The 72,089-nt window shown below is 33.1% G+C and overlaps 5 protein-coding genes, 1 long non-coding RNA gene and 1 pseudogene across 10 annotated transcripts; 3 read left to right on the forward strand and 4 right to left on the reverse strand.

Moving 5' to 3' along the window:
• The first annotated feature begins 1,952 nt into the window (after positions 1-1,952).
• Positions 1,953-7,064, forward strand: LOC112422554 (uncharacterized). Of its 3 annotated transcripts, none has more exons than XR_005646620.1 (4): positions 1,953-2,182; positions 3,138-3,229; positions 3,851-4,494; positions 4,588-5,364. It is a non-coding gene; the product is annotated as an uncharacterized lncRNA (long non-coding RNA). The 3 variants fall into 3 exon arrangements; XR_003012955.2 differs by adding an exon at positions 6,584-7,064 and having other exon boundaries at positions 1,964-3,229; positions 4,588-5,008; XR_005646619.1 differs by having other exon boundaries at positions 1,953-3,229.
• Positions 7,065-17,957: 10,893 nt separating this feature from the next.
• LOC25496179 (uncharacterized) lies at positions 17,958-18,777 on the reverse strand. The gene has a single exon (XM_039826761.1). The coding sequence runs from the start codon at positions 18,693-18,695 to the stop codon at positions 18,168-18,170; it is 528 nt and encodes a 175-aa protein (XP_039682695.1). The 5' UTR covers positions 18,696-18,777; the 3' UTR covers positions 17,958-18,167.
• Positions 18,778-20,021: 1,244 nt separating this feature from the next.
• Positions 20,022-29,178, reverse strand: LOC25496180 (protein S-acyltransferase 8). Of its 2 annotated transcripts, none has more exons than XM_024786252.2 (5): positions 28,797-29,178; positions 23,516-23,701; positions 21,647-21,952; positions 21,279-21,512; positions 20,022-20,705 (listed from the first exon to the last, which is right to left on the reverse strand). In XM_024786252.2, exons 1-5 carry the CDS (start codon positions 28,836-28,838, stop codon positions 20,208-20,210), a joined length of 1,266 nt encoding a protein of 421 aa, XP_024642020.1. In that variant the 5' UTR covers positions 28,839-29,178; the 3' UTR covers positions 20,022-20,207. The 2 variants fall into 2 exon arrangements, with proteins under 2 accessions (XP_024642020.1, XP_013451907.1); XM_013596453.3 differs by lacking the exon at positions 28,797-29,178 and adding an exon at positions 25,958-26,076.
• Positions 29,179-40,205: 11,027 nt separating this feature from the next.
• LOC25496183 (disease resistance protein RUN1-like) lies at positions 40,206-48,000 on the forward strand (annotated as a pseudogene).
• A 3,105-nt stretch (positions 48,001-51,105) lies between these two features.
• On the reverse strand, positions 51,106-51,777 carry LOC120575982 (secreted RxLR effector protein 161-like). Its single transcript, XM_039826927.1, has one exon. The coding sequence runs from the start codon at positions 51,775-51,777 to the stop codon at positions 51,106-51,108; it is 672 nt and encodes a 223-aa protein (XP_039682861.1).
• Positions 51,778-57,603: 5,826 nt separating this feature from the next.
• LOC112422760 (uncharacterized) lies at positions 57,604-58,599 on the reverse strand. The gene has a single exon (XM_024786407.1). It carries the CDS (start codon positions 58,597-58,599, stop codon positions 57,604-57,606), a length of 996 nt encoding a protein of 331 aa, XP_024642175.1.
• Positions 58,600-63,589: 4,990 nt separating this feature from the next.
• Positions 63,590-70,292, forward strand: LOC25496184 (uncharacterized). 2 transcript variants are annotated; one of them, XM_039835280.1, is made up of 8 exons: positions 63,590-63,731; positions 63,817-63,897; positions 64,848-64,917; positions 66,741-66,873; positions 66,991-67,094; positions 68,160-68,331; positions 68,446-68,586; positions 68,697-70,292. In XM_039835280.1, the coding sequence occupies exons 4-8, from the start codon at positions 66,814-66,816 to the stop codon at positions 69,852-69,854; spliced, it is 1,635 nt and encodes a 544-aa protein (XP_039691214.1). In that variant the 5' UTR covers positions 63,590-63,731; positions 63,817-63,897; positions 64,848-64,917; positions 66,741-66,813; the 3' UTR covers positions 69,855-70,292. The 2 variants fall into 2 exon arrangements, with proteins under 2 accessions (XP_039691214.1, XP_013451911.1); XM_013596457.3 differs by lacking the exon at positions 64,848-64,917 and having other exon boundaries at positions 63,640-63,731.
• Positions 70,293-72,089: the final 1,797 nt, after the last annotated feature.

Consider the following 72,089-nt stretch of genomic DNA (forward strand, 5'->3'; position numbering starts at 1 on the left):
CAATTAATGTGTCGTTTAATAAGAATATGATGCTGAGGTCGTACCGGTTGTTGAAGATGACATAAGGCAGGAAACGGTTCCCTACACCTCGGTTGATGTCTTGGAGAAAATTTCAGAATCTGCAGAGACACAGGAAGGTGACACTACTGCAACAACTCAGCCTCTCTTTACTGATGTCATGGAATTAGAAGTATGTACTCAGACAAATAACGCAGAAAATGAAAACAGTTCAGACCAGAATGTTGATGTCACTGCCCCTGTGCGTGTAGCACATGTTCATCACCAAGAGATTCTGATTTCGAATAATGTCTAGAGCGACTTGGACCTTTGGGCACATATTCGTGAATATGATAAACGAATGGCGGAGGAAGGATTCACGCAAGTACTATCCAAAAAGCAGCAAAAAGAAGTAAAAAGGCAAGTGTTACAAAAGGCTTCGTACAACACACGAGCAAAGGGTACGCCTCCACCTTCTTCATCATGAATGTCCTTTATTGGAATAATTCATTTATGTCACATAAACTTGTTATTATTTTTATTGCGGAGCCGATGATAGTATATGTTGTGCAGACATGTTAGAAAATAGGGGTCTTTCTTTACAAGGCTCTGTTTGGTTAGATTCATTACCCACAGAGTTGCATCTTGATTTCTTTCGTCATAGAGTAGGCTTGCCTAACTACAGGTTTTCTTAGGGTCATGCAGTTGTCTGCTTTTTTTCTTTGTATGTTTTTTCTGAGGGTTTTGGCCTAATCCCCCCTCTTCTTGTACATATTTTCCCTTTTTTTTTTTTAATAAATTTTTAGAGTTTGGCGGTATAGGATAGAGGTTTCTTGATGTGCCAACCTAGTTGGGATGTCGTTGTTCCCTCTTGATGCATGTCCTCTCTCCCTGCTTAGCGCAAAAAAAATAAGAATAAGGTGTTTATAAGTATATAAATAATTTTGATAGCATTTTTCATTGTTCAATTTATAATTTATATATATATATATATAGATAACTACAAGTGATGTGACAATTTTTTCCACCTATAGTAACCTACTTTGGACCATTTTTTATATATTTACTACAACTGTTTCAAACCTTTTTAGGACCAAGCCCATAGTCCCTAACCCTAAGTCCATGCCTCTTTATTGTTACATGTATATAAAGAAGAAGTCTTCTCATGTTATTCACATTATCACATAAGAAAAGAAATTAAATGAGATGTTTTTATCTTTATTGATGTCAGAGCTGTGTAGATTTAGATTACTATATGTCATCTGGGTTTGTTACAAATCTTTTCTAATTACTATTTGTACCTCTAAATTTTGTTACTATTCTTCTTGTTACTACATCACCTAGCTATTCACACCTCCCTCTGCGTAAATCATAAAACACTACTCAGCTCACTAACTACACCTCTTTTCTACCAAATTTTACTAATCCACCTCCGTTCACACTCTACTTTCTTTTTCTCTCTAAAAATTTTATTTTCTTCCTAAACATTATTTTCTCCTACTCTTTAACCGACTAACCAACCCATCTACTTTCTCCTTACCTATTGTTCAAATACATACGAATATTTAAATTAACATTACCTAATTAACAACCAATACTAATAAGAATATTAATAATAATATTATCTAATAATAATATTAATAAACTAATATTAAAAATTGGGGTGTTACATAAATAGAGCTGTGTAGACTTAGAGTTAGGGACTTTGAGCTTCGTCTTATAAAAGTGGGAAAAATTTGTAATTAATGTATAAATTTGTTGTGGTTGTAATGTTGGGTTAGTGATTTTTAGAGTGGAGGGTATTTTGGTAATTAATAGTGGGTGATATTTTGGTAATTTAAGAGTGGAGAGTATTTTTGTGAAGTTAGTAGAAATTATGAGGAATTAAGACAAATAGAGGTGTATGAATAAAATGGAGGTTTAAGTGAAAAAAATTGTATAGTGTTCTCTTTATAAAGAATCAATAGACTAAGCACATTTAGTGTGTGTGAACCAAGCCCAAACACAAGTGAATATAAATAAGTGGTATGCTTTGTGAATTAGGGTAAGAAAATCATTTGCAAACTTTATGAGAAAGAGGCAAGAGAGAAGAAAAGTGGATCTGCAGAGAAATGGGAGGAAGCTCTAGAACCAAAAAGAAGAGGAAGATTCAAGCTTGTTGAAGTCTAGCTATGAAGATTAAGAGGTACCATGTTATATTATTTTCGCCGAACAAATGGGTAGAAAAAGGGTTTTGTGTGATTCTTGTTATTTTGTTAACTTTGTGCAGAATTGATGATGAATTAATGTTGAATTTATGTTCTGGTATATTTGTATGATTATAGATATATAATTAATTGAGAATCCATGATGTTGTGATGATAATTCCATGATTTGAATATTTGGGTATAGTGTTCTTGAGTTCTATGTTGAAATTGATGACTTACATGAAGTTGTTGCATAATTGATGTTTGATATGTGTATTTGATTGTGGAGATATGCATGAGTTTAAATATTAGAGAAATTTGTTGTTTTGATTATGAAGATGAGAGAGTGTTTTTTTTTTTTTTGACAAGATGAAGATGAGACAATGTTGTTGTTGTTGTTATCATGTTTAAGGGTAGAATTAAAAAAAAAAAAAATTTATTGTCAAAACTATTTTTTTTTTTTTTTTTGTGGTGGCCGGAATTAGAACCCCAGATCTTGCATATTTTTTGCATTGTCCATACCAATTGACTAAACTCACGAGGACAAAAAACTATATTTTTTAATCATACAATTTAGTTGTTGTTTAAATTACAAAAAAAATTAAATCAAATTTATATTTTACGAATTTCTTATTTAATGCAATTATTTAATAAGATTGTCATAGGTACAGATTCATTGTATTTTATATAGATTTGTTAAATTTTATTTTTTATTTTTTTGGACTTTTTTTTCTATCAAGATCTTTCCTTCCATTAAGATTTTGTTTCAGTTTTTGGTCAAGATCTTTTCTTTAAAGATAATTATTTCCTCCATTATTTTAGCCCAACATTGGATGAATGTCTGTCTATTAATATCAAGCAAAAACCGATTCAAGAGAAAATAACTTAAGCCAAGAGAGGTTTGATATTGGTAGTTATCATGTATGGATAATAATGCGTTTGTTAAATTCTTAGATCTAATCAGGAGAAACTACATGGCTTTTTGAAAACAATGGGTAGAGTTAGAAACATGGAGAATCCTTGATTATTTGGTTTGTTTGAGAAAGGTAAATGTTATTTAATTATCATAGATATATAATCAATATATAATAATTATTATTATTTATTTTCAATGTATTAATATTAAGAAAAAACTAACATATGCATATTGAAATATATAATAAGAAAAAAGAATAAATTAGAAGATTTAATATTTATGACATACCATTGGTACTTCGTCGATTTGATTTTTTTTATTTTGGAAAATTTTTATAAGAATTTTGTTATCATCAGTGTCATCTTCATCCAGTGTTAAAAGACTGGATGAAGATTACAGTGATGATAGTGAAATTCTTATGAAAATTTTCTTAAATAAAAAAAATCAAATCGGCGAAGTACCAAAGGCGTGTCATAAATATTAAATCCTCTAATTTACTCTTTTTTTCTTATTATATATTTCGATATGCATATGTTAATTTTTTCTTAATATTATATCATTTATGCCGTGCAAATTATATGTTTTATTTTTCATATAAATACATATATTTTCATAGACCTATACTATTTATTTATTGTTGAGTTTTAATATTCCATTTTGCTAGTAACTAGACAAACATGTAAACAATTGTTCATATTTTTTTCTCATTCTAAAACTTATTATATTTTTTATCATTTTTTTGTAAGTGAAGATCCAAAAAAAACTTTCAAGTCATGAAAGTTTTTCTTAAGGTATGACACCTTTTTCTTGAATTGATTTAAGTCTTTCTCTATATGTGATAATGTTTGATTTGACTTCTTTGTATTTGAATTATACCATTCTCGGTGGTTGTAAATGGCGCATAACGATAAATTTGAAAATAACATTGTTCTTGTATCCATTGTAAAAATGTACGTATTGTTTAAAAAACAGAACAAATAATGTTTAACCTTAGTTGTCATTTTACAATTATAGATTATAGATTCTCATTATAAATTGTACATTTAGCAATAGATTATTTTTTCTAGATGATATATTTTTAGAACCTTTTTTAATTGGATTAGAGATGATAATATTTGATGAAAGTCAATTGGTAAACCTTGGTCATTTTTAATGGTTTATTTGTAAAGATTAAATGATCAATTTTATTTTGTTTAATTGTATAAATAGATTGATACATCTTATATATCTTTGAAACATGTATGATTTCTAGTTAATAATAAAATTTAAGATGAATGTTTGGTTTTATTGGCTTGGAATCTTGGAGTTTGTTCCTCTCAAGGTCTCAGGTTCGAATCTCTCTCAAGTGTCAATTTCGTTGGGTTAGCTTGACTTCTTCAGAAAATTAAGAAAAAGGTTTAAGATTGAATCTAATTCATATCTTTTATAAGACAATCTTTCATTAAATTTGACAATTAATGTGTCGTTTAATAAGAATATGATGTTTAGGTCGTACCGGTTATTGAAGATGACATAAGGCAGGAAACAGTTCCCAGCACCTCGGTTCATGTCTTGGAGAAAATTTCCGAATCTACAGAGACACAGGAAGGTGACACTATTGCAACAGCTCAGCCTCTCTTTACTGATGTCATAGAATTAAAAGTACGTACTCAGACAAATAACGCAAAAAATGAAAATAGTTCAGACCAGAATGTTGATCTCACTGCCCCTGTGCGTGTAGCACATGTTCATCACCAAGAGATTCTGATTTCAAAGAATGTCTAGAGTGACTTGCACCTTTGTGCACAGATTCGTGAATATGATAAACGGATGGCAGAGGAAGGATTCCGGGAAGTACTATCCAAAAAGCAGCAAAAATAAGTAAAAAGACAAGTCTTACGAAAGGTTTCGTACAACACACGGGCAAAGGGTACGCCTCCACCTTCTTCATCATGAATGTCCTTTATTGGAATAATTCATTTATGTCACAAAAACTTGTTGTTATTGTTTTTGCGGAGCCGATGATAGTATATGTTGTGCAGACAGGTTAGCAAATAGGGATCTTTCTTTACAAGGCTCTGTTTGGTTAGATTAATTACCCATGGAGTTGCATCTTGATTTCTTTCATCATAGAGTAGGCTTGCCTAACTACAGGTTTCCTTAGTGTCATGCAGTTGTCTGCTTTTCTTCTGTTTGTTTTTTCTGAGGGTCTTGGCCTAGTCCTCCCTCTTCTTGTACATATTTTCCCCTTTTTTTTTTAATAAATCTTTAGAGTTTTGCGGTATAGGATGAATGTTTCTCGGGGTGCCAATCTAGTTGGGATGTAGGTGTTCCCTCTTGATGCATGTCCTCTCTCCCTGCTTAGCACAAAAAAATAAGAATAAGATGTTTATAAATATATAAATAATTTTGATAGCATTTTTCATTGTTCAATATATCATTTATATATACATATAGATAACTACAAGTGGTGTGAGAATTTTTTCCACCTATAGTAACCTACTTTGGACCATATTTTATATATTTACTGCAACTGTTTCAAACCTTTTTAGGACCAAGTCCATAGTCACTAACCCTAAGTCCATGCCTCTCTCTTGTTACATGTATATAAAAAAGAAGTCTTCTCATTTTATTCACATTATCACATAAGAAAAGAAATTAAACGAGATGTCTTTATCTTTATTGATGTGTAAATAGAGCTGTGTAGATTTAGATTACTATATGTCATCTGGGTTTGTTACAAATCTTTTCTAATTACTATCTGTACCTCTAAATTTTGTTACTATTCTTCTTGTTACTACATCACCTAGCTATTCACACCTCCCTCTGCTTAAATCATAAAACATTACTCATCTCACTAACTACACCTCTTTTCTTCCAAATTTTACTAATCCACCTCCGTTCACACTCTACTCTCTTTTTCTCTCTAAAAATTTTATTTTCTTCCTAAACATTATTTTCTCCTACTCTAAAACCGACTAACCAACTCATTTACTTTCTCCTTACCTATTCTTCCAATACATACGAATATTTAAATTAACAATACCTAACAACCAATACTAATAATAATAATAATAATAATAATATTATCTAATAATAATATTAACAAATTAATATTAAAAATCGGGGTGTTACATAAATAGAGCTGTGTAGACTTAGAGTTAGGGACTTTGAGCTTCGTCCTATAAAAGTGGGAAAAATTTGTAATTAATGTATAAATTTGTTGTGGTTGTAATGTTGGGTTAGTGATTTTTAGAGTGGAGGGTATTTTGGTAATTAATAGTGGATGATATTTTGGTAATTTAAGAGTGGAGAGTATTTTTGTGAAGTTAGTAGAAATTATGAGGAATTAAGACAAATAGAGGTACATGAATAAAATAGAGGTTTAAGTGAAAAAATTGTATAGTGTTCTCTTTATAAAGAATCAATAGACTAAGCATATTTAGTGTGTGAACCAAGCCCAAACACAAGTGAATATAAATAAGTGGTATGCTTTGTGAATTAGGGTAAGAAAATCATTTGCAAACTTTATGAGAAAGAGGCAAGAGAGAAGAAAAGTGGATCTGCAGAGAAAGGGGAGGAAACTCCAGAACCAAAAAGAAGAGGAAGATTCAAGCTTGTCGAAGTCTAGCTATGAAGATTAAGAGGTACGATGTTATATTATTTTCACCCGACAAATGGGTAGAAAAGGAGTTTTGTGTTATTCTTGCTATTTTATTAACTTTGTGCAGAATTGATGATGAATTGATGTTAAATTTAAGTTCTGGTATATTTGTATGATTATAGATATATGATTAATTGAGAATCCATGATGTTGTGATGATAATTCCATGATTTGAATATTTAGGTACTGTGTTCTTGAGTTCTATGTTGAAATTGATGACTTACATGAAGTTGTTGCATAATGATGTTTGATGTGTGTATTTGATTGTGGAGATATGCATGAGTTTAAAGATTAGAGAATTTTGTTGTTTTGATTATGAAGATGAGAGAGTGTTTTTTTTTTTTTTAGTTGTTGTAATATAACTGTTTAAATTACAAATAAAAAATTAAATCAAATTTATATTTTACGAATTTCTTATTTAATGCAATTATTTAATTAGATTGTCATAGGTACAGATTCATTGTATTTTATATACATTTGTTAAATTTTATTTTTAATTTTTTTAGACATTTTTTTTTATCACGATCTTTCCTTCCATTAAGATTTAATTTCAGTTTTTGGTCAAGATCTTTTCTTTAAAGATAATTATTTCATCCATTATTAATTGTTTTTAGCCCAACATTGGATGAATGTTCGTCTATTAATATCAAGCAAAAATCGATTCAAGAGAAATAACTTAAGCCAAGAGAGGTTTAATATTGGTAGTTATCATGTACGGATAATAATGAGTTTGTTAAATTCTTAGATCTAATCAGGAGAAACTACACGACTTTTTGGAAACAACGGGTAGAGGTAGAAACATAGAGAATCCTTGATTATTTGGTTTGTTTGAGAAAGGTAAATGTTATTTAATTATCATAGATATATAATCAATATATAATAATTATTATTATTTATTTTCAATGTATTAATATTAAGAAAAAACTAACATATCCATATTGACATATGCATATTGAAATATATAATAAGAAAAAAGAATAAATTAGAGGATTTAATATTTATGACATACCATTGGTACTTCGTCGATTTGACTTTTTTTATTTAGGAAAATTTTCATAAGAATTTTGTTATCATCAGTGTCATCTTCATCCAGTGTTAAAAGACTGGATGAAGATTACAGTGATGATTGTGAAATTCTTATGGAAATTTTCTTCAATAGAAAAAATCAAATCGGCGAAGTACCAAAGGCGTGTCATAAATATTAAATCCTCTAATTTATTCTTTTTTTCTTATTATATATTTCGATATGCATATGTTAGTTTTTTCTTAATATTATATCATTTATGCCGTGCAAATTATATGTTTTATTTTTCTTATAAATACGTATATTTTCATAGACCTATACTATTTATTTATTGTTGAGTTTTAATATTCCATTTTGCTAGTAACCAGACAAACATGTAAACAATTGTTCATATTTTTTCTCATTCTAAAACTTATTATATTTTTTATCATTTTTTTGTAAGTGAAGATCCAAAAAAAACTTTCAAGTCATGAAAGTTTTTCTTAAGGTATGACACCACTTTCTTGAATTGATTTAAATCTTTCTCTATAAGTGATAATGTTTGATTTGACTTCTTTGTATTTGAATTATACCATTCTCGGTGGGTGTAACATGGCGCATAACGATAAATTTGAAAATAACATTGTTCTTGTATCCATTGTAAAAATGTACGTATTGTTTAAAAAACACAACAAATAATGTTTAACCTTAGTTGTCATTTTACAATTATAGATTATAGATTCTCATTATAAACTGTACATTTAGCAATAGATTATTTATCTAGATGATATATTTTTAGAACCTTTTTTAATTGGATTAGAGGATGATAATATTTGATGAAAGTCAATTGGTAAACCTTGGTCGTTTTTAATGGTTTATTTGTAAATATTATATGATCAATTTTATATTGTTTAACTGTAAGAATAGATTGATGAATCTTCGATATCCTTAAAACATGTATGATTTCTAATTAATAATAAAATTTAAGATGAATGTTTGGTTTTATTGGCTTGGAATCTTAGAGTGTGTTCCTCTCAAGGTCTCAGGTTCGAATCTCTCTCAGGTTTCAATTTCGTTGGGTTAGCTTGACTTCTTAAGAAAATTAAGAAAAAGGTTTACGATTGAATCTAATTCATAATCTTTCATTAAATTTGACAATTAATGTGTCGTTTAATAAGAATATGATGTTGAGGTCGTACCGGTTGTTGAAGATGACATAAGGCAGGAAACAGTTCCCAACACCTCGGTTCATGTCTTGGAGAAAAGTTCTGAATCTGCAAAGACACAGGAAGGTGACACTATTGCAACAGCTCAGCCTCTCTTTACTGATGTCATGGAATTAGAAGTACGTACTCAGACAAATAACGCCGAAAATGAAAATAGTTCAGACCAGAATCTTGATGTCACTGCCCCTGTGCGTGTAGCACATGTTCATCACCAAGAGATTCCGATTTCGAAGAATGTCTAGAGTGACTTGCACCTTTGTGCAGAGATTCGTGAATATGATAAACGGATGGCGGAGGAAGGATTCAGGCAAGTACTATCCAAAAAGCAGCGAAAATAAGTAAAAAGGCAAGTCTTACGAAAGGTTTCGTACAACACACGGGCAAAGGGTACGCCTCCACCTTCTTCATCATGAATGTCCTTTATTGGAATAATTCATTTATGTCACAAAAACTTGTTATTATTTTTTTTGCGGAGCCGATGATAGTATATGTTGTGCATACAGGTTAGCAAATAGGGGTCTTTCTTTACAAGGCTATGTTTGGTTAGATTCATTACCCATGGAGTTGCATCTTGATTTCTTTCGTCATAGAGTAGGCTTGCCTAACTACAGGTTTCCTTAGGGTCATGCAGTTGTCTACTTTTTTTCTTTGTTTGTTTTTTCTGAGGGACTTGGCCTAGTCCTCCCTCTTCTTGTACATATTTTCCCTTTTTTTTTTTTTAATAAATCTTTAGAGATTGGCGGTATAGGATGAAGGTTTCCCGGAGTGCCAACCTAGTTGGGATGTCGGTGTTCCCTCTTGATGCATGTCTTCTCTCCCTGCTTAGCACAAAACAATAAGAATAAGATGTTTATAAGTATATAAATAATTTTGATAGCATTTTTCATTGTTCAATTTATCATTTATATATACATATAGATAACTACAAGTGGTGTGAGAATTTTTTCCACCTATAGTAACCTACTTTGGACCATATTTTATATATTTACTGCATATGTTTCAAACCTTTTTATGACCAAGCCCATAGTCCCTTACCCTAAGTCCATGCCTCTCTCTTGTTACATGTATATAAAGAAGAAGTCTTCTCATTTTATTCACATTATCACATAAGAAAAGAAATTAAATGAGATGTCTTTATCTTTATTGATGTGTAAATAGAGCTGTGTAGATTTAGATTACTATATGTCATCTGGGTTTGTTACAAATTTTTCTAATTACTATCAGTACCTCTAAATTTTGTTACTATTCTTCTTGTTACTACATCACCTAGCTATTCACACCTCCCTCTGCTTAAATCATAAAACACTACTCAGCTCACTAACTACACCTCTTTTCTACCAAATTTTACTAATCCACCTCCGTTCACACTTAACTTTCTTTTTCTCTCTAAAAAATTTATTTTCTTCCTAAACATTATTTTCTCGTACTCTTTATGATAGTGAAATTCTTATGAAAATTTTCTTAAATAGAAAAAATTAAATCGGCGAAGTACCAAAGGCGTGTCATAAATATTAAATCCTCTAATTTATTCTTTTTTTATTATTATATATTTCGATATGCATATGTTAGTTTTTTCTTAATATTATATCATTTATGCCGTGCAAATTATATGTTTTATTTTTCATATAAATACATATATTTTCATAGAACTATACTATTTATTTATTGTTGAGTTTTAATATTCCATTTTGCTAGTAACCGGACAAACATGTAAACAATTGTTCATATTTTTTCTCATTCTAAAACTTATTATATTTTATATCATTTTTTTGTAAGTGAAGATCCAAAAAAAACTTTCAAGTCATGAAAGTTTTTCCTGAGGTATGACACCACTTTCTTGAATTGATTTAAGTCTTTCTCTATATGTGATAATGTTTGATTTGACTTCTTTGTATTTGAATTATACCATTTTTGGTGGCTGTAACATGGCGCATAACGATAAATTTGAAAATAACATTGTTCTTATTTCCATTGTAAAAATGTACGTATTATTTAAAAAACAGAACAAATAGTGTTTAACCTTAGTTATCAATTTACAATTATAGATTCTCATTATAAACTGTACATTTAGCAATAGATTATTTTTTCTAGATGATATATTTTTAGAACCTTTTTTAATTGGATTAGAGATGATAATATTTGATGAAAGTCAATTGGTAAACCTTGGTCGTTTTGAATGGTTTATTTGTAAATATTATATGATCAATTTTATATTGTTTAACTGTAAGAATAGATTGATGAATCTTCGATATCCTTAAAACATGTATGCTTCTTAGTTAATAGTAAGGTTTAAGATTGATGTCTAGTGGTGTTGATTTGGGACTTTGGAGTGTACACCTCTCAATGTTCCATGTTCAATTCTCCTTGGTGTCAATTTTGCTGTGTTAGTTTGGTTTCTTAAAAAAAAAGTTGTCTTAGATTGAATTTTATTCATATCTTTTGTATGACTATCTTTGGTTGAATTACTAAGAATAAGGTTCTTATATATATATATATATATATATATATATATATATATATATATATATATATATATATATATATATAAGATTTATCAATCTATTCATACTAAGAATAGATTGATAAATTTTATTTTGTTTAAAACATGTATGATTTTTAATTAATAATAAAATTTAGGTTTAATTGCACTTTTTTCAAAATCATCATTAAAAGAGAGGAAAAGGGTCTAAAGACAGGGTGCAAAATCGCACAAAAAAAGAGATGGGGGTGCAGAATTGCACAATTAGCAAAAATATAGGGGGCAAAAGTGCAATTGAACACAAATATGGGGTGCAAAATAAGAAAGGGGCCAAAAAAATGGGGTGCAAAATCGCTAAAAAAAACGAGGGGGTGCAAAATCGCACAATTAGCAAACGATAGGGAGAAAAGTGCAATTAAGCCTAAAATTTAAGATGAATGTATGGTTGTGTTGGCTTGAAATCTTGGAGTGTGTTCCTCTCAAGGTCTCCGGTTCGAATCTCTCTCAGGTGTCAATTTCGTTGGGTTAGCTTGACTTCATTGTTACATATAGATAATTTTGATAGCATTTTTCATTGGTCAATTTATCATTTATATATACATATAGATAACTACAACTGGTGTGAGAATATTTTCCGCGTATAGTAACCTACTTTGGATCATATTTTATATATTTATTGCAACTGGTCAAACCTTTTTAGGACCAAGCCCATAGTCAAATTTTATATATTTATTGCAACTGGTCAAACCTTTTTAGGACCAAGCCCATAGTTCCTAACCCTAAGTTTATGCCTCTCTCTTTTGTAACATGTATATAAAGAAGAAGTCTTCTCATTTTTTTCACTTTTTTTTTTTTTTGCTAAGCCAGGAGATTGGACAGGCATCAAGGGAAAGCAACGACATCCCCATTAGGTTGGCACCCCGTAGAACCCCCATCCTATGCCGCCAACCTCAGAAATTTTTTATTAAAAATAGGGGAAAAAGAGTACAAAAGGGGGGACTAGGCCAAGACCCTAAAAAATAAAACATAGAGAAAACAGTAAACAGAAAAAAGAAAACAAATGACTACGGGAACCTAGCGTGAGGGAACCCTCTCCTGTCCAAACTAAAGTCATTATGAATAACCTGAGGCAACACTAAGAACCAAATTGTACCCTGAAGTGAGTGTCCCATAATAGCAAGCAAATCAGCACAACAATTACCTTCCCTAAAGATGTGGGACAATATTTAGTAACACCAATGTTATGCCAATACCAAGATGGAAACTGTGCCCATTCGTTCCGCCAAAAAATAATATAAGGCTTATATGAAAAATAAATTTTATTGTCAGGATTACCAAAACCGCAAACATTCCAATAGAGAAAATTCATTGATCACCTGTAGTGGATCCTCCCTGAGAGCGGATTCTATACGGTGGTGGCTTACCAATCTGGAGGTTCTTCTTCACCTGTTGTTTCTGTTTCTGAGATAAGACCGGAGTGAAAGGCTTTTCTGCATTAGCTTTGTCATAGTCACGAACACTCATCCAAAGGTCCAGATCATGCTGAACATTCGGATTACTATGAGGTTCATAAACAGTTAAGATTTTGTCGCCATTCTCATCAGTCCATATCTGTTCAACCGTGTAAGTGTGCTGAGCAAGTCTCTCCATTTCCAAAAAAGTGGCAGTGTCGTCCGAGATGGACCTGACAACAAGGGGACTATCCTGGGGACAGGTTTGCACGTCATCGTGCGCTACATAATGTTGAGGTGGTGACACCTCCCTAGAAGAAGCGGAGGTCTCCAAATCAACAGTCAAAGAATGCTTATCATCATGGGCATCTGAGGATGGATGTGTCACAAGTGCACCCTGAATCCGGGGACCTCCAACTCCTTCCGTGATTATGGACTAACTCGTTCCACATCATCCGAAAGCACGCCAGCGTGCACATCATCAACAAGGGAAGTTAACTCCAACACGGGGCGCGAAGGTAAAGAACCTTGAGGAATCTCATCAGACACGCAAGGATGTGTCTGTGTTTGTGTTGGAGCCGCAGTGGTGGCAACATCATAAGCAACAATTATTTGTTGTGGCTCTATAAGTGCTGAAAATGCATTGGATGAACCTATACCGGGAGGATTCTCTTTTGTAGGCACCCACTGAATTTTCTTGACTGGAATTTGCGCCTTCCCCTTTGAAACTGTATCCTTAGACATGTTTTCCTTCCTTGGGTACAACCAACGACAATGAGTAGCATCATGTCCTACTGTCTGACAATGAGAGCAAAAATCTGGAAGCCATACGTAAACAACCTCCACAGTAAAAGAAAATCTTTCCCGCTCTACAATGATTTCATGAAAAAATTTCTTTGAAAAATCAATGTCGGCTAGTATTCGTGCATAGACCAAAAATTATTTTGGTTGTCGCATTGTCAATGATCAGCGGCGTACCAACCGCACAAGAAATCTCCCGGAGTTTACGTTCCTTCCAATATTCCTGTGGTAATTCCATTAATCATATCCAGACTTGAGCATGTGTGTTTCTATGATTATGCATATTAAAGTCTTTTGCCCATTCAAATAAACGTAATAGCCCCGGTTTCAAATTTAATGTTCCCATCGCCCAAACCGCTTGTAAATCAGATTCTAAATTAAAAAAGAATTCATAAAAACCCCTACCTAGAGATGACAAAGTCCATGGTGCAGCGGTCTTCCAATGTTTCTGTAATTTCGCTTCAATTTCTTTTGATGTGTACGGTTTATCTCCTTTGTTAAGTACAAACCTTCCTCGAAGGTTTCTCTTACATAAATTTATCCCTTTTTCATACATTGATTGAGAAATGCGAATGGAAACAAGGATTGATCATTTTGGCAAGTCGTCATTGGTGGAGACAGTATGAGATGATTTGAGTGCCTGTCCGAAGGAAATAGCCTTTGGAACAGCAGCCACAACTGGAGTTGGCTGCACACGGGAGGCAGCTGCAGCTTGCGGCCCCAAAATCTCTGCCTGGCCAGTCAAACGGCATGGCAGAATCTATAGAAGCAGCAGTCAGGGTCGCAAATTATGGGGTATTTAGGATAGCATAATCGATTAATCAAAGATACGTGAATGGAGCCATGTGAAATTGGATTAATCAATGGAATTGGTGTTGTAGAAAGCAAGTGGATTCAATGGAGCAAGCAAACCACACATGATTGCAATGAAATAGATAATATGTATATGGCATGGAATCAATGGAGATTGGAGCTAGGAAGAAACCCAAGAATCAATGGAGATTGGAGCTAGGAAGAAACCGTAGCGGAGCCCCCACCAACACCCCATTCAAAGCACCTTTCATGTATCAATGGAGATTATCTTTTTTCACATTATCACATAAGAAAAGAAATTAAATGAGATGTCTTTATCTTTATCTTACCTTCAAAATATTTGTAAAACATTATCCCAAATTGTTACCTTCAAAATATTTTGAAGGTAAGGTACCTTCAAAATATACTATCAAAAAGAAGTCAAATCAAACATTATCACAAACAGAGAAAGACTTAAATCAATTCAAGAAAGTGGTGTCATACCTTCAGAAAAACTTTCATGACTTAGAAAGTCTTTTTTCGATCTTCACTAACAAAAATATATGATAAAAATATAATAAGTTTTAGAATGAGAAAAAATATGAACGTTTCTTTGGTTACTAGCAAAAGGGGAAATTAAAACTCAACAATAAATAAATAGTATAGGTCTAAGAAAATATATATATTTATATGAAAAATAAAACATATAATGTGCACGACATAAATGATCTAATATTATGGAAAAAAATAACATATGCATAATAAAATAAATAATAAGAAAAAAGAATAAATATGAGGATTTAATATTTATGACACACCTTTGGTACTTCGTCAATTTGATTTTTTCTATTTAAGAAAATTTTCATAAGAATTTCACTATCATCACTGTAATCTTCATCCAGTCTTATAACACTGAATGAAGATGACACTGATGATAACAAAATTCTTATGAAAATTTTCCTAAATATAAAAGATCAAATCGTCGAAGTACCAAAGGTATGTTATAAATATAAAATCTGCTAATTTTTTCTTTTTTCTTATTATATATTTCGATATGCATAAGTTTGTTTTTTCTTAATATTAGTACATTGAAAATAAATAATAATAATTATTATTATTATATATTGATTATATATCTATGATAATTAAATAACATTTAACTTTTTGTCAAAAAAAAATAAAATAATAACATTTACCTTTCTCGAACAAACCAAATGTCCTCGTGAGCTTAACTCGGTTGGTAAGGATAATGTATAATATATGCAAGCTCAGAGGTTCAAACCCCGACCACCACTAAAAAAAAAAAAAAAAAACTCCAAGTTTCTAGCTCTACCCATTGTTTCCAAAGTCCTGTAGTTTCTCCTGATTAGATCAAAGAATTTAACAAAGGCATTAATAACCATACATGATAACTACCAATATATTATTGTATGATTAGTTTTCCCCATATTTTAAATTACAGATTATATAACATGTTTTTCTAAAATAAATTAAGTGTGATTGAAATATTATATGATCATTTATTATGTTAACATGTTAATTTTTTAAAAAACATTTCATAGTGTCTGATATATAAATAAAAAATGAAAAATAAACTCTCTCATAAACCCTTCATCCAAACACACCCTTAGTTTTTACCGTAATACCTCTCCTACTTTGAATAATGAGGTACTTAACAAATTTCATTAGAGGATTTGTGACTACATGTAGAAGTTTAAGACACCATATAGATTATTGAAAACTGGACTAATCTGGATATATTTGAGAAATCGTATGTTATAATACTCTATCATTCTACATAAGATGGTGTTCTAACATCAAAAACTGAATTCGAATATTTCAATGGATTCTAAAACACAGATTAACACTCTCTTTCATTTTTGTTCTTCTCCTTAAGTATTTGACATGATCTTAATACTAAGATTTTGAACAGTACTTAAATATCTTTGAAGAATGATTAGATACGAACCAAAAGCCTTTTTGGAAAAGAAAAAAAAAACATGAATGGTTTATGTTAATAGTTTAGTTAGTAGGGACAATACATAATATATGTAAGGTTCATGGTTCAAACCCCAACCACCCAAAAACAAAAACAAAAATTGTCATTTTTTTTTTGGCTTTCGCGCCGGTTTCCGACCCACCAAAGGTGGACGATTAATCCGGCTCATGCATGCATAGAGGCATGCGCACTGGCCAAACGTTGTTCATCTTAGGAATCGAACCTGGTATTCCTCGAGTACGTCCTTGGAAGAGTTTCTTGCCACTAGAGCACAAGCAACTTGATTAAAAAAAAAAAAAAAAAAGAGATTGTCATTTAGAAATATATTATTTGCAATGCATCTTTTCTATTTATAGAATGCAATAGAGATCTAGTAACTAAGTGGTTTCTTTCCATCCATAGATTAACATTAGTGGACACCGGGATTAAGAAGAAAAACTCAAAACCAGCTTGAACCATTTAACTTCAATTTCTCATAATAAAGACGATCTTTACTCTCACAAGGTTAAGTGTTCGGTCAAGAGACCGGAGTTCTGATATCAACTGAAGTTGAAGGAAACACAAGAAAGAGGAATTTGAATTGTGTTTATGGTTTAAATTTTTTTATTTATTTTAACCATTTCATATTAAAAACAATTTTATCAAAAACATTCATCACCTAGTTTGGTACGATTTAAAAGATTTTCAACGCTAACTTTGCGTGTGCAAAATCTTTGTTCAGACTCATGAACAGAAACACATAAACTCTTCGTGCATGGAAACACAGATTGCGGGCTTGAAGGAAAACACTGAGATCATGTGTTCGCGAGGAGACAATGGCGCATGCGGTAGAGGCAGAATTCGATTTTTCTCAAGGTTTGGAATGCTTAAAGTCCAATATACCCTTAGCTGCTGATTCTGAAGCTTCTATACGCAATGCAATTTGGCTCACAGTTTGATACAATTTTTTCTACTATATGAACATCGCTACATGCAAGAAATTGTGTCACAAATATCCTTAGTACCAAACTTTCGGGTAGAATTTGTTAGAATATATAAAAAATAAAAAATAAAGACGATTCAATTTAGTTAAAGATGTTATATCTATATCATCTTGTATTTCTAATGATTTCATTCATATTGAAATGAAATGGATTGCTTTCATCAACAACAAAAAGAAAACCATATAAGAGAAAATATATTCAACATTTTCTTTTTGTTATACAAATATGCTAATACTTTTAATAAGAGACGAACCAACATTTGAATCACAATCGAAAAAAATATTCGTATTTAATGTCCAACACACATTGAATACAATTACTTCCGATCAAAGTAACCTTTGAGAGTGAGAAGAAAAAAAAGATAGATAATACATTAAACAAGAAAATAATCAATTGATTAGAAACCATCCAAATATATAAGATGGTTTTTTTTTACAACATCCAAATATACAAGATGTTAATTATCTACCCCTCCACATTGCACAACAATTTCAAAGACCGCAAAAAAAAAAAAAAACATAAAAAATAAAAATAAAATAAAAACTTTCTTACTGCACATATTTTGTCTTCCTTTTGACAAAAAAGCCTAGCAGCGCAACTTGTTGCCTGTTTATCTTCTATTTATGCGTATGTAACCCTTGATATATATATATATATATATATATATATATATATATATATAAACAAAATATTACCCTGATAGTTTTATTGGAAGCCTGTTTGTTGCCAAAAATGCAATTTTACTTAGCAACATGATCTCTCTATTTAGAGTAGAAAGGACAGGATTGTGAATTTTTGCATTAGCCAAGGCAGTGTCACATGTTGTAGGTCCATCACCAGCAGTTTTAGCATCATAGTTTGATGTCATAGTATCTAACCTCAACTCACCTAATGAACTTTTGAATGATGCAACCACCCCATCATAATCAAATGTAGCACATTCCTTAATTGCTGGTGAAGGGTTTGTCTTCAATATATCCTTTATGTGAGCCTGAGCTTCTGTAGACTTCTTAATCCCAAGCTCTAGGACGAGTTGACATAGCTCAAAATCTTTTGTCGCGGTGGTGATCCGTGGTTCGGATTTCAAAAGGTTAAGGCAACAGTTTTGGTCTTCTTTCATGTCTGCACATACCTGTTCGTATAACGCGTGGCCGGATGCTTGAGCAATAAAGATCAAGGAAAGAGTGAACAACAAGGATGAAAGTTTTGAGAATTTCATTTTTCTTTTGGTTGTTTTGGAAAAAGAAGAATTCAAGAGCTCTTGGTATTATGGGAGAGATGGATTCTTCACATTTATGGTGTTCATTATATTCACATTCAAAAATAGTAATTTTGTACTAGTGGCATATTTTTTAGTATGTAATGGTTGGCTTAGGATAATGATGTTAGTTTTGCTATTTTTATATATTAACTTGTTTTAATTTTAGCATCAAATTATTGAAGGTGACAAAGCAAAGTTTGTCATTTATTAATTTTCAATTGTGAAAAATTAATGTATCCACATGAAAGCACTAATACTTGTAAGGGTCGTGCTAATTGTGAAAAAAAGTATTTCTTCCATCCCAAATTATATGATTTTTGGACATTTTAAACGTATTAGGAAACATAATTAATTTTGTATGAAAAATAGATATTATGAGTTGTTTTACAAAATTGTCTTTAATAAATATTATGAGAAAGATAAATTAAAGATTTGAAAGGATAGAAAGTAATAAATAGTTTAGGTTATAATAGAAAAATCAACATTACTATTTCACTGGTTTTGTAAAGTGATTTATAATTTGGGACAAAATTATTGTAAAATGACTTATGATTTAGGACAAAAAAAATTCTCAAAGCGACGTATAAATTATAAGTTGCGATCATTAGTGGAATCCTTCTGACGTATAAAAATTTCTCAAAGTGACGTATAATTTAATATTAATGTTCAACCTTCTAAGATATAAAATGAAACAATTTTTAATACATAATTTCTATTAAGTGGAATCCTTAACATATGTCATATTTTCCTACTTTTAAACAGTGATATTTATCACCAATATGTATCAATTTTAGTAAACTCTACCGAAACTTTAAAGTGAAGAATACACAATGCAAAATAGATATCTCAGTTTTATTATTAGACCATTTTGTGACTTGAAACAGAAAAACCGTTCAAACCGTTTGACACAAAATTAACATCACCTAATTGTATCAATAGCACTTTGAGAAAGCATAAAACAATGATGAGAATTTTTTTCAGCATCACAACTTCAAAGATGGCCAGGTCTATTGTGCCCAAGGGACATATATCTTGCACCATGCATAAGGTTGTTTCTACCATTGGATCAATAAATCTCACTATTAAATTGAATGAAATATGACGAGATTTAATGATTCAATGCTAGAAAATAAGTTTGCGCATAGTACAATACTAATTTGTTTGCGCATATTAAGCTAACAAAGATTGTATGGTAGAAGAAAAAACTAAAAAAAAAAAACCAAGGCACATAACCTGTTTTTCTTGAACAGTCGAATTTCTATATTTTCCATAAGAGCTAAGAAATAAGATTACCACAAAAGGTCAAATAAGTTTTTCTACTTAATGCCTCAATCAATTCAATTCAATTCACATTCCTATAACGGTAAAATCTGATTAAAAAGTTTTTCCTATTCAATCTTTTTGATATATATAAGTAAACCCCATATCACCTAAAGTTGATATGCTACACAAACAACAAAGAAACCGCGATCATTGACGCGCAGAAACATAGCTTCTAGTTTCAGTTACATTTGAATTGGCAAGTACATCTGGTGCAATTTCCCAGCTTCCGCTTCTTCTCCAACTTGAGTGCCTTTCTTCTGTTTGAACTGTTGGAGCTCGACGATCTGAGCCCAAAACTGAATCACCTTCAGATGCATTGTTGTAAGGTCCATTGCTCCCTCTGCTCCGAATGTCTTCATCGATTTCTTCAATATTCCGCCGCTGTGATATCTTCAATAGGTCTTCACCGATGTCAAGATCATCTTCAACCTTAGAACGAGGATCTCCACCTACATCTTGTTCAGGTTCCCGGGGGGTAACTACCCGAGGAGGTGGCCTCTGTACCTCCTCTTGAACTAAAGCCCGAAAATTGTTCCTTGAAGGCTTCACTTTTGTACAAAATACTTCCAGAAAATTATTTAAACACCCCCGATTGTAAACATTGATCCTGTTATCTGCTCTGTATCGGAAGTTTTCATAGGTGGTCTGCAAAAATAAAATTAATCACCAAGGTGATAACTTCAATCACATGATCTTTTTAAGAATCAAATTCACAGAAAACGAAGCCAGTAATATCATATAAGGTATGCAGACGTAGAACATGTCTTTACTATAAAATTTGGCCCTTCAAGACAAATCTAGGTACAAACGAATTAGGCTTACACTATCTTTGGACTTCTTCCGAAAATTTTCATCTCGCATTTCATTCAAGACAAATCTAGGCACAAACCATAAAGCATCATTTGTTTAGGTGAAAGGAAATGTATGAGGGATCAAAAATACGTTTAATATATTAAGAAAATTCTTCTGAAATTTTCATCTCTCCAACACAGCCTAATTTTTTACCACATTAAAAAACATTGAGTATTTTTATGCTCAGCCTTACATCATCATTTTGTCCATGGCCACCTCACTACTCTTTCCATCATAAGAATTGTTTTCAATAGTGGATTCAAAATTAATTTCATTTGAGACAAATTACCCGCTAGTTATGCCAGTACAATGAACAATGAGATAAACATTGTATTGGATTCAGAACAGTGAAAGAAATTGACGGACCTGGTTTGTGCCAATAAGGTACAAATGAAAGCCAGTTAGTCCACCAACAAACCACAAAGAGATGAAACAATATGCCATTAGTATGACAGATGCAGGAGATTCTTTCATTGCCTTCCACACTGTCCCATGATTCTCATCCATCAAAACCTTGATGTAAAAAGCTGAGATTGAAAACACATAGATGCATAGAAGAGTGGCCGAAGAAACAAACATAAAGAAGTAACGGTAGTTCCTCTGCAGATTAGGATAACCAAAAGTAAATAAATATTTAAATAACAAGAAAGCAAACATGTAATGAACGAAGAACATCATTATGAAAGAAACGGGTATCATAAAATCAATAATATTGTGGATATCAGCTACCATACCAGTCCAATGCATTGGCCAACCCAAGGGCAATGATGATCAAAACGTTCAACACAATTGTTGCAAATGGAGCAATGTGAGCAACGAGGAGGGCGATACAGCATGCATGTATCACAATACTTCACTCTTACAGGAAGGCCATTGACCATTACTTCCTTTGTTCGAGGGAACTGAAGGCTTGGTGTTTGTCTTCCCCCAATGTCAATAGAAACGGACGAGTCATAACGGAACTCTTCCTCAGGCGGATGTAAATTCCTAGGAATAATCCCCGGATCGCGTGCCGAAGTAAGGAAGAGAAGTATCAGCACCTATAAACAAAAATCATGGGATTAAATTGCATCCAGTTCCAGCTCTCAGAAATCAACATATTAAATGAGTTTTTCCTAAGAATGTAGGTTAAATGAAAGGAAATGATATAACCAAAACAAGCCAAAACCTTACTTTCGTAAATTAGAAAATACTTAAAAAAGAAAATGTATTAATAGATGTGACAATTTTTTTGCTGTGTCATTGAGTTGTGATTAGAATCTAACACACGATACTATTCTTCTTTTAAGATCAATACTTCCTTTTTCTGTTCGCTAATAAATCGACTAATTAGACCCATGTTCATGAATTTATAATCAAATTGTTCCCTTCATTGGATCACAAGTAAATGTTTATTAAAAGATCATTGGGATTTAAGAAAGAGTAACTTGGATTTATTCTCAGTTTGTTAAATCCTACCATTCCACTATCTATTGTGATGCTTATTATTGGAAAGATCTTCAAATTTGGTACTAATGTTTTTCTTTTACCAAAAGTTTTTCACCAAATAAAGTTTTCTTCTCGTTGAAAGTTATATTTGGAAAGAAAAAAAAAACACAATGAAACAAAATATTGAGAGGATAAATACTGCAAAAGAATTAATAAAACGAGCGGGCAAAGAAGCAATAAGCAAAAAACGGATAAATTTTATCAACACTAACACAGAACACCAAGTACTAGCCATGAATAAAGATCTAACTATTTTAAAATTCACCGATGCACATATAAGGTTAATATATATGTTAGAACATTATCACGTATGATAAAATAAATTGATAAATATATTTACATCAATTAGATTTGAACAATCAATTACTAATTATTGAGCCAGTGATTGGTAGTTGAGAATACTATTTAATTGATTGAATGTAAAATGACTGTAAATCAATTAATAAAGAGCAAAGATTGTATACATCCTAACAATTTCTCTCCTTTGTTCTCCCTTTCAACATTGTATAAGAGTGCTATTATTCTCCATGACCAAATCCATGTTTTTCTGCTGAAGAGTTTATTCCCTTATGGTCATAGTCAACAATTTATTCCCCTTACAAAACGATTAAGTACCCTGTCTTAAGTAACTTTTCCTACACGAGGCCATGTGACCAACCTTTTTAGGCAGCAATATCTATATATATGGTCACCCACCACTAACTCCTATCTGGTTTAATAATGTTTTAGTTCCAAAACTCCAAACGACTGTTTGGATGTGGAACTACAACAGCTTGTTATCTGTGAAGCTACTGTTGTTTAGACTTGTGTTCACCTTATATTTTGCTGCTTTTGACTTTTATATGAGCTATTTGGACATTCCTATGGGTTATTGAGACTGTTTGGAAGGGTTTATTTGTAACAACCCAAGACCTTAATAGTTTTAGCTTGAGAGGAAATGTAGAATATCAATCATTTAACAAATGAGTTATTAACATTTAGCTTGAGAGGGTTCATGTTTAATATTGACAACTAACCAAATTAAATGCTAACAAACATTAACATTTAAGTTAGAACATTAACATATGAGTATTAGAACATGAAATGACAGAAAGAAAAATCTTCATAAATCTTACATAAATATTGAAGATAACTGCCACCACCAAAATAGCATATCCTGCATTATATGAAGAAAAATGGTGCCGAAGATGCCTTGCTACGAATACACAAAAGATGATAACCGGAACTATGACCAGCAACAAACTGATAAGCAATGACTTAGCATCAGGCCCAAATATCAGCCTTCCTCCAAATAGGAATTTCTGCAAAAGATTATAAGAATTTTAAAATGAAATAGGACTTTTATATATGACAGATAATTGGTCATTAAAAAATAACACATCTTATATTAGCTAGAAGAAAGAACCACGTCGTTAGAGGAAGATAACATGAGAAATAAGTTTTTGTTGAAGTCATAGAGAAAGAAAAGAGAGAATAGAGATTCACAATAAGAGACTATTAGATTGATATAGTTTATCACTACATGTCAGAGAATATTAACTAGATGATTCTGTTTACATAAATAATTAGGTCATGTGATAACAAAGCATTACAAGTTCAAGCCCAGACCAATAAAATAATAGATTTACTGACCTTAATAAAATATGGTAACAAACAAGCAAATAATAAATAAAATTTATTAACAATGCGAATATTGCTTGCATAATTAGATAAATAACTCACTCCACAATATATTCTGAAGATCTTTTAACAAACTTAAAAAGCACAGTAGATATCCCAATATATCTGTCGATATTCTGACACTTTTAAACAAAAGTAAAAAATTATTAATATTTCCATTTAACATTACATTACTACGAGAGAATTTAGGTTCGTGTATTTGTGAACATTACTACTATGGGACAGTGTGGAGTGCAACAAGTGGTTGATAAGGAACCCTCTTAAACAAAACAGGAACAACAAAATGAGCTGAACTGGCTTATAAATTTAGTATACCGCTCAGTCTCTTAACATAAGTAATAGAAGATGCTTTGAAGCAATCATGACCAAGTCCCACCGAGAAACTTTGAACAAAATACTCTCCAATGAGAATTGCAAAGGGAGAGAGAAATACATCCTTGAAAATATGGAGATTTTTCTCCAACCAAATCCACTGGAAACCTACACGGAATGCACACTACGGCAGGCATGAGATGCTGAGTGAAGCATTTGAGTCTGCACTGTGCAGCATATCATTTGTATTAGTCCTATTCAGCACCACAGTGCAATCAAAAGATTTCAGATTTGAGGGAGTCTTCTCCATTTTAAATAAAATGGAATGAGGTGATTATTGTGAAGGGATGCCCTCCATGGCAGTGCCAATAGCCACAATGACGTGTTTATATTGCAGATTTTTAGCCTTCCGCCATCAACAACAGTTTTTATACCTAGTTTAAGATGTTTTTCTAAGGCAGATTTTAGTCAGATCTAATGGGGGATTACTTGGTGTGATCCAATATGATATGTGGTGCTGATTTTAACAGCATGTCTTATCAATGAGAAGGTGAAGAAATCTAGGAATATAATATCCATCAGGGTTTGACAAAATCATTCAAGAGGTTGATTACCAAAATATATTGCTAAACTTGTCAATTTTCGCTAAAAATATCAACCTAATTCAGAGGATCACTTACCTACTGGTGGTCATTTCGAAAGGGGCAAACTAACTAAAATGTTGACACTTGGTTAAGAAAAAGTTAAACATTTGTCAAAACCATATCATGAAACATAAATATTAGTACCTATCATGAGTCATGACATTTATTATCTTCTGAATTAACTAAGGCAAAACAAGACTAACGTATTGCTTCACAAGTTTTTTGCCTAGAATGACGACAATAGAAAACCAGCTTGGGGAAGACGAATAATCTACCAGAGATAGTATCAATTCAAATAACCACACTGATTACGATTCCAACCAACTATTGCAAAGAACCACTCTCAAGACTCAATCAGTTTATAGGCAAAGTCAGTATACCACACAACAGACAAGACAATGGTTACAGATGATGGTTTAATTGAAAGTGTTCATTGCAATTGTTCTATTCCAAGTGCATAATTTCGCTTCACCAAATCAGCATACACACACAGATCACGCACATAGACACACACTCAATCCCTATATTCTGAAATTAAACTCTAAGTTAAAGTTTTCCCCCGTCGCTCCAACTTTGAACTTCAGGCAACAAGAACAGCATTAGAAATCAAAACCCATCATTACTAAATATAAAGTATAAACACAGAAAAAGGGACAGATTACACATCTAAATTTCTCATTTCCCTGTAAGAACAGAAACTCACCATAATTAGCCTAGAGCTTCAACCTAACTAGACAACAATAACAGATTGCTTCGCACGATAATCCCACACTAGAGCACATAAACACACGAACACAGCATTCAAAGTTTCATAATTCTGAAAGCACGTAATCTCACTCCACCAACTCAACACAGCATTCTCTACTAAAAAAGACAACTAAATTACGGAGTAGAAAAACAACTGCAGACAAGACAAATTACCGATTGAGTAGATGGTATAATGTCAAATCGTCGCATTATATTCTTCTGTCAACTGACTCGTCCAGTGAATCAAAATAAAAGACGCACTAACAGTGATAGAGAAGACAGGCAAAACTGATCTTTTAAAGTAGCACATTTTCCAAAAAGCAAGTATTCTAACTTGCCAACTCAGTACATCAATTTCCTCACACAAAAAAGACAAAAGTACATAGTTTTTAGAAAAACCAACTGAATCAAGACCATTAACTTCTTTTTCAACTGACTCATGGAATCCAATGAACAACAATCAAGGCTCTATCAGTTTTTTGAAAAAGTCAAGCTTCCTAACAGAGACAACAACAATTAGAAATGATAGATTAAATGAAACTTCTCATTCAAAATTGCACAGTTTCCAAAGGAAATAGCCTCCGTCATCTCATCAATCCTACCCTATACAAAGACAAAACTACATAGTCACTGAAACAAAAAAAGTCAAGCTTCCTCTCACAAACAAACAAAAAGAACAGTTACAAAAGATAGAAGAAAAACCTTCTCATCTATTCAATCTCACTCCACCAACTCTACACAAAAACAAACTAAACCCAGTTACTAATTTTGAAATTACACTCCTAAGTTAAACTATTACCTCACATCACTCTCACTTTCAAACAACAAAACATCATTAGAAGTTCAAAACTTATGTACCACCGACACATGAGGTTACATTCAACCAATTGAATTTTCTCAATAGCAAATGTTCAGATGTGCTCTAAATACCTGGAACATGTTAAAGGACTTAATAATGCCTCACAAGTTGTGCACACAATTTTTTAATTTTCAATGCAAATTTTTTTATTTCAGATTGCTTAACACGCGCCCTTACGGTACGAGTTAGAAACACCCTTTCTAAAATTATCTCTTGTGCATCTGTGTCTTGCCCGATGCCCCATTTCAAAACTTAACTATTAAAACCCAATTAAAAACATATCCATAACTAGCTAAACAAAATCTAAAACATATCCATAACCAAATATCAAGCATTAAAAGCTAAATCCAAAAGAACAGGTAAAGAAATTAAAACAAAACACAGTTGCTAAAATTTCAAAACTAAACTGCCAAGTTAAACTATGTCATGAGATAACTCTCAATTTCAACTTTCAAGCAACAACAAAAACAGCATTACAAATTCAAAACCTATGTAGCACTAACACTTTAAATTGAAAATGTGTATGGAACCCAACACATGTGGTCACATTCAATTGATCTTATTTTCTCAAAATATTACTGGTGTTTACTTGTATATGTTAGTGTTGTATCTGGTGTGTGTGTCTTGTGCTCATACTTCAAATTCAAAACACAGCTATTAAAACCCAATTAAAAACAAAAGATATTAACCAAGTCACAATTACCCAACTAACAACAAAATCTAAAACATGTCCATAACCAAATATATCAACATTATCACTGCAGTCTACGCGCTTGTGTCATTTCTGGTGTCTGTGTCAGCAGCTCCAACTTCAAAAGACACAGCTATAAAAAGCCCTTTGTTCCTTATATGTTAGTGTTTGTGTCCGCGTGTCTGTGCCTGGTATGTTAGTGTCGTATCCTATGGTGTCTGTATGGGTTGCTCGCTATGAAGAACGGACAAACACTCGAACACCAAACACACAGATACTGTCACGTCAACAGCGATAATAATTCGAGAAAATTACACAATTCAATATAATCACATGTGTAGGTGTCATCTCCGGCACCGGACACGCCTTTGATCAAAAGTGTTGGTGCTATAGAGATTACTCAAAGTTCAAAACACAACTACTAACCCCATTATTAAATCCATAATACATCAAGCAAATCACACTTTCTCAAACCAACATAACAAAATCTAAAACATATCCATCACCAAATATCAAACATTCATAACAAAAACAGCATTAGAAATGCAAAGCCTATGTAGCAGCACAGATACTTCAAATTGAAGGCTTGTCCAAAATCCCCAGCACATGTGGTCACATTCATTTGATTTTATTTTCTCAAATTATTACCGGTGTTTAGTTGTATATGTTAGCGTCGTATTCAGTGCTTATGTGGGTTGCTCGCTATGAACCATACACACCAACACGAATACCGACACGTCAACACCAATATTAATTTGAGCAAATGATACAATTCAATATAATCACATGTGTCAACGTCATGTCAGTGTCAGACAATGACACAGACACCGGACACGCCTTTCATTAGAAGTGTCCGGTGCTACAGGGTTGCTCATAGTTCAAAACACAACTACTAACCCAATTATTAAAAACATAATACATCAAACTGATCTCACTTTACCAAACTAACAAAAAAAACTATCTAAATCATATCAATTACCAAATATCAAACATAAATAATAAAAGTGAAGAACATCACATACATTACTTCATTTCCATGTTTGATGAAGGTGACTAGCTGCCATTCAGAAGCTTTAATTCAAACAAAACTACTTCTCACTATGAATCACGAACACAACACAACACGGACACCAGACACAACGCGTATGACACCAATCATAATTTGAAAAAAAATGACACAATTCAATGTAATTACATATGTCAGTGTCAATGTCACGTCAGACAATGTCAAGTCTCGGACACCGGACGCACCTTTGATCAGAAGCGTCCGTGCATAGTTCAAAACACAACTACCAACCCTATTATTGAAAACATAATCTACCAACCAAATCACACTTAACAAAACTAACAAAACAAAATCTAAATCATATCCATTACCAAATATCAAACATTAACAACTAAAATTCAAAAAATAAAATTAAAAATTAAAAAAATTGAAATTGAAAGTGAAGAACATTACATACATTACTTCCTTTCCATGCTTCATAAACGCGTTTAGCTGCCATTCAGAAGCTTTAATTCAAACAAAACTCTTTCTTCACAACAACATGCAACTTCTTCTTCTCATTTCACAAACGCGCTTTTTCACACAAACGCGCTTTTTTTCCTCAAACAGTGTAAATAATCACACGAAACTGAAAAAACACTTCGATTCAACGATTTCAACGAAAAAATTAAGATTTGGGTTTTTCCGCTGAAAATGTGAATTTCAGAGAGAGAGAGAGAGAGAGAGAGAAATTGGGTGTGATTTATATGAATGCGATTTTGGGTTTGAAAATTGAATTGAAGAAAATTTAGGTAAATAAATAAGAAAAATTAAAAGGAAAGTGAAAGAGAAAAAAGAAAAGATTGATAAATTTGAAGATTTATTAATGTCTTAATGAAAACCTGAACCTTTTTTATTTTTCTTTTTTGGAGTCAAATTGTGAAGATAGCGTGTAATAATTGTCACTATCACATTAATATTGTTTGACAAAATGCTAGAAACACATCTTTTAACGCATACTTTCGATATCATCTTTTTTATTGATTAAAATTTATATGGAATTCTCTAAATATATATTCATGTCAAATTTTAATTGATCAAAGAGAGTGTGTTGAAAAATATGTGTTAAAATATGTATTGTTAGACTTCCTTATGTTGTTTTTTCTGTCTCAGAAAAATTTATCATTTTGGGATATTAATACAATATTTATTATTCTTTTAATAATAATACATTCTCTTTTTAACCATATATATATATATATATATATATATTCTCTTTTTGTATTTTTTTAATTGTTACTTTCAAAGTTTAATGTAAAATTAATGTTATTTTATCAATATTATTCTTAGTTATTTATTGCGGAGAAAGAAATTTATGAAATGAGATATTAAATGTAAAAGGTTATTATAGTAAAAATATAAATTATTATATCAAAAGTAGTAACATTTATCGATTGTCTTATTTGTATAAAATGCTAAAAAGTAACAGTTAAAAAGGTACGGATGTAATATGATATAGCACATTTAATGCTATAAAAAAAAAAAAATGCCCCTCACATTAAAAGTTGTATATCAAATTTATTAGTTTCTTTTTTTTTTTTAAGAAAAATTTATTTGTTTCTTGGAAAACATTAATCTCACGTTAAATTGGGGTATCAAAAGAATTAATAAATCCATTTTTTTAAGGGGAGGAATGTATTTTGTACTCATTTCGTTTCAAAATTAATGTCGTTTAATTGTTTTAGATTTTTACACACATATTAAGAAATGTAAGGAATAAAAGAAAGAGAATTGTTATTTTACCAAATTATCTTTATTAACTATTGAGTAATTTGAAGATTTATTTGACCTCAATAAATACTTGAACCCATTTTTCTAATGAAACCTGAAAAAATGATGTTTAATATTATTACTGTCACATTTGGTTTTTTTTTTTTTTCTATCTCTTATGAATAATAAAATCTAATAATTGTCTCGGTGAGTTTAAATCAGTTGGTGGGACATATGTAGGAATTGGGGTTTAAACCCCGGACAAAAATGGAGAATAATTAATTGATTTATTGATTTTTGGAATAATTAATGAGAAAAGAAAATATTGAATGAAGAAAGAAAGTTTGTGTTATTTATTTATTATTATGTATTTAAATGAATGAAAATATGTCCATAAATAAAATGGAAGAAGACATATGTCCACAATAGAATTAGAATTCTCTCCAAAAAGCTTGAGGATTGGCTAACATAGATTGGTCCATGTCTTTCCCCAAAGCCGTGTGGAGGTACTTTGTAGACTTTATTCAGATCATAATCCCCTCCTACTCCGCTTTGGTAGTCTTCCCTTAGCAAGAGGTCCTCGTCCTTTCCGCTTTGAAGCTGCTTGGATTAACCACAAGGATTATAAGAACTTGGTAAGAAATTTTTGGAACTCTTCCCACCATAATACAATTGATGCTTTAAATAATGTCAAAGAAAACTCATCACTTTTAACCATGAAATCTTTGACAATATTTTTAAAAGAAAGAAACATGTGGAGAGCAGGCTTAAAGGTATCCAAACTATCTGGAGAGAGTGGACTCTCTTAGACACACTCTCTTAGAAAAAGAGCTTCAACAAGAATATAGTCATATCCTTTTTCAAGAAGAGATGTTTTTGTACCAAAAGTCTAGAGAAAAGTGGGTAAAGTTTGGTGACAAGAACAGTTCTTTCTTCCACACCCGAACCATCATTCGGAGAAAGAAAAATAAAATCCACAGCTCCCAAATGGAATTTGGACCACAGATAGTGATATCCTCCAAGATGAAGCCCATAAATACTTCAAGAATTTCTTTTCCAACAACCAACCCCACCATAGCCGTAACTTCAACATTGTTGCTCACCCTCTCATTGACAACCTTGGCTCTAACTCTCTCACTAAACCTGTCACTATGAATGAAGTCCTAGTCGCACTTAACACCATGAAACCTTACAAAGCTCCCAGTCCAGATGGCTTCCAATGCATATTTTTTAAACAATATTGGCACATTATTGGGGATGATATTTCTCATATGGTGCAGTCAGCCTTCCAAAAAGGTACCTTTGATCCTAGTATTTCAAATACTCTCATTTCCCTCATACCCAAAATTGATCCTCCAAACACCTACAAAGACGTTAGACCTATCAGCCTGTGTAACATTGTATACAAGCTTATCACCAAAGTCTTGGTTCACCGTCTCATACCCATTCTTAATGTTATTATTGGCCCCTATCAAAGTATTTTTCAACCTGATAAGGGCACCACTGACAATTCAATTGTTTTGCAGGAAATTGTACATTTCATGAGAAGATAAAAAAAAAAAAAAAAAAAAAAAAGTTATGTGGCTTTCAAGTTAGACCTTGAAAAAGCTTTTGATAATGTCAACTGAGATTTTCTCCATGATTTTGGATTCCCAAACATCACATCAATCTTATTATATGCACTATTTTTCATCTTCTACTTTCTCTATTTTATGGAATGGTAACAAGTTTCCGCAATTCAAGCCTACTCATGATCTCCGTCAAGGTGATCCTCTTTCACCTTATCTCTTCATCTTGTGTATGGAAAAACTTTCAGCTGCCATCAACAATGCAGTAAATCAAAGGAAGGGGGAACCTATCAGAATCAATAACACAGGGCCGCACCTATCTCATCTCCTCTTTACAGATGACGTCCTTCTTTTCATCAAAGCCGAAAGCTCCCAATTCAAGGTTGTATCTGAGATTTTTGATGAATTCAGCAAAGCTTCCGGATTGGAAATAAATCTATCAAAATCTATAGCTTTCTTCTCTTCAGTTACTTCGCTAGCTAAAATTCACAAGCTCACCGCAATTTCAGGAATCCGCAGCACTACCTCTCTTTATAAATACCTCATTATAAATACCTCAGCTTCCCTATTCTTAAGGGGCGGCCAAAGAGAAGTGATTTCTTATTCATTATTGAGAAAATGTTGAATAGGTTGGCATCTTGGAAAGGGAAAATTTTCAACAAAGCAAAGAGACTGACTCTTGCTTCTTCAGTCTTATCTTCTGTTCCAACTTACTATATGCAGCCTAATTGGCTCCCTCAAAATATTTGCGACAATATTGATCAAACAACTCGCAACTTTATTTGGAAAGGGAATAATAATAAAGGTGTTCATCTTATAAATTGGAAAAAAGTTGCTAGCCCTACACTTTCAGGGGGGCTTGGCATTATAGCAGCTAGAGAAGCAAACACTTGCCTTCTAGGGAAGCTAGTTTGGAACATGGTGCAAAACACGGACAACGTATGGTTGAATCTCCTTTCAAGCAATTATTCTAATGGTTCTAAATTCGTCTTTGAAGCTTCATCCCATCGCAATAGCTCACCCACTTGGTCCTCTATAATCCGTGCTAAAAATGTCCTAAAAACCGGTTATATTTGGAGAGCAGGTTCAAGTAACTCTTCTTTTTGGTATACCAATTGGAGCCCTCTTGGTGTTCTTGGCACTCAGATACCATTTGTGGACATTCATGATATTCAACTCACTGTTCATGATGTTATCACAAATGATGGTCAGCACTATCAATCTCTTTACACCATCTTTCCCACAGATATAGCAGAAACCATTAACAACACCTGGTTAAACTTCAACCCATCACTTATGGATGCTTATATTTGGCCTCATCACAAAAATGGAATTTACTCTATTAAAAGCGGATATTGTTTGTTAATATCTCACCACGATCCTGATATTCAAGTTATTGATTCATGGAGCTGTATTTGGAGATTAAAAGTCCCTGAAAAATTCAAATTTTTGATTTGGTTGGCCTGTCATAATGATGTCCCCACTTTAGCATTGCTTCATCACTGAAACATGGTAAACTCAGCAACTTGTTTTAGATGTGGTGTTCATGAAGATTCTTTATTTCCCTGCATGAGGGATTGTAATTTTTCTACTGCTATTTGGAATAAAATCGGATTCTCTTCTCAGCCTTTCTACTGCATGAGGGATTGTACGTGGGTGGGTTTGGGCTGGGTTTGCCAAACCCAAGACCCGAACCACATAGAGTACTCTGGTTTGGGTGAAGAAAAATGTCCATCCATTATATTAATGGATGGGTTTGGGCAAACCCACTAGTTTCCAGTTTGGTTTGCCTGGCAGAAGAAACACTTAGTAGAGGGATAGATAAACTGGTGGAAAATGGTAAGGTGAAGCTTATCACAGGTTGAAGATGAAGGTGAGAATAACACAAGAAGGGGGGTTGAATCGTGTTAGCTTTTTCTTAGTTTTCTCCTAAGCTGAAAACACTGATCAGAAGCAAATAGAGTTCTGCTTCTGAAGTGATTTCCAGAACTAAGTAGCAGCAGATAAAACAGAGAGAGAGAAAAAGAAGAAAGACACAAAGCAATTATACAGGTTCCTTCCACAAACCGGAAGTAGTTCTGTCCCCCTTGCACTTCCAAGGAGAGTTCACTAAAATGTAATATCTGATTACAACTGCTCACTGCTAAAACTAGCACGAGACTTCAAATGCTCAAGCACAACTGCAAGAGACTTCCTATGCTCCTGAACACAATCAAGAGACTTCTAATGCTCAAGTACAACTCCAAGAGACTTCTAAATTCAAACATAATTACAAAGAAAAATGTTTGAGGTTGAACACTTGATATACAATCAGTGGTGTTCACAATACAAATCAGATACCGACTCTTAAGACTCTAAAATTTCTAAGATATGAAAGCTGTTAAGAAATTCTAAATGAATTTTTGATGAAGAACAATTTTGACAGAGTTTTGGCGCTTTCAAATTGTTGTTGAGTCTCTCACAATATTCTCTAAGTCTTCACTCCTTTATATAGAGGTGTAGAAAAGAGACGTTGTGAATTGCCAGCAAATCTAAATAGAGTCGTATGAAACTTTGATCAATCACCAAGGATCTTTTGTCTAATATGGTTATTGTCCTATGAAGGATCAAATTTAAATCCATTCCCAGTATGTAGGAGCATTGTTGCAGGCAAAGCTGTTATCCTTGTCTTGTAGCAGAGACACAAACTGAGTAGTGGAGATAGTGGTTATACACTTCTTACAATTGTATTTTGTCAACGTTCTTCAAAGAATAAGCATCCAATGCCTTCAATTCATTTCAAAATAGTGGTTGCTTCACTCTTCCAGTCTTCTGCAATGCTTAGACAAGATTAAATCCATTGAACAACCTTTGAAGCTTTAAGTCTTGCATCTCCTGATGAACTATAGCTTCTTGTGATCTTCGGCTTTTGATGAGATGCTTCTGATGAACTTGCTTCTGATGACGTCATCACTTCAGGAGCACTTCTCTTCAAACGGTTTAAGCTTCCTTTTTGTTGATTCCTTTTCTCTCTTTTGTTCTTCCAGAACCTAATAATGATTCCAAATTTTTGTCTATGGTCCTGTACACTTGAACAAATATTAGCATATCCAATTGACAATTTTAATACCTTGTTATCATCAAAACTCTCAAAGGGTAATGTTAAAAACATTTTGTTCCAACAATCTCCTCCTTTTTTATGATGACAAACATTGGTATTTAAAATGTGCAATTATTGTTAATCTAATTAACAAGTTGACTGTAAGGGTATGAGGTTTGTAAGCTCCCCGTGAGTCTAATAGTACTTTAAGGTGAGGTTTGTAAGCTCCCCCTGAGTTCTATCCATGTTAATTAAATTCATCATTAAAAACGAAATAACACTAAGAATAATCTCACATTAAAAGACTAAGAGATAAGAAGAAGGTCCTATTAATTTAACTTGTTTAGAATTAAATTAATGGGGCTCAGAGCCTATAAATACTATACATCTACTCCCCTTTTTGTCATCAACAAAAAATATAAAAACTAAAGACAAAAAGAAATAGATGAGAAAAACATAGTGAGAAATTCTGTAAACACAAGTCATATGTCAGAGCATCAAAAGTATTTCAGAAGCATAAACATTGTTTAGAAGCACATAAACATTGGTCAGAAGCAGTAATTCAGAAGAACAAAAATATAAGCAGAAACATGTAAAGATACAAATGACAGAATTAAAACAAGGTAAGGGTGTGCAACTAAGGTTGAGCTTGTTTTTGGAACATCTCCATCATCTGTTTCATCATCCTGTTTGTCTCTTCTGCTTGTTGCTTCATTTCTTGCTTGAAAGCTTCATTGCTTTTAAGCAAATTTTCCTCTCTAACTCTGGCTTCTTCCAACTTTTCTTCTATGGATGACTTGTATTCAAGCAGCAGTAGCTTCTGTTCAAGAACTTCTTTTCTGAGCTGCTTGTTTTCCTTTTCCAACTCAGCATTCTTTTGCAGCAGGGCTAGTTCTGTAGAAACTGGACTGACATTTATCTTTGACAACCAGTTAAAATTCATCTCTCTTGGGTGTACACCTGTTGGAATGAAATCAGTAGCATTCCTTTCTCTTAGGCATAAAGGTGTTTGCACCCAAGTTCTCAGAACTTTTACTTCTTGTAAGTTGTTATTAACCTTTTTTAGCCAATCTTGAAGTTTCCTTAGAGCAGTGTCTTGAGCATCAATACAAGTTCTCTGAAGCTCACTCAAGACAAAGTCTACTCTATCTTCCAGTCTTTTCCATTGCTTCTCATAGCTGTCTTTGTGCACCAGATTAGTCCTTGCTTGTATCAGGTTGTTCAGCTTCTGAAATAAGTTCTCACACACATCTGCTAAAATTATAGAATCTAAAAACAGTGTGGGTGGAGAAGGGACATCTGTGGATCTGGCAGGAGCACAAACTTGAATAGCTTGGCTAGAAGATGAGGGTTGGCCATTTGTGGAGTTATTGGTTGGAATATTGGTCTCAGAAGGTGTTTCAGCAACAGAAGTTATCTTAATATATAATCCTAAGGTACACAATGCATACCCAAACCAAACCTATGTATATATAGGGAAAAATGCTCATTAAATTTGAATTTGAAATTCAAATCTCACAACTAATTGTCTGCCACATTAATTATCACCTATTTCCTAGCATCTCCACATTCACACGCCTCTCTCTCTCTCTCTCTCTCTCTCTCTCTCTCTCTCTTATGGATCCTTTTCTCAATTTCTGCCATTCATTCTTCTTTCATTTCTGTCACCTTCTTTCATTTTTCTTCCAAAATCATCAACTCCATGTCCACTCTAATTCCTATCTACAACACAAACCTCATATCTATACCAGACAAAGAAGAAGAAGATTTTTAGCAAAACAATGAGCGATAACTATTCTCCAAAACTCAAATTGCTATATCGAAGTCATTCCGCCGAGTTGAATCTTCGAGAACGTGTTCAACAATGCAAATATTGGGTGAGTCTTTTTTATCGTTTCCCTTTTTGATTGGAGATATTTGTTGGTTTTGTGAGAAGAACATGGTGCACCAGTATGAAGTGGAACTTGATGCTGAGGTTTTGGACATACTTGATACTGCTTCTAGATAGAAACATGTTTTTTTAATGATCGATTAGTGGTTTTTTTTAATGTTTTGATTAATTAATGTTTGAATTTGGTTAAGTTAACGTTTTTTGTAAGATGTTTGTTGAGGTTTGACTTAAGTCGAATTGTGTATAGGTGACTGTGGTGGCTAAGGTATATTGGGGTGATGCAAGAGAGAAGATTGTTGATTATGTTGGAGATTTGAAGCTTGATGCTTTGGTTATGGGTACCAGAGGTTTGGGTGCCATACAAAGGTACTACTACGTTGGTTTGTTTTCCTTTTTGTTTGTGTATTTACATCGAATTTCGCAGTTGATGATTCCTGTGCGATTCCTCTCTTCTCCCTTCGACTTGTGTTAACGAGTCATTCTTCTGCTTATACTCCTTTCAGTTTCGAATAGAGCAGCTACGTACCGTATTGAATAGTTTTAATCGAACGATTAGACTATATTTAGAGGTGTATATCTCGAGTGATTGTATATTGTGCAGTGTATAATCGTAACAGTGATTTGGGCTGTTTTATCCTGGAGACGGCGTGGTTGTTAGTCTACCTTGCACAACTTGGGTAGTGCCGCGAAACGTCTTAAAGAGAGCAACCTAGTCGTGACTCAACCCGGTAATTCCTTTGACAGTACTTCTGATTTTTTAAATTCAAAACTAACATGAAGATATTCACCAAAATAAATTCTAAAGAAATCACGGGAAGAATACAATTCCCAGGGTAATTTTCGTCGAAACATAGAATTATTGCTTCATGTAAAATCCTGAATGTTTTGATTTTTTTGGGAAACCAATAGTTGATTTGGAATTTTCTACCAATTGTGGAACTTGTGTGTTTGTTTGCTGTGTTGATGTTGACCTTGAAGATGAATGCTGGAAAATTTCTGAGTCTTGTGGGGTTGAAAGCCCTTCTTCTCATGTTCTCATTGTGATTATAAGTTTGTTGTCTTCTATGTGGTTGTAATGGAAAACTGCAAATTATTCAAAAATTATAATAAGTTCATGTAATTAAATAGAACGCTCCTTTGCTGAAAAACAATATTTGGAGGAACGATATTACTATAAAAAATCGAGATCTCATTATCATGGTGTGTTCCTTTTTCATCCTTGAGAATGCCAGTTTCATTGTTTATTTATTTACCAACTGAAAACATGTTATGAAATCCTGAATTTGTAGGAATCTTTTTCAGTGTTATATCAATCAAATACTTTTAAATTCTCTAAAATTTAAAGCAATTGAAACAAACATCTATATATATTCATCTCATTAGTTTATCATCCAATCATGTCCTAAAAATATTGTTATTAAATCAAGAATGTGATTGACTTACATTAGCCCTAGTGGAGTGATGAGATCCGTAAAACACAGGTACTTAATTGAATTCATGAGGATTATTGTAAGTTTGATAAGGAGCATCATAGGCTCTAGAATCTGTTCTCCGAAGCCCTGGCTAAGGCGTAAAATTGTTCATGTTTCGGCTCATCGTTTCACCTTCCTCCTCAATTGACCATGCATGCATATATTCTTTTCTTATTTAGAGGGTGTAAATATTGCTTCACTTCTATTCTGATTCAAAGCCTGCTGCTTACTCCATGTTGAAACAAAATAAATCAAGAAAGAATCATGTTCTTCAAGTGTGAATGGATGCTTTATTTATTGAAAGTTTTTTTTTTTTTTTTTTAAGTTTTGAGGGTAAGGAAAAAATTGCATCACTCTTTCGTAATTTGTATAAGATATCATGAAAACAAGAAAAGCGATATATTCATATAAAATTAAAATTATGGTATGATCTTTATATGACTTGTCTCCATTGAAAATCCTTTCAAGTGGAAGCTCAACTATCAAAGAAATTGCATCTTATAGGACATTGGTAGCGATAAATTTGAACATAAATATTTAACTATATCAAAGAATATTATAATTTGTACCAAAAAAAAAAGAATATTATAATGTTTTTCAACTCTCTTTCAAACAAAAAAAGATACGGTATAATGTTTTCTGTGAGACCCGCACTTATTTAAATCAACTATCTAGAAATTATAGAGATATCAACTATTTTGTGATAATTTTTGGACAACTTTCTTTTTTATAATCACATGATATTCTCTTCCTATTATTTTTTACTAACAAAAAAAAAAACAAAATTGTCATCAAAGTTGTCATTATGTACAAATATCATTGCTCGAAAGATATATACCCATCCCTTGTATTTTTTCCACACTATTAAAATTTATTCAACACTCTATTTACACACTGTTTTTTTAGAGGACCACGTCTCACACTTGTACACACATAAGCTTCCTATTAGAATACAAAATATTTATTGTATGAACATTAGTAATCTTTTTTTTTCCACCGTACCTATTTTGTGAAGAAAAAACCATACACGTTTTTAATGCGACTTTGACATTCGCATACTGCAAATTTTGAGGAAGGATCTCTCTATTTATAAAAATAAATAAAAAATACCATTTAATAAGCGATATACACAAATAAAAGTTGTGGGTTCCACCATCATTATTTATTAATTTATTTATTTTTTATGTGTTTTTATCGGGTTAAGATTCTCTCAATTTAATAAATTAAATGGAGTTTGCAATTTAAAGAAAGAAATGGAGAGGATCTTAACTCGCATGTTTCCTTTTGGCCGGAAACAACCCACATTCAAGTGGGTCCTATAGGCCCTTTGATAAACGTAACCACCTATGAAGTCTGGATACGAGATACGATACTGCACCGATACGTCGATACGGAAAAATTTCAAAAATCAAGATACGATACAGCTAGGAACGTTAATAAAAAAATTATATAATTAAATATACCACATAATTATAACCATTTTTTTTTATATGCAAATATATTAACAAACAAAAGAAACCAGTCATAGGCTCGTAACACTTCAACATAAGTATATATAAACAATATTGATGATTAAGAGAGTGATGATTAGTCAATTACATACACAATATATCCCAAAAAGAACATCATTGTTATATTATATTCAAAAGAAAAATTGTAAGTGTTATACTAAATCGATCCAAAAAAGAAGCACTATAAAAAAAAAAAAAAAAAAAACACATCAATACTCAAGAATTAAGTTATTTTAGTTAACATTAATTGAAAAATATTGGGGCAGGTATCGGTGTAGGATAATTATCATATACTATCCTGATACGTATCGGGAAGTATCATATAATTATTTATAAAATAAAATAAAGTTAATCTTCGGATACTCTCCTGATACGTATCAGAAATTATTAGGCAGGTATCAGTGCAGGATATGCAGAGGATACGATACGTCATCCATTTTGAAGTATCAGGGATTCATAGGTAACCACTAAAATGTGAAGAAAAAGTAGCGAAAGATGAAAGGAACTTGACCAAAATATGTTAGTGGAAAATTCCAAGGATGTTACATACGAATGTTTGTGGAAGCTGGCAAGAAAGATCCTGGAAAAGACTCAACTACGAATACTCCAACAATTATATTTAAGCTGCGTTGCAATGTAAAGTGAGACTATTCTTAACAACTTATAACAATTATCTAATTTTTCTTTTCAGTTTCACAGCAAGAAACAGTGCAAACTAACTACATCATCCTTAGCAAGTTAGTTTTGGCTTTTACAATTTCAATGGCTAGTAGTAGCATCCAAACTGTCTCTTCATCTAGGAGGATGAAATGGAAATATGATGTGTTTGTGAGCTTCCGTGGCGAAGACACGCGCAACAATTTCACTGATCATCTTTTTGGCGCTCTCATAAAAATGACATTGTTGCATTCAGAGATGATACAAACCTAAAAAAAGGGGAACATATATCATCCAAGCTTGAACAAGCCATTGAAGGATCCCATATTTTGATTGTTATCTTCTCAAGAAACTATGCTTCTTCCACATGGTGCTTACAAGAACTGGCAAAAATTGCTGAATACTTTGAAGTATCAGGACAAACTGTTCTACCTATTTTCTATGATGCGAGTCCATCTGCGGTACGAAAGCAAAGCGGAGATTATGAAAAAGCCTTTCAAAAGCATGAAGAAAGATTCAAAGAAAACTTAGAGGAAGTGCAAAGATGGAGGGGAGCCCTAACACAAGTAGCCAATCTCTCTGGTTGGGATATGAAGGATAAGTAAGTAGTATTTTCTCTGTTTGCCACAAGCTGATCAACACTTTTAAGTTTACTAACAAAACTTTACCTGTTTCATTGAACGAATAATTTTCAAGGATTTGACTGAATTTTTCAATTAATTACAGTAGCACTTTGTCATTATATTTGATGTTTACTGTCATGATTTTTGGTTCTTGGATTGTTTTATCAATTAATCTTTGTTGTTTTTGTTTGTGGTTGTCATGTGATGATTTGGAATTTCTATCCTCTGGTCTTCTAGGCCAGAATATGCAGAGATTGGAAAAATTATTAAAAAGTTAACATGCTTATTGGGAAACAAAACTTCAACTTTACCTGGCAATATAGTTGGGATGCACTCACGAGTGGAAGAATTAGAAAACCTTCTGAATTTGGACTCAGATGATGATGTTCGAGTTGTAGGGATTTGTGGAATGGGCGGAATAGGAAAGACAACTCTTGCTAAAGCTTTGTGCCCTAGAATCTCCAATCAATTTGCTAGATGTTGCTTTATTGATGATGTGAGTAAAATTTATAGAGGTTATGGCCCAATTGAAGTGCAGAAGCAACTTCTTTGTCAAACTCTAAATGAAGATAATCTCCAGATATGGAATCATTCTATGGGATCTAATTTGATTCAAACTAGGCTATGTCAAATAAAATCCCTTGTAGTTCTTGATAATGTTGATAAAGTTGAACAACTGGATAAACTGGACATAACACGAGAATGTCTAGGTTCAGGGAGTAGAATTATCGTAATTTCTAGAGATGGCCATATCTTGAGAGAGCATGGAGTAGATGAAATTTATGAAGTACGAGCATTAGATCTTAATGATGCCCTTCGATTGTTTTGTAGGAAAGCTTTCAAAAGTGATGATATCTTGAGTGGTTATGCAGACTTGACATATGATGTACTAAAATATGCTGATGGCATTCCACTAGCAATTGAAGTGTTGGGCTCATTTTTGTATGGTCGAGATGTCTCTGAATGGAGAAGTGCATTGGCCAGATTAAGAGAGAATCCCATGGCAGAAATTATGGATGTACTACGGCTTAGTTATGATGGACTAAAGGATATAGAAAAGGAGATTTTTCTGGATATTGCTTGTTTCTTTGATAGAGAGAGCGAGACATACGTGAAGAAAGTTTTAGATTTTCGTGGATTTCATCCCGAAATTGGCTTAAGAGTTCTCTTTGATAAATCATTAATAACCTATGGGAGGTTTTCTACGATTTCTATGCATCGTTTGTTAAAAGAACTTGGCAGGAGTATCATTAAAGAAAAATCACCCAAAGAACCAAGAAAGTGGAACAGGTTGTGGGACCACAAGGATGTCCACAATGTTATCTCGGAAAAAATGGTAAAATAATTATCGAAATTAAATTATTGCTCGCCATTTTTCATTATCAATTAATAACTTTGAACTATGTAGTGTTATCAATGTTATTTGCAATATTGTAGGCGACAGAGAACCTTGAAGCCATAGTTATGGAGCGATGTACAGAAAATAAGGCTGAAGTAGAAGCAATGACAACATTGAGGGCTGAAGCTTTAGCAAAGATGACTCGCCTTAAATTGCTCAAGCTGCGTGATTTGAATTTCTCAGGAAGTCTCAATTTTCTTTCAAGTGAATTGGGGTATCTATATTGGGAAAAATATCCTTTCACATGTTTGCCATCAAGTTTTCAGCCGGATAAACTTGTTGAATTGATCCTACGTTCTAGCAACATCAGGCAACTATGGAAGGGAACAAAGGTACTACAATCATATGGTTACGAGTATGGGTAAAATGGATGGAATGGATGAATATGGATTTGAATTCTAATGGATGGATTAAAAAGTCCGTTAGTTCATTACAATCCACTATTTATTTTTGTTAAAAAAAATCATCAAATCCATCCATCAAGAATAAAATTCAAGTTCATCCAATCCATCCATTATTAGATTTTAATGGAGGGAGAATTCATCCTATCCACAATAAAAGTGTGACTAATACCTTAAATTCGTCCTTGAATTTTGAAAAATCGATCAAATTTGTCCCTGAATTTTGCGAAATATCAAATTAGTCCATAATTTACAAAATGTCAATCAAATCAGTCCCTCCGTTAAGTTGGTCTGTTAACGGAGGTGACGTGTAACGTTAACCCCTTACAAGGCTTACCACGTCAGATGACACGCAAACACCAATTGATTTACAAAAAATTTCCAAGGACCAAATTGATGGATTTTCAGAAAATTGGCAACGGCTCTTTCTCTTCTTTGTGAGTAACGGCTCTTTCTCCTCTTCCTCATTAACGGTTATTTCTTCCCCAAATATATAAATTTGGAACCCTAATGTTATAATTCGTTTTATAGAGTTCAAAATCCCCAAAATTTCCTCCATGAATTTATGTCGAAGTTCTTCCCCAATTCAAAAAACTTAGAACCCTAATTTTTTTGATTAAATTCGAAATTCATAAATCAAGTGGTCTGCCTTGTAGATTCGGTGTTCAGAATTGATGGGTGGTGGGCGTATTGGCAAAAACAACTACAACAGCCGGTCTTCCATTGCTCTCTCAAGCTCCTCCCTCTCTTCATTTGTTAATGGCACAATTTCAACCTCTTCCGTATCCACCACATGTTGTGCATATATTTCCAATTCATTTTCATTTGCCCATGCAACTTGTACCATATCGCAGAAGTGTTTATAAGTTGTTAATGGAGTCAAGCATATGTTTATATCATCTTCAACACCTTCATACGACTTCCAATACCACAGTTTAGATACCTTAAAGTAACCTCTGCAACATTTCGCCACCTTCTCAATGTCCCACAAGCATAACTGATCAACATCCATTTTCTCCCAAACACAAAACTTGTAACATACATAATCAAATAACTCACAAATACACATTGTCAAATAATCGTCAAATAATTTATCTTTATACAATCACCTGGAAAAGAAGTATATTATTTTGAGCTAATATATTATTAATTCTTCATAGAACACTTGTACATATACATACGCAATGTATACACTATGCAAATTAGCAACTAGTCACAGAATAATTATTTTCAATTTTAAAAGTATGAATTAAATATTATCAATCATGTTAGGTTAAAGAAATTATGATCTTGAAATGATAAACACATATAGCTTATGTTTTCCACACTGAATGGCTTTTACTTTATTTCATTCGATATAATCCCATCATATAATAACATGCAAGGCAATTTGAATTGAAACATCATTAGTAGTGAACAAATCATGCATAATACAACACCAATAAAAGTGCAGTACGGAAATCAATAAATGGAAATTGAAATAGAGAGATGCAACAAGTAATTGATTTGGATTAATTTCGTATGTAGCAGCGACATCAAATAACAAGGACTGAATTCAAATAGATAAGGCAATAATAATAAGAAGTAACACGCATGAATAACAAAGGTTAAGGTACACAGCAACAACACAAGAACTAATATTCAATAAATCGGAGCCATCATCGATAGACACATTAACTATAATTTAAACACGGATTCAACATGTCAGAATCATGGATTCAGAGATTATAATATACACAAAATCATAGTATCAGATTAGAGCATGAATTTATAAAAAGATTCAATAAAAACCTTCACTTTTAACCTAATTCTCCAATTCTCAAAAACTAAACCTACAACATGTTAAATACAATTATCAGAATTACAGACTTAGGAGAATTGATTGTTAGTCCCACCCTTACATTAACAATGAAAATTGCAGCTCTCTAGGTCACTTTCTCTTCTCTTGGTTTTTTCTCCCTTTTCTCCAAAATTGATCATATGTTTTTTTTTTCTAAACTAGATTTCCCTATTTATAATCTTTTTTTCTATTTTATCTTATTTCTCTTTCTCCCCCAAAACTCTCTAAAATCTCATAACAACCCCTAAACTCAATATTATTTTATTTTCTAATCTTATTCTATTAAATAATATAATAAGCCACCTAATAAATCATATAATCATATAAATATATTCTAAACTCTCTTAATAAATTCTAGACTCAATTAAATAATTAAATAAATTAAAACAGGCGTTACAAAACTCACCACGAACGTATTGCAGCCTCCGATACTCATCTTGCTCTAAACAACCACCGTGATGCAAGATTACCGTAATAGAGTCTTCCATCCTGCGAATTTTGCTAACATCGTCCAAATCAAAAGCAAAACAACATCAAAAATGCAAATCAGACTTCAATATCAACCTCAAAAAACCCTTTTTATAAATTGTTTAAATCAGGACGTGATTTCGTTCAGTACAAATATAAAGTTCTTCATTTTTAGTAACCAAACATAAAGACATGAAATTATTAAGTTTCTAACAAAAAACCCTAAAATTACTAATCTAAAAAACGCAATCAAACACATAACACTCACAAAAAAACATCAACGAAACATGATATGAAGTTCAAAGTTGAAAAAATAATGTCTAAAACTAAAAGCAAAAATCACAAAAAACGGACACAAAACAGGGAGAAACAAACAAAAGTGAATGGAAAACAAAGTTGAATGGTGTTACCTTGACAAACCACGAAATCTGACTTCAAAACCGAATATTTTCCAAGGTTGATCGCCGGTGATGATAATAATTTTGGAGAAGTGTAGAGGGTGACGGTTTAGGCGGGAAGGTGAAAGGTTAGGGACTTGTTTGATGGTTCTGAGTGAAAATGTGAGGATGAAAGAAAATGGTAATAGAGGGGTATAATTTGAAACACAGGAAAAAAGAGACTGAAATGTTAAATCTCGAATTTTTACAATTTCCATCAATTTAGTCCTTGTACACATGGCTGACTTGCTGACACGTGTATAGGACAACACAGCATGAAAGAAGCCACATCATCACCACTAATGGACCTTTTGGACGGAGGGACTAATTTGATGGACGTCTGTAAAATTCAGGGACTAATTTGATATTTCGCAAAATTCAGGGACGAATTTGACCGATTTTTCAAAATTCAAGGACGAATTTAAGGTATTAGTCATAAAAGTGTATTATTTATTGAAATGTTTTCTAGAAGCTTGTTTTTTCGACATCTATTGTTTTCTAGAAACACATGAAAATGACCAAAAATTCAATGGTAATTAACTACCGTCGATTTTCTAGTTAGAAGCCAGTGGTAGTTAACTATCACTCGGATCTATTGGTCATTTCGATGTGTTTCTAGGAAATATTGGAAGACAAAAAAGCAATTCTCTTTTTCTAGCCTAAAAATATTTTTTGACATAAGCCCCGAATAATTTAATAATCAAGAAATATTAAATATTATTAATTAAATAATTTAAAATAATGTGGTGGTAAGAGGTGGCAACCGGTGGTCAACCGGCTGCTGCGGGCGTTGACCACGACGAAACGCTGGTGACCCGCAACGGCGTCTGGTGGTGGTCCAGCAAAAATCCGACTACCAACCGTGGTCCGGCGGCGGCTCACACTGGTTGCAACAGAGTTCCAGCGTTGACCGGTCAAGCTACGTCGTTGACCACCATACATAATAAAATAATATTTTAATAATATATGAAATTAATAATATTTAAATACTAAAAAAAAATCAGAAAATTAATGCTTAAATATGATTATTAACCTTTCTCTTTCTACTGACCATTGTCTGCAGCCTCTTCACAATTTGACACATATTGATCTCTCTCACTCGAAAAATCTTATTATGATGCCAAGTTTCTTGAAGATTCCGAATCTTGAGTCCCTAAATCTTGCAGGATGTATAAAACTGGTGCAGATTGATCCATCCATTGGTATCTTAACAAAGCTTTTCGAATTAAATTTGAGAGGTTGTAAAAATTTGGTTAATATACCAAACAGCATTTTCAGTCTGAGTTCTCTCATACATCTAAATCTGTCAGGCTGTCCAATATTACTTAATAATAAGTTGTTAAAGAGACAAAGGCAAGTAGAAAATTTGAAGATGCTTGATGATAACAAAGAAAGTACTACCCAATACCAATCAACTTCCTGCATCCACAAAGTTCTAAAGCGTCACTTTGGATTTTCAATTTTTCGAAAGCGAGAAGATTCAATTGGTTTATTGTTGCCTTCATTGTCTCATTTTTCATATTTGCAATTTCTTGACATAAGTTTCTGCAATCTTCTTCAAATCCCTGATGCTATTGGGTGGTTACACTGCTTAGAAATCCTAAGGTTGGGTGGGAACAGATTTGTTACTCTACCGCCTAGTATAGAAGAACTTTCCAAACTTAGAAAATTGAACTTGAATCACTGTAAGCAACTGAAATATTTACCGGAACTCCCATCGATAACTGCTTTGCCAATAATAGAAGATATCCTTGACTATTCTGGATTATATATTTTTGATTGCCCCAGTTTAATTGACACAAAATGCTGTTATAGAATGGCTTTTTCTTGGATGGTAAAACTCCTTCAGGTGCCTCCTCCATCCTTTTTCCTTTTGTCTATATCTCTTTTTATCTGATTCAACTACTAATATATAAGTAATTAATTATCTGGTAGCAGGTGCACGTGAAATCCAATCTCCCAATTGGCGCGATTGATATTATCATTCCAAGAACTCAAATTCCAATGTGGTGCAGTACACAAAATGTGGGTAGTTCAATAAGAATGGACCCATTACCCATCATGCGTGAAAAGAACTGCATTGGTGTGGCTTGTTGCTTAACATTTGTAGCACATGATGATCCAAATAGTTTAGGTGAAGGAATAAAGCGTCTTAGTTGGTTCGGTCTCGGTTTTCAAGATGAACCAGCAGGAATGAGCTCTTTCAACTATATTCCCGTACATGTTGAAAAAGATCTGATTACAGTTGATTTAGATCACCTGTTGCTACGTTTTATCAGTAAGGAACACTTTAAGTCTGAAACATTGGATTTTGATATTAGCAGTGGTCTTGAATTGGCAGCTGAAGTTGGGAAAGTCCCCGGTTTGCGTGTTAAGGTAAAGAGTTGTGGTTATCGTTGGATATTTGAGGAGGATTTGGAGCAATTAAACCCCCGCAAATGATTAGTTGGAAATTCCTCAGTTCAAAACATGTATCTAACAAATGATTAGCCATATCATTTAGCCGATTAATGAAAATCCCAGAAATTCAGTAGAATTCTAAAAAAATAAATAATCCGCTTTTGTATTTTAAATATGTTAATAAGCTGTTTTTCTGCCAGTTCTCTTTTTATGCTAGAGACAATATTGAACATGCTTGATCATTGATACTTTTTTTTTTAGGCACAGTTATCATTGATACTCTTTTTTTTTTTTGAAAGAAAAGTTATCATTGATACTCTATGATGATCTATATTGCTAAATGTTAAGTCTTTGATATATTTATCTTAATGCTAAGTTGATGTTATTGTGGGTCTAGCACTTTTAATTAGTTAATGAATAACTTACTCAATAGTGTTTAAACATAACTATGAACATGAAAGGAAGTTTGAGGCACAGTTTTTCTTGGCATTCTTTTTGAGAGTATAGATGGTGATCTAGTAATTTTGAAACATTTGCATTTTGCCTCTATAATCCCTTGTCGAGAATTGTTGTTGACTGTCGAGGAATTAAAAAACCGACTGCAGTTAACTGCTAAAGAAAACTTCGGTAGTTAACTGTCGAGAAATATGTTATAAGAACAGAACAGACATAGGAGTTTCCAAAACTCCATTGTTGCGTTTTTTATTATCCTTGGTGCGATTTCGAACAATTTGAAGCCATTCCAAGCCAATTTCAATCACAAAAACAAGTAAGTTTTTTAAATCCTATTGCATTGTTGTTTTGCGGTCGAATTGTTTGTTTGTTTTTTTGTTAAATTTCGATTATATTGATTTGTTGATTTTATGATATGTTAGGATAGTTTAGGTTAGAATGGTTAGAATTGTTAGAGAACATTTATTGAATTGTTAGGTTTAGGTTTTGATGAATCGTTGTAGAATTGTTTAGGTTTAGGTGTAGGTTTTGATGATAGTTTAGGTTTAGGTTTAGTTTTTGATTTTACGATTTTATGGCATTGTTTAGTTAGGTTTTGATCGCGATTTTTTTTAATGTAGATTTGTCTCATAATCAGTGTAACGTTCAGGGTGATGAGAAGAACAAAGAAAAATCGCCTATGATGTGGCACGGAATTGTTTGTGATGGTTCCGAAAAAAGAAAAAAAAAGGGTTCGTAGGTGTCGGTGTACAATCACTCGAGGTTGAGGAGGAGCGGGAGGACATGCTATTTTGGTCCTCAACCAAAACAAGGTGCCCCAGGGACTGTAGCGAGCAACCCGATTGACTTGTGTGACAAGGAAGAATGAATGTAATGGCTTTCAATGCCTAATTGTTTTGGATTTTTTTATGTTTTATTTTTGTGTCGCGCACATTTTGTTTGACATTATGGTACTTAGAATAAAATCGCATTTGGAATAATTTCGATTAAAGTCGCGTTTTGAATAATTGCGTATTGGAATAAAAACTAATTAAATCTAACGTGAATTCAACTAATTAAAATTGCATAATAAATAAATAAATTCGAAAAGTGAATAAATAAGATAATTATTGTTCCATTCAAAACAAAATATATGTTATCACATTACATTGCATTACATTACATTTAAGAATGTAACTTCCAACTGCAACGATTGTCTTGCCTTTGAATGGGGCAAATTCAAACTTGCTAAGCAGCATGACTCCAATATTCTATCAGCATCTTGAACGTTGGTATTCAAGTGTCAAAAGAATGGAGTGCATTCCTTGACACTTGAATACCAGCGTTCAAGACGCTTATCGAATGCTTGAGTCCTGCCGATTAACAAGTTTGACTAAAATAGTAGACTAAAATATGGTTTTGGTCCCTGCAAATATGGCTCGTTTTGGTTTTAGTCCCTGTAAATTTTTTTTGTTGTTTTTGGTCCCTGCAAATATGCCTCATTTTGGTTTTGGTCTCTAGCTCCACTTTTGTGATGATTTGCACACGTGGCACATGATAACTGAACCCATTTATTAGAGAAATAGTCCCTGCAAAATCTTTTGATTTTGAAAAAGGTCCCTGCAAAAAAAATTTACAGGGACTAAAACCAAAACGAGGCATATTTGCAGGGACCAAAACATTTTAGCCTAAATAGTAATTCTACTCTATTTATCGTTTAAAGTAGTGTGACATCCTGTTTAAGTTGATTACTCTGATTATTATGTAAAAAAATTCAAGTTGAGAAAACGGATTATTACATAATCAGGAGACAGTCTTTCACAGACTTTGTTTCTCATCTCAGACATTTCTCCTATCTTATTCAGTATAGTTGGGTAGATAGACTCATAGGGAGTGTTATCAGCAGGCTTTTTGTGGAGTTTGTTAAATGTATAAATTCTGCCTAAAGGAACATCATCAAAACCTTGGAATTGTACAAACCAATTGTGTTCTATAGGAGAATGAGGAATATCTTGGGTGGCAGGAGTTGCAGTTTGTTCCAATGGTGAATAATCATAAAATCGTTGCGACATCAAGCAGAGTAGGGGTCATCATTCCCCGTGAAAAGATGAAAATGTTGGATCTCACTAACGAATATGATAGGAATGCGAGTAAATGTTCCATCTAGGTATGAAGTTTGTTTTTCAGAGCATAATCAGGTCTTAAAGACCTCATCTCTTCCAAATTTCACCTGTAGAGGCCCAAACCATGGTATGTTAGGCGAAGTAATCTTGGTAAAGCATCTACAATAAAAGGGAAGGTTGGATTTTCCAACTTCGATAATAAAAAGGCTTTTCTGGTCACCTCACTAAGGGTAATGTGGTCACAAAATAGGTGAATATTACTAGCCAAATCATTCTCATGAGAACTTTGAATCGAAGATAAAGAGGAATTTTTTTTTCTTCTGAAGAAAGATAAAAATAGGTGGTAGGAGAATCTCTAGGCAATCAAGAAGAAACATAATAAAGAGAATTTCACTCACCATGCTATCATTATTTTAGTTTAGCTTCATACTCAAATCTTTTGAGCATTTTTACGTTATGCTTCATCATATCACAACTGTTGGAGCTTGATTAACAATGGTGGTTTTTCACTGATCACACACACATTTTCAGAGAGAGAGAGAGAGAATATAGTTGTAACAGAATTTTGATGAAAAGGAACTGAACTTGTTTTTATTCACTGTGTAACAATATTTATATATCACTTACAAATATGCTATGTAAACACCTTATAAAGTGTAAGCTATATGTGAATACAAAACTAGATTATTTATTTATTAATCAACTAACACACCCCCTTAATCTAGTTTTCTACAATCAATCATGTTCAGATTGTTCCTCATTTTCTTGAAGTTGTCCTTCTTGAGGGACTTGGTAAAAATGTCAGCACATTGATCCTCCGATCTACAGTAGCTCAATTTGAGTTTTCCCTTAGTAACTTGATCTCTAAGGAAGTGATATCGTGTCTCTATATGCTTGCATCTTACATGTGCTACTGGAAACTTGGCAAGATTTATTTCTGATTTGTTGTCAACAAACAACTCTACTGCATTTTCCTTCTTCATCTTGAGTTCAAGCATTAAAGTATCAAGCCACACTACTTGACAGGCACCCATTGCAGAAGCAATGTATTCTGCTTCAGATGATGACAGTGCAACTACAACTTCCTTTTTTGAACACCATGACACAAGTGTTGTTCCTGCAAAGAACACAAAATCAGCAATGCTTTTTCTATCATTCTTACCTCCACACCAGTCTGCATCAGTGTAACCATACAATTCCTTCATATTCTCACTGCTCTTACTTGGAAACAGAATTCCATAGCTCATAGTTCCTTTCAAATATCTCATGATCCTCTTAGCTGCCATGAGATGTGATACTCTAGGCCTGTCCATAACTCTGCTGATAACACCAACACAGAAGGCAATATCCGGTCTAGTGTTGCAGAGATATCTCAATGCACCTACCATTTGTCTAAACTCAGTTGAGTCCACCTCTTCTTCATCGCCATCTCTCAAGGCTCAATCTTGCTTCTGCAGGTGTTTCTGCACTATTACAGTTCAACATATTAAACTTGGTGAGCACATCAATAGTGTATTTCTGCTGACTGAGAACCATTCTTGCACTTGTTCTCCTGAATTCAATACCAAGGAAGTAAGATAACTCCCTAAGATCTGTCATATCAAACTCACTCATTATGTTTTTCTTGAATTCAGCTACTTTAGCTTCATTATTTCCTATCCCCAGCAAATCATCTACATACAAACACACAATCACTATGTCTGCACCCCCTGACTTCACATATATATACACCATGTTATGAGATGCATTTGATAAAATTCATATTGATCAAGGCCTTATCTATCCTCTTATTCCAAGCTCGTGGAGCTTGTTTCAAGCCATACAATGCTTTTCTCAATCTCAGCACTTTATCTTCACTACCCTTCTTCACAAAACCTTGTGGCTGGTCTATGTACACTTTGTAACAGCCCGATTTTTAGCTAGATTTATTTTAATTTCTTTTATTATATGATTTATGTGTTTGTGTGTGATTAATCATCATTGGGTACATTTTCATGGGTTTCCGTGTTAAAAGGGTATTTTAGTCATTTTAGACTTAGGGGTATTTTGGTAATTTGGAGAGAACGGGTAAAATTATAATTTTGGTGGGAATTACTTTTAGTGATTAGTGAGAATAGTTATTTCATTAAGTTACTAGAGTAAATTGAGATTTTACCGTTTAGTGACTGTTGGTGACATTTTACCGTTATTAGTTAAATATCGTTTGAAGTGTAGAAATATTTTTGGTTTGAATAGAAATGGGTTAAGCCCACTAGGGTATAGAATTGAGCCCAATTGAGATAGAGCATACCTAGACCTAAAACTTGGAGAGAAATTCATTCATTCATTTTCATTTCACAAAGTTAGAGGAGGTAGAGAGAGAAAGTGAGTGAAAGGAAAAACAAGGGTTAGAGAAAGGGGAAAACTTGAAGATTGAAGAAATTAGGAGCTAAAGTGAAGCCTGAGTTTGAATTGATCATAACCTAAGGTAAGGGGGTTAGTCTTCTTCATAATCATGTACAATTTTTGCATTTTCTCATGTTGTATGAAAATGGGTTGATGAACAATTGTTGCTAAATTCGTGCTCTTGTTGTAATGCTATTTTCTTGTGCATGAATTGATGATTATGGTATGTTTGTGGGTGAAATTGCATGTTTCAAAGTATGTATAAATGTTATGTTATGAAATTATACTTAATTGATGAAATTTGATATGTTTTGATTGAAATGAGATGTAAATCATATGTAATTGATGTTGTTGTTGCTGAGATATGTTGTTGATTATGATTTATGGCTTGGGTGTTCATATACCATAATTGTTGATGAGCAATAAGATGTTGTTGGTGGTTTTGTGAAATTAATGAAGTTGAGTTAAGTGTTCATGTGAAGGACCAAATTGAACTTTGATATTTATGGTTGTGACTGAAATTTTGTTAATGTTGGATGAATTGAACTTGATGGAATTTCTGTTTTTATGTTGTAGTTATGATAGTCAAGTCGTTTTGGGAGAAAACGGGAGTTTCGTTTGAAAATTCATTTGTTAACCGTTTTGGAAAATGAGTGTTTGTGTGAGGCTTGTAAAATGAATTTGAGGTTGTTGAAATTGGGATTTTTCTGTGCATTATGATAGTGCTAATTGTTAGGAGCATGTAGGTGAAAACGGCATCGAAAACGGATTAACGGTTTGATTTTTATGCGCAAAAATGTAGAAGTTGAAAATCTGATGCTGTCTATCAAACCACAATCGTGCCACGATTCGGGGCCAACGTGCCACGATTTTGACCAGATTTTCAGCCTGTCTGATTCTGGAAAAATCGTGCCACGATGGGAAACCAACGTGCCACGATGCTGTTTGACCAAAAACCTCAAAAATGCAATTTTCTTCGCTCCAATTGGTTCCAAACATCTTCCTAAGTGTAGGGACTTTATCCTAATCATCTAGGGATGTTTTTATGGAAGAAATAGCTTCGTATTAAGGGCTTAGTGAGTCCTTTTGTTTTCTTGACCTTAATGAAACATTTATGATATGAATCTTTGCAAAACTTGAATCTAAGTGAGTTGGCCTATGAAACGTTAATGTATACACTACTGCACTCATATGTGACTTGTGTATATACATGGTTGAGGTCCTAGAGTTTATTTATTTGGTTTTAGTTCATTTGTTCTAATCATGTAAAAGGTGATATTTCGGGTGGGAATGTGAAAAGTGGTGAAATGGGGTTTTTCATACGAACTTAAGTTGTTCTTGGATTAATCTTTAATGGTCCGGAGGCAACTTAAATTCATGAATACATGATTGGTTAAGGTTGTTTGAGAACTCTCAACTTGTCTATGCCGTTTTGTCTTGGGAATTGTCAATGTTGGCCGTTTGCCACTTGACACGGTCTTGGTCGGAAATGTTTTTGAGCCAATTGTCTTGTGAGTTACGGTGACCATTCTTGTATGACTAAGTGAAGTTGTATGAATGAATGACTGTATTTTGGATATGATGTTTATCATGAGATGTGTATGCTATCTTACTTAGAATGTAAGGAATGCTTGAATAGTGAAACTATATGTGATAGTTGATGTTGAATGGTTATATGTTGGATATGATATTTGTCATGAGATGTTGTATGTTCTCTTACTTGGAATATGAGAATTGTTTGGAATGGTGAAACTATATGATATAGTTAATGTTGAATGATGTTGTTGATTAGTAATAATCATGATAATGTGTGGTGATGAATACTATGATTTATTTGTGTATGGACATGTTTTTCTTGATAATGCAAATGTTGTGGAGATAATCAATATAATTGGGAGTTGTCCTATATATTGAGGTTGAAATTGTGGATTGTGGTTGCATTATCGAGTCCGTGTACATGTTCATGCATCATAGTCATGTTGAGATTTTATATGATGTTTTATTCATATTTGGGTTTCGGCCTAGCAGAGATCTTTTGAGATCTAGTTTTAGGGCTTCGGCCTGGCAGAGATCTTTTGAGGTCTGGATACAATGTTTTATTCGTTATAGGGCTTCGGCCTGGAAGAGATCTATTGAGATCTGGATTTGGGTGACGACCCTTTTTGGAGATTTGGTACCACATGCATATATGTGTCAATAGGTGCATATCATGGCTTGAGTCTTATTGATATATGTGATTGGTGATTATTCATGAAATGTGATTAATGATTGTTCATGAAATGTGATTGGTGATTTGTTCATGAAATGTGATTGGTGATTATGTATGAATAACTGTGAATTGATATTTGTTCATGACACATGTGATTGGTGATTATTAATGTGAGATATTGGGGTTTGATGTAAGTATTGATATGTGAATATTATTGATCAAGTGCATGATGTTTATATTGAGTTATTCATGTTAACTGTTATTTGGATTATGATGATGTAATACTTACCCCCCAGTGGATCTGTTATGGACCGCCTGCCTGTATGGATGGGTACACGTTGTGCATGTTTAGATGCTTGGTGAGTTTTGTGCTTGGTGGATATCAGGAGCTTTCTCCGATATCGGTGTTTAGATGTTTAGTTGGCTCTGATCTAGGCTTCGTTGTGTCAGTCTAGATTATCTTTTATTTTGGATTTGTTATGTTGGAGATTTACCTGTTTGTTTGGGATTTTTGAGATGCATCTATGTTGATGTAATTTATTGATTCATAACATGTATATATTGATTACTCTGTTTTATATTCCGTTGCGACTGTTGAGGTTTATATACATGTTTATTGGTTTTTGAATTTTGAATGTGGCGTAGCCTCTATTTCTTGAATAAATGTATTATTCGCATGTTTAATTGCTTTAATAGAAATAGGAGTGTTACACACTTCCTCTTCCAATTCTCCATTGAGAAAGGCTGACTTAACATCTAATTGATGTAAGTTCCAACCTTGCATACTAGCATATGCAACCACCAACCTTACAATTTCAAGTCATGCCACAGGTGCAAAGACCTCTTCATAATCAATGTCTTGCCTTTGTAAGAAGCCTCTAACCACTAGTCTTGCTTTATATTTCACTACTTCACCTTATACACCCATTTCACTCCAATTGTCTTCTTCCATTTATGTAGTATGCACAACTCCTAAGTATTGTTCTTCTCTATTGATTTGATCTCTTCTTTCATTGCACCTAACCACTTAGAATTCTTTACTTCTTCTTAAAAATTCATTGGTTCAGCTTCAACAAGTAATGGAAAATGACCTACATCACCCTCATCATTTACTGCACTATTTGTCATTATTTCATAGTCATTCAGTCTTGCAGGAATTTGTTTTTGCCTCACTAGTCTTCTTGATGTCTCAGTTGTGTCATCTTCCGTTTCCTCTGGCTGCACATGCTCAATTTCATCAACAGTTTCTTGAGCACTATCATCAACATATTCATTAGCTGCCATATATCTAATATACTCTGTTTCTCTATTTCAGTAACATCATTCGACTTCCATTCATTGTACTCATCAACCACCACATCTCTACTTATTACTATCTTGTTGTTCACTAGATTTAGCAGTTTGTATCCACAAGTTGAATGATATCCCAGCAAAATCATCCTCTCACTTTTGTCATCCAGTTTGGTTCTCACTTGATCAGGCACATGTCTATAACAGATGGACCCCAAACACTCTCAAATGAGACACACAAGGCTTGACACCAGTCCAAGCTTCCTCAGGAGTCATATTCACAACTTTCTTAGTTGGACTTCTCTTCAAAATATATGCAGCAGTGTTCACTGCTTCTCCCCATAGATACTTAGGTAGATTTTTACTTTTTAGCATAATTCTCACCATATTTAACAAGGTCCTATTCTTTCTCTCAGCAACATCATTTTTCTGAGGTGTGTATGGAGGTGTGACTTCATGAGTTATCCCTTCACTTTCACAAAATTCATTGAATTCAGTGGACACATATTCCCACCTCCATCTGTTCTCAATACTTCAATACTCTCTCCACACTGTTTTTCTACTAGAGCTTTGAATTTCTTAAATATACTCAACACATCACTCTTCCTCCTAATCAAGTAAATCCAAAGTTTTCTAGTAAATTCATCTATAAAAGTAACAAAGTATTTGTTACCTCCAGGTGTCTCATTTTGAATTGGTCCACACACATTAGAGAAGATCACTTGCAGCTTCCTCTTAGACCTGATAGATATATTTTTATTGAATGAGCTTTTGGGCATCTTGCTTTCCATGCACTCTGCACACACATCTTTTGGCACATGGATGTGAGGAAGACCTCTCACCATCCCCTTGTGTTGCAGGTTACTCAAATCACCAAAATTCAGATGAGCATATCTGAAATGCCACAACCATTCATCCTTGTTCACTGTTGTAGCCAAACATTGTTGAGTTACAACATCAAACTCAACCTTGAAGGTTCTATTCTTAGATAGCACTACCTTGATCAATAACCTGTTTTTACAGTCATACACTTTCATTCCCAACTCCTCTAGCACCATTCTGTAACCCTTCTCCAGGAGTTGTCCAATACTCAACAAGTTACTTTTCATTCCTGGCACATATAGCACACCAGATATGAAGCACTCAGAACCATATTTCTTTTTTATTTTCACTTTTCCTACACCTTCCACCTTCATTGTTCTATCATTAGCAAATCTCACCATGCTTTTGATAGATTGATCCATGTCAATGAACCAATATTTTCTGCTTGACATATGTGTTGAACAACCAGTGTCAAGGAACCATTCATTACCATGATTACCTTCATCTGTCAGGTTGCCTTGTTCAACGTTTCTTCACTTATTTTCTCTTTTACAACCATCATCAGTTCCTCTTCCTTCTCATCTTCTTCTTGTGCCAACTTTGCATCATTATTATGTGTGTTATTATAACATTCATCAACAAAATGTCCATATTTCTTGCAGTTATAGCATTGAATGTGACTCTTATCAGATTTTCTCCCTCCTCTTCCTCTCACACCTCTACCACCTCTTCCTCTATAGTTTTCATTGCTATTGTTATTACTTGAATTTCCTCTACCACAGTTTGAGCTAGAGTTGTTACCTCTGCCTCTTCCACCTCTATAACTGTTCCTGCCTCTTCCACGCCCTCTTTGATTATCACCTTTGGTGCTACTAGTTTGTGCAAGCAATGCTTGCTCAACACCTGATTTCGCAGCCTTTCTTTCATCCATTCGTTGCTCATGTGTTTCAAGCGTACCTTGAAGTTTTTCAAACTTAATTTTTGATAGGTCCTTCGATTGTTCAATCGCCACCGTAACATGGTCAAATTTTGAATTTACAAATCGTAGAATCTTCTCAACTATTGACTCATCAGTTAGGGTTTCACCACAAGAATGCATCTGATTCGACATTGTTTGAATTATAGTGAAGAAATCAACAATCTTTTCGTTTTCTTTCATTCCTATCATTTCGTGCTGTCTTCGTAGGGTTTTCAATCGTACCTTCTTCAATTTCTGATCGCTGGCATAGGAATTCGCAAGAACATCCCACGCCGCTTTGCTCGACTCCGATCTTGCAATCTTTTTGAAAATTGCTTGATTCATGCACTGGTGTAGAATACATAAGCCTTTGCAATCTTTCTCCTTCGCATCTTTATACGTTGCTTGTTGCACAACGGTTGGATTCGCCGGTAACGAGTCGAGTCCGTTCACCACCAGATCCCACACATCTTGAGAGCCAAGAATCACTTTCATCTTCATGCTCCATGGGTCGTAGTTTCTGCCATCAAAAACCGGAAATGTCATCGGAAAGTGTCTGTTCATATTCGCCGTTGTTGCTCACTCACTGTTCTTCTCGCAATTGAATGTTTCACTCACTTCACTTGCATTCAATCGACAAGCTTCAACGACCTTGCTTTCCATTTGCTGGAGCTTGATTAACAATGGTGGTTTTTCACTGATCACACACACTTTCAGAGAGAGAGAATATAGTTGTAACAAAATTTTGATGAAAGGAGCTGAACTTGTTTTATTCATTGTGTAACGGTATTTATATATCACTTACAAATATGCTATGTATACACCTTATAAAGTGTAAGCTATATGTAAATACAAAAGTAGATTATTTATTTATTAATCAACTAACAACAAATATAAAAAAAAATTACTGTTTTAAATTCATTTCATTCAATATTTAACGTATCCGGTCTATATAGCAACTAAAGATGGTATATTTGTGGCTCGATTTTTTTTTTATATATTGACTCCATGACCCACTGCCACCTTTCCACACCAGTTTTCGAGAAAGCTACCACATTTCTTATTTTCAACCTTTTCCAATTTAACTTGACCTCTTCTACACCTCATGACTTTGATGGCTTATTAATCTTGATGGAATTGGTCGTCTGATTCACCACAATCACTCACCATCGGTCTCTCTTATGCTTTCAAAGCACTATCCTTTGTTGCTTGTTTCAATCTCATTGAACCAATATTTAAAGATTCACCCAAAAACGATCATGACATCAATTAAAAATATGATTAAAGCTCTTTGCTTGAACTCCAGTGGCAAGGAGCTCCTTCCAAAGTAGTACCGGTAAATATCGGTTTGATTCTCAGGAAGAAGAACGCTTGGTCAGTTCGCATGCCTCTACGTACAAATCGAATTAGTCGCCTACCTTTGGTTGGTCAACAACGGGTGCGAAAGGAAAAAATAAAAATATGATTAAAGTTAATAATAGCAACAATAAATGTGTCTATACGTGTGTATGAGTTTGTATATTAATACTTTTTCCCAAATACGGTCAAGTATGTTGGAATGTACTACTACAGCATCCTACCGAGTGGCGGAGCCAGGAATATTCTAAAGCCCGGGCAAAAAAATTTTGCAACATATTTATAGGACGTACATAAGAAAGTACAAGCAAATAATAAAAAATGTAAAGAAATTGCTCAATTTATAGGGGTTTATATAAGAAATTCATAGGGATTTACACAAGAAATTGCAAAAAATTTGGCCCGGAGCCCGGACGAGTGCTTGGGGTCGCCGGGCCTTAGAACCGCCCCTGATCCTACCAACCAGGGTCGGTCTTTTTAAATTTAGATGCCTTGGACGAATCAAAAGAGTGATGCCCCTATAAAAAAAAAAATTCCACAAAAAATGATAAGATTAAAAGAAGTGAACGAAATGACTATTAAACATTTTATTTGACATTATGCAAGAAAAACACAAATATGAATCTTTGCCAAATTTATTATGTAGAGCACCCTTTTGAGATTCAATATCAATTTAGCACTTGGTAAAAATGTATGGGAAAAAAGCCTTACCTTAGGCACTTCCCTCCTAACAGCAGCACACTACAAAGCCGCACAAATTGCTTGCAATAGTGGAAGAATTCAAACTTCGAAGCTACACAAGTTTAGAATAAGATTTTGAAACTATTTGAAAGATGGTGATAATGGCTTAATTCTATTTGTTGGTGTAGGCTACTAGGGTTTTAAAGGAACTTAGAACAATATCAGGAGAAGTAGAAACGTATGATAACAGTAAAGGAAATTAAAGTGGTGGTTATTGTGAGGTACAAAAATGCAATGTAGTATTAACAAAGGGCAATCCAGTGCACTAAAACTCCCGCATACGCAGAGTCTAGGAAGGGGTCTTGCTATTTAGTGTATTGTACGCAATTTTACCTTGTTTTTTTAAACAAGAGGCTGTTTCCGGAACTTTAGTCAATCTTAGTTATCTAAAATCATGGGTCATACGGGAACCAAATAAGGAAAGGCTTGTAAAACAATTGTATGAAAAGGGTCTATGAAAAGATACCGTAACGTACAAAAACAATAAAGGAGAATAAAATTATACTTGTCTCTTGTAGTAAATACACCTAGAACACAGGTAAGCAAATAAAATAAAATGAATTGAAATGCTTCTAAAACTAAAACAATTGATTAGCTTATAAATGCCAAGTATTGAATATTAAAATAAATAAATAAAAAACCAAGAATTGAAGGACAGAAGGCAAGGTTACTGAACGTGTAAACAACAAATCAAAAGATACAAATTTGATTTTTATTTTGATATGGCATAACTCCAATTCATTCCTATAGAAACGATCATCATAAAATAAAATAAGGTAGTGCCACGCCAACCATGCATAATTAACCCATTTAAAAAAAATTAATGTGCTCCCTAATAACATATTGAAGAAAATAAATGATAAAAATACATATATATTAAAAATGGCTTATATAAATTTTGGGTCGTTACAATCTACATGCATAAGCATAATAAAAGAGCGGATGCGGACACTTGAGTACCTATGTTTCCGCTATTTTTTTTTTTATATTTTTTTTTTTAAGAAATCTTTCCGCTAGTTATATATAATTTTATTTATTTATACTATATATAAAAAAAATAACATGTTTTGAAACTTTTAGACTGACTTTTTCTCTTTTCAAAAATATTATTAACTTTCAATACATATAACAAATAAATAGGAGTAAATTTAAAAATTTAAAATCAAAATGTAACAAACACGATATAAACATATATATGTTCAAATTTTTGTTTTTTATCCTTAAAAGTGTAACAAACTAGATGAATATATCTATACTTACTTTTTCATTATTCCAATTATACCCTTAAAGAAATTTTTTTATAATAAAGATCATTGTTAGTGTCATTAAAAAAATAAGAATTTAAATTATATTTTTTTATTATATTGTTGGTGTCGTTGAAATATATAACTTGAAAACAACAAACATTTATATTTTTAGTTTTAATCAAAATAAAAATTTCATAAAAAAACACTCTTCATAATTTTCAAACGTTACATAAAAATAACGAAAAGACGGACACGTGAGTGCTTGTAATGTTATTAAAGTGGATAAAGATTTTTTTTTTAAAGAAAACTTCAATTGAAAAATTGATTTAAACAATTTATCCCAAAAAGTCATTTGAAGCATTTCATCATTTTCTTACCACTTTTTTGGGATAACAAAATTTTAAAAAATGTCTCAAATTATTTTTTCAACATCTTTTAAAAAAATTGTGAATAATTTTTTTAGAAAAAAAAATATGTGATTTTTATTATTTTCTTTAGTAAAATCTTCAACAATAATTATTATTTTTTTACTAGCGAAAAGACGAGCACTACGTGCCCGCCTTTCCGATCTTCTTATTGCGTTAACGTTTGAAAATCAAGGGCATAACAAATCAACAATCTCTATTATTCTCTATTTCAACGAATCAAACTAACTATGATTCTCTATTTCAACGAAACCAACAATATAACAAAAAAATATAATTTAAATGCTTATTTTTTTAATGACACCATTAACAATCTCTATTATAAAAAAAGTTGTCGTTTTAAGGGTATAATTGGGATAATGAAAAAATAAGTATAGATACAATCATTTAGTTTGTTACACTTTTTAATTGATAAAAGAAAAAATTGAACATTTGTGTTTGTTACACTTCTATTTTAATATTTAAATATTTAAATTTATTCTTATCTTTTTGTTATATGTGTTTGTATTAAAAATCAAGAGCATATTTTTAAAACTCGGCTCGGTCATCGACTCGGCGGGGTACTGAGTCAATGGTCGAACCACTTAGTCATTTGGTCGAACTGCATGACTGATCCGGAACTACTCGAATGACTCGGTTAGATAACTCGGTCTTTAGATTAAATTTATATAATTATTTAACCGGATTAACTCGGTGACTCAGTCACTTTAAAAACTAAAATAATGACCACGGTAAAATAAGATAAAAAGTGTTACAATTAAAAAACTAATATTATACTAATATTTGTATATATATTAATATTAATATAATATGTAGATTTTCTAAGAGAAATATATGATTTTTATATTTATTTTTTAGCCGAGAGATGATATTATTATTATTATTATTATTATTATTATTATTATTATTATTATTATTGTTATGTTAATATTATATTTAATAATGATGTGGTCTTTTGAAAAGAAAATAAAACGTTGTGTTCATTTTCTTTAGAATATAAAAACGTAATATATTTATATATATAATATATTTCAATTTATAACACAAATAATCAGCTGTTGCAATGTCTAAGTTTTCTGCTAATCAGATTAATGTGTCGACTCCTGCTGTCTCCAAATTTTTTCATATTATTTTTGATTTTCCTACTAAAATCAAATTAGTGGAAGCATTTATTGTAGCTCTTGCATTGGAAATCCGTATTAATTAGCATTAATCATGCACTAATTAACATAGAAACCGGCCGAGTCACCGGTTTTAACGAGTTTTACTGGTTTGCACCAGTTCAATTACATGGCCGATATGATATTAGGTTCGAACCAGCATACCCACCGGTTCCTGGTCGGACCGGCTGGTCCGAGCCGATTTTAAAACTACTCCCTCCGTCCCAAATTGTATGACGTTTTGGGCATTTCACACATATTAAGAAATGTAATTAATATTGTGTGGGAAAGAGATATTATGAGTTGTTTTACAAAATTGTCCTCAATAAATGATATGAGAAAGATAAATGAAGGAATTGAAAGAAGAGAGAGCAATAAATAGTTAAGGATATAATAGGAAAAGTAACATTAATTTTTCATTGGTATTGTAAAGCGACATATAATTTGAGACAAATATTTTTTCTAAAGTGTCATACAATTTGGGGCGGAGGGAGCATGATCAAGGGCATCTTTGAAAAGAAAAAATTCAATCCAAAAGTGCTGAAATGAGCGAAATTTTAAAATTAAATTTCTCTTAAAACAGATTAGTAAAAACATAAAATAAAAGCCTAAATAGAGGAAATAAACGAAAATAATCTTGGACCTATTTCACACACAGTTCACACCGATTCTTCTTCCAAATTCACGATCCTTGCTTGTTAAGAAAGAACAAAATCATTATCACGCGCACTTTATATCATCTTTCTTAGGTATAATTACACATTTACCCTTTCCTTTTTCAATTTCTTCTTCGTTTTTTCAATTCGATTCTCTAATATTTAATTTTTGATTCAGTGATTTTGATCGAAAGTTGAAAACGTTAACGATGTCGATGCTCAATTCGTTTTTCGCTCAGGGTTTTAAGGCTTCTAAGTGGTACTCTTTCTATTTCTTTCGTCTCTTGATGTTAATTTTTTGTTTTTGAATTTTGTGATAATAGTGATTTTTTCAGTTGTGGTGAATTATTTTGGATAATTTATCGTTATTTGAATCATTATTTAGTCTCTATAATCATCTCAAATCTTTGTTTTTGGTGTCTGTAATAAATTTTTAGTTCCCACCTATGATTAGACGTGTCCTGTGTCAGATACGTATTATGTATTATGTCTGACACCGACACACATGATTACACCGAATATTATGTGATTTTTTCAAATTATTAGCAGTGTTGACAAGTTGGTCTCCGTGTCATGTCCGGTGTCTGGACAATGTAATTTTGTTTTGTAGAGATTAAATAGTGGGTTTAAAGATCCCCAGGATTTGGCCTGGTGGTTAGGATGTGGAACTTAGGAATGTGCTTCTCTCTAGGTCTCAGGATAGAATCCTCTAGGTGTTGGTAGTTTATGTGTTGGGCTAGTGCGTAGAGGGATTTGCTAGGGCTTCAATTGGACCCGCTAGTGGATGGCGGGATTGGTCATTGGTGTCCTGGATTAGTCGGTCCTTGGCTGAATACCGAGTTTCCAAAACAAAAAAAATTGATTTAGGAACTAAAAACAGAAAATGTAAATTTGATTGGACTAAAATACTTCACCTTTTGCTGAAAAAAGCTGCTTTTTTAATCAATTGTTAGTGATTTAGTTGGGTTTTTATAAGGGAAATTGCACCCATGTTGTTATTTTTTTATCACTTAATATTTCACTTCTGCACGTAATGTCTGTATTTACACCTTGTTGATTCTTTCACTTGTTAAATGTTAAATATGGTATCAGAATCACCGCAAATTTGTCCTATAAGTACAACTCACATGGTTAAAGGATATAGGGACATTTGATACGATGCAGGCTCAAACCCGCAATTTACCATTTCTCAAAACTTGGTGTGTGTAGGTTTCACCGACAGGATCTGTAGAACCAAAATAAAAGAAAGAATTGTTGCAGATTTGGAAGTGATAGACGGGTAGGTTCTGCGATGTACATGATTAGTCTTTGTCATGTTACTCTTTGTTCATTAGAAAGTAAACTTTCAATTCCATCCCCAAACTACTATTAACTATAAAAAATATAATAATAGTAAAAAAACTATTTATAAACCTTCAAGTTAGGTCCTAGTTGCTTTTAAAAATATAAAGAATGATATTTCAGGAACAAACTTGATCGATTGAAATTAGTGTAGGGACTACTTATTAAATTTCTACAGTTCACAGACCAAATAGTTGAGAGAGTGAAAGTTTAGGGACGAATTGAAGGTTTATTCTTGTTCTTGTTTCTATTGAAGGAATCCTTTCTTTCACCATTATAAACATAGATGTGTACCATTTTACGTCAAAGTTTCAGGTCCTGTACTAGAGTTGATCTTAAAATATAAAGAACCTACTGTCATAGATTTAGAGGCTAACTCAAACACACAAAACTAGCTTATAATGTGAGGATTGTCTAGGTTTTATAAACTCTATCTAGACCATATCTCTTGTCAATTTGATGATACAAAAATGGATCTAGGATAAACACTGGTACCATCTTAGGTTCATGGTATAACACAACCCCACATGTCCGACTTTGAAGGTGAGGATTACCTAAGCTTTATAGACTTTATTAGGCCATATCTGTAGCCAATGTGGGACTTGAGTTTCTTTCAATATAGTGATTACATGAAAGAAAGTACATAGTCATGGAGGGACAGAAACATAACTTTTTACCATAGTTTCTAAATAGACTGGATCTGTAACTATCTTCAAAGCAACTAACGAAGTTGGTGGTGGAACAAATTGCGAATGTAATGCTAAGAGAAGTGTAGTTAAGGTTAATGACCAAATATATACAATATACGTCTTTCTATTACTTATAGTAACTAGTAAGTATTAGGGCCAACATGGTCCAGTATGGGTATCGTCCTTGTGATTGTGGCAGGTCACTTTTAGAGAGTCGCATTTACTGAGGTTCAGCCTTCTATTCTCAGCTATTAAAAGCAACATTAATATGTTCCACGGAACAACTGCTGGAGCGCTTAAATGCTTAGACTTGGTGTTCCTTCACAATCTCATGATGCATTGGTTAACACGGTCTAATTTCTGCACAAAAATTCCCTCGTCGCGCATACACACAAATGTTGTATACAAGAATTCAAGATTTTAGTAGCTAATCAAGTCCAAACACAGATTTACAATGCTTTTGGATTTGAGTGCACTGAACTCACCATGAGTGCTATACAATGTTTTCCCAGAGATATTGTACTGTGCTATACAAATTTTAGGGCTCTTGCTTGTTTTCGTGGGAACGAAAGAAGCTAAAGCACATTTTTTCCTGAAGCAATGGTCAAAAGACGCAGAATGAATGAGAAGCTTTAGATATTTTTTTGCTCTGCTCTTGCAGTTTAAAGAAGAGTGTAATTTGTGCTAATATTAGGGGAGTGCCATTTCTATTTTCAAATTAGAGTGTGCACGGATAACTTTCCCTATTATTTAATATTTGTCAGGTGATTTTCTAATATGGGGTGCTTTATTCTCTACTGGGCACATTTTACTTAAAGCAATCAAATCCTAATTGTTCACATTTGAATTATATTTTTGAGTACAGTGTTTCTCTTACATTTAAATAATTATTGTTATGCACTAGAGTTCTGTTTATTGCCATTTCTTCCTTTACGTTTAAAATTTAATAGTGATTAATTTAAAAATTTACATTTAAATAATTATTGTTATGCACTAGAGTTCTGTTTATTGCCATTTCTTCCTTTACGTTTAAAATTTAATAGTGATTAATTTAAAAATTTCACACTTTCAGCAAAACTCTGCTTAAACTGTCAATTCCACGGATAAAGTTACTCAGAAACAGAAGAGAGAATCAATTGAAGAATATGCGACGTGAGATTGCCAAGTTACTTGAGACTGGTCAAGAAGCCACGGCTCGCATTAGGGTATTACCCAATTGCATGTTGCATATTTATTTAGTTTCAAAATTTTAAACCAATCAGGTTTCAAAGAAATCTTTTTGACATTTTTTCTATGGTGCTGCTATTTATATATCTATGCAGGTAGAACATATTATTAGAGAAGAGAACATGATGGCCGCTCAAGAGATCCTTGAACTATTTTGTGAACTTGTTTCTGTCCGCCTTCCAATAATTGAATCTCAAAGGTATTTTAGCGATCGAATGTAAATCTGGATGACTAGCTTTACTTATTATTTGAATTTTCGTTATAGTAAATGTGATTTACATTCAAGCTAGCCGTTCATTACAAAACTGATCAAATAGCTAGTATGGATGATGGATCATTGAACAAACAAAAAATATATTACCTATTGGTGTATGCAAAGAATGCCAGTATATCACTTAGGAGGAACTAATTGTTTCTCTTAGTTAATCCCTTTGTTTGGTATGTTTAGGGACTGTGTGCTCTTTTGGAAATGTTTTTTCTTTCTTTCTTGACAATACATTCTTCTATTTTTGGTTCTAGGTTGTATGGTACTGACAGAGCTGTTAAAAAACTATGTTATTAACCCTCCAGATTTAAGGAACATAATTAACAATGTTGAGCTCCCTTCAGTTTTAAGAAAAACACATACACACACTAGTTTCTTATAGAGAACATCATAGGCTTTTAACTGAATTTAGACTTTCATCTTTTATGAGAAAAAATCAAAGGAAGAGAAAAATCAAGTTGGAAATATCCAGTTTTTGACTTTTGTCCGCTGTAGCATCATTGCTGTTACTTCTCACACTATACTATATGTTTTTGTTTTATTTTGGTTTGGTTCTCCTTTTTTCCTTTGCTTATTTCAAAGTTCTATTAGCATGTTCTCTATTTTGAAAATAAAACATTGATTCAATGGCATCAGTGTCCACCAAATGATGTGATATATGGGGGTCAAACATGGAAAGAATGTACGCACTGCAAAGAAACATACATATATTTATGTTGATTGATTTCTTCAATAATTTTACACAGTTATTAAGAATGTTTGTACTACATGTAGTTGGGTATCATATGGAAAACTAGGAATCTAGTTCAATTGTATGTATTTTATTTAGAACATGATAAGTGCTGCATTGTTTAATGGAGTTTTTAATGTTGTTCTGGTGCCCAATTTTTTTGTAAGTATGTGTTATGATTAAGACCTATTCATTGTTACAGTTGAAGCACAAAAAGTTAATCATTACCGTTTTTATTATTTTGTATCTAAAGTTTTAATGCTGTGCAGGGAAATTCCCCTAGACTTGAAGGAAGCTATATCCAGTATATGTTTTGCTGCCCCAAGGTGTGCCGATCTTCCAGAGTTAATTCAAGTTCAGCAGCAATTTGCAACCAAATATGGGAAGGAGTTTATTTCTGCTGCTACTGAGCTTAGACCAGATTGCGGTGTTAATCGCCAGGTTCCGTGAATTTTTCATGATATACAGACTCTTGATTTTCTTTTGTGCATAAAAACATCTTACACAACAGACTATTTTCTTGTATGTCGTTCTTAATGTGAATTTCAATTGTAGATAATAGAGCTTCTGTCAGTTCGTGCTCCTTCACCAGAAAAGAAACTCACTCTTCTAAAAGACATTGCTGTTGAACATGAGCTAGATTGGGATCCAGCTACTGCTGAAACTGAGTTCTTTAAAAAACATGAAGACTTACTGGTAAGTATTATTCTGTAATACTAACTAGAAGGGGAAAAAAGATGATCATCATATACTAAATTTGTTCTTTCACGTAACATTATCTTACGTTACATTCCTCTTCTTGTCAGAATGGTCCGACTGAATTTTTTGGTGGGTCAAAATTGCCCCTTGCTGAAGAAAAACATGACGAGGAGTTGTATTCCACTCATGATGTTCATGATACACCGAAAAAAGAGCAGCTTGATTCTGATTCTGACTCTGACATGTTAGATTTTCCTGAAGTTCCTAAGACATACGTCCAGATGCAATCTTTGCCAACTGCAAATTTTGGCACAGCTCCTGATACGGTTACACCTCCAGGAGGTATGCCACACCCTGAAGTTGATCTTCATTCATCAAGTCATTCTGAAGATTTTACAGATTTGAAGCAGGAACATGTTGAATCAACAGTTCACAGAGATGAATCACATACTTCATTTGGTAAAACGGAAAGTAAACAATTTTCGCCATTCATCGCGCCTCCATCAGAATCACCTGCATCATATAATCCAGGGCATAGTGACTCACCTACCTCCTTCCCAACAGAAAAATCTATCTCCTCTCCATCACTATCATCTGCACCATATAGTGCAAGGCATAGTGACTTGCCTCCCTTCACTTCAGCTGCAAAATCTGAATCTCCTCCGTCAGAAACGGTTGCATCATATAATGCAACAAAGCATAGTGACTCACCTCCCAAATTGTCAACCACGAAATCTGAATCTAATGTTGACTTGAATGATGTTGTAGCTGCCGCACATGCTGCGGCTGAAACTGCTGAGCGTGCTGCAGCTGCAGCACGTTCAGCAGCTAGCCTTGCTCAACTTCGTATTAGTGAGCTTACCAAGATGAGAAGTAATGAACATATACCTGACAGTAGCTCTGAGAATCCATTTTACGCTGGAGGCAACAATGAGACTTCAACACCAGAAAGGGATCATAAAAGTGCTATAGGTAACCCCTATGCCAATGTTTTTAAGGATCATGATATTCATGAGGATCATAATGCTTCCATAGGTTCTCATTCATCAAGTTTTCCTTCATTTGACACACTCAAGGAAGATTTTGATTCTTCCCCACCCACTGATCGTGTTTTGGATGACAAATCCAATAGTCACCAGCCTAAGAGACTACCTTCGATGGATGATGACACATATTTCTCGTATCCCAACTTATTTAACTCTCAAAACTCAAATGTTGGATCTCATACTCATTCAGATAATAGCCGTTCCACTTACGATATGTAAGAGAGAATTATCATTCCAACCACAGAATTCCTTCAGACTGAACTCGGAAATCTTGCTTGTGAGTGTGTTTTATGCTGCTGCAGAGTCCACCGTTTTTTTGTTTTTCTTTTCAAAGAGCATGCGATTCCCGTCTATACTATCTTCATAGTACATATACTACTGGCTGGCTTTGCATAATGAACAATACCGAAAATATTCAATTGCTTTTGTCCAAAAAGCCTTCCTGTTTGTGCCTGGTGGGGCTGCTATGGTGTGGAAATCTGGTTGTTCCAGAATAAAACCATTCAGCTCCGTTTTTCGTTATTTACATTATAGGAGGCTACGGGACATGTAATACGTTCGAAACTTCATTTGTAATTATTGTAAACTGTTGCATATTACAGTGTGAGTGTTATCCCTTTACTTAAATGCATTCAAATTTATCACATCTTAAGGTTACTCATTGTAACACACTTACACCTATCACATATAAACATTGAGGAGAAGAGACTGACAAGCATTAATTGTGTTCAAAAATCTGGTGTATCATCAGGCCTATCAACCATTGCGGAATATGGAGAATCACAACTCAAATACGTATTTTCTTCACCAAGAATCAATACAAAATGTAATTATTAATCTCATCAACTATCACATTTTTAGGTGTTAGTATAGCTCTATCCTGATAAAACGATGGATCATACATATTATGTTGAGGAGATGAAGGTGTTAGTATAGCTTTATCCTAAAAAAACGATGGATCATGCATATTACGCTGAAGAGATAGATAAATGCACTCAACAATTGATGCAATAAAATCGTATAGATTTATATCTTCATCATTCATTTTTTTCAATCAGAATTATGATGTTTGCTAGTATATAATTTTGGGAGGGACTAAAATGGACCATTGTGTCACAACATATCACATTTTTCATTCAATATCCATTATACACTCTTTCACCAATGTTACACAAATGCCAAAGAAAAAACAAAAACGGTTTTTTGTGGTCTAAACATTACACACAGTGCAGCACGTCTCTGCCCTCAGCCTGCAAATTCAAGCCTTACATTTTGTCATCTTCCTCAACTAACATTCACCTTAAACCTAATGCGTGACTATAAATATCAAACATAACATACTACATATACATAAAACTTAAATGTAGAATGATCATCAACTTCAATAAACCCAAAACTCTTTAGAAACCCAAAACCCCTTTCCTTCTCTCTATGTGTTCTGCTGGTTCTTTTGTTTCTTTTGGTTTTGTGTGATAACTTTGGAGTGTCTCAAGTTTTTATTCTCATTGTTTTATTTTGTGTTCCTTTTCTTAACATCACCGTTTTTTTTCTTTTCTCACAGATTTGTCCGGTATAATGTTCAACTAAATTAATAGTTAGTTTTAGAGTTTCCTTAAATTCTAGGGTAGATCTAATTTAAATTTGATATAAGCATAAATTTGTCCTGGATAAAATTTTCTTAAATAATTGTATATAAATAAGTATAGATATAAAATTAATTCAATTAGTTTTGCGTAGGATTACCCCACTAAAGATAATTCTACCCGAAATGTGAAATTCAAACTTCGGTTTGTTATATTGTAGGAGTCTTACCTCTTCCATTAGACCTAAACCTCTATGAGTACGAAAAACATTACCTTGTAAATCAATTAGTTTAAATTAAGTGTAAAGCTCTTGACAAAAAAAAAATTAAGTTTAAAGTTCAAGAAAAGAAAACTACACAAAAGTTTATATCCTTTTATATTGATATGTAAGTATAGATTTCCATTTTTTGGTTGTTCATTTTATGGGTTAGTAGGTCTTTACCCCCTGTAATATAGGTCATTTCTGATTTTTCTTCCTGTAATATTTTTTTTTTTATTTATCCCTTGTAGAAATTTTTTGTTTTGATTAACCCCTCTAATAGGCCAAACAAAAACGAATTTTTTTTGAAAAAATAAAATAAAATAGATTTTTGTTTGGCCTATAACTTTCCCGGGAACGCCTCATTTATAAAAAGATAAAAGTTTTAATATTAGGCGAAAAAGATCTAGGAACTAGGTGTCCATTCACAATTCTATTAACGATTTTAAGAAAATGAGAGAGTGCTTGATCAATAATGTGTTTGTTTTAAAAGACTCACGTGATGGTAGATATCATTCAAACATTTGCATTGACCGTTATTTTGATCACAATGAGATAATTGTGGTTGAAACTAAAACATATGATGTTTTCCATTTTTCTACTTATAGCTAT

Source organism: Medicago truncatula, chromosome 6, assembly GCF_003473485.1.
Source record: "Medicago truncatula cultivar Jemalong A17 chromosome 6, MtrunA17r5.0-ANR, whole genome shotgun sequence".
NCBI classification, from domain to species: domain Eukaryota; kingdom Viridiplantae; phylum Streptophyta; class Magnoliopsida; order Fabales; family Fabaceae; genus Medicago; species Medicago truncatula.

Excerpts from the sequence above, each read along its gene's own strand:
- LOC25496179 (XM_039826761.1), bottom strand. The coding sequence starts at position 18,695 with ATGAAATTCTCAAAACTTTCATCCTTGTTGTTCACTCTTTCCTTGATC.
- LOC120575982 (XM_039826927.1), bottom strand. The coding sequence starts at position 51,777 with ATGGTAGGTGCATTGAGATATCTCTGCAACACTAGACCGGATATTGCC.
- LOC25496180 (XM_024786252.2), bottom strand. The coding sequence starts at position 28,838 with ATGGCAGCTAAACGCGTTTATGAAGCATGGAAAGGAAGTAAT. Across the intron at positions 23,702-28,796 it reads AAGCATGGAAAGGAAGTAAT|AAATTCCTATTTGGAGGAAG; the intron begins GTATGTAATGTT and ends AATCTTTTGCAG. Across the intron at positions 21,513-21,646 it reads TTGGCCAATGCATTGGACTG|AGGAACTACCGTTACTTCTT; the intron begins GTATGGTAGCTG and ends CCTAATCTGCAG.
- LOC112422760 (XM_024786407.1), bottom strand. The coding sequence starts at position 58,599 with ATGACATTTCCGGTTTTTGATGGCAGAAACTACGACCCATGGAGCATG.
- LOC25496184 (XM_013596457.3), top strand. The coding sequence starts at position 63,848 with ATGTCGATGCTCAATTCGTTTTTCGCTCAGGGTTTTAAGGCTTCTAAG. Across the intron at positions 63,898-66,740 it reads GGTTTTAAGGCTTCTAAGTG|CAAAACTCTGCTTAAACTGT; the intron begins GTACTCTTTCTA and ends TCACACTTTCAG. Across the intron at positions 66,874-66,990 it reads AAGCCACGGCTCGCATTAGG|GTAGAACATATTATTAGAGA; the intron begins GTATTACCCAAT and ends ATATCTATGCAG.